General features: G+C 34.0%; 1 long non-coding RNA gene across 2 annotated transcripts; it reads left to right on the forward strand.

Annotated features, from left to right (window-relative positions):
- Positions 1-317: 317 nt before the first annotated feature.
- Positions 318-53,683, forward strand: LOC136041909 (uncharacterized). Of its 2 annotated transcripts, none has more exons than XR_010621126.1 (4): positions 318-428; positions 32,855-32,976; positions 38,907-39,084; positions 52,210-53,683. It is a non-coding gene; the product is annotated as an uncharacterized LOC136041909 (long non-coding RNA). The 2 variants fall into 2 exon arrangements; XR_010621127.1 differs by lacking the exon at positions 52,210-53,683 and adding an exon at positions 50,673-51,082.
- The last annotated feature ends 18,406 nt before the right edge of the window (positions 53,684-72,089 follow it).

Below are 72,089 nucleotides of genomic sequence, written 5' to 3' on the forward strand. Positions count from 1 at the left end.
TTTTTCTTTGTATTCTTATATTCTTTGCGACAAGTGTCAAATAAATATGTAAAATTCTCCACCATAGCTATAAGATTATGGGTCTGCGGATGATTTATTCTCGATATGGTTCAACTTTTAAATATTTCGCCTTGGACTTTCCATGAAACCCATTATGTTCCAAAGGTAAAAGTTGAAAAAAAAATCCAGCACAAAGATTTGACGGGAAAATGATTAATCCTGAGAGGAATTCCTTTGAGGAATAATGGGAATCCCATCCGTGTGAACTAACTATAAGGGTTTTGAAGGATTTGAATATTCAGTCGTAGAAGACAGAGGAAGAAAAGATTTTAAAGCTCAATTTAAAAATGTATCTAAATGTTAGAAAATACTTGTTTTTAAAATTTATTATTTGAAGATAACGAAAGTTTGAAACTTATATAGCCATAGTAAGTGCTTTCTACTTATGCTTATTGAAATTTTTAACAAAATGAAAGTTGCCAAGGTCTAAAACTGCACTTGGGGTAGGCTTGGTAATGCTAGCCTAGACATTCAGATTAAGCATCTGTGTTTCCCTCAGCTCTGCTGAACCTTGGAAATCTCATATATACTAGTCCTAGGCTATCATATAAAGCTGAAATAGCTTTCAAAGCAAGCCTTTTGTCTTTATAATAGGGGAGTCTAGACCTAGCCTATGTCCTCTGGAGTAAAGATGGTACATTTTTCGGTTAACTTGTTAATGAGATATTTAAGAAATAAACATACCTTTAGAGTCAGAATTTCCATTCTTAACTCAAATATTGAATTTGCAAGTAAAGTGATTAGCCTATTTTATTTGGAATGATCAAAGCCTAGGAAAAGATGTCAAGTGATATGTTTACTTTATTCATAGGCCACATCAGTAATATAAACAGTAAAATTCTAGTTAATTGACTTCTTGCTTTCTCAGAAAGGGTTTAGGTTAGGAAAATGAAACTTTCAGGGATGAATCTACAGACTAAAGTATGGCCTGGGAAGGTAGTTTGAAGCAACTAGCCTAACTCCACTCCTTCTCCCTCTAGAGGGCCCTGACCTTTCATGACCTTTAAAAATATGTGTGTTATAAAGGTGAAACCTTGAAAGATATATCTTCTGCTTTATTGAAGTACAACACAATTGTTTTCATCTTCATAACTTTGCTCAATTCCATTTAATAAGGTTTTAAAGATATGCAAATACATCTCCTAAATTAAAAAAAAAATACTGATATGGCTCAAAATTCTACACAAATAACAGAAATTACATTTCAGAACTAAAGGCAGAGAAAAAGCAACTAGTAACTGAAAATTAAGGTAAAATGTTGTTTTGTCAAAATTTTAATAGGCATGACCTCTAATGTAGGCAAATTTCAGGGCCCTCTAGAGGGAGAAGGAGCAGAGGTGGGTACTTTAAAATACCTTCCCAGGACATACTATAGCCTATATACCCATCCCTGAAAGTTTCATTTTCCTAACCTAAACCCCTTCCGAGATAGCAAGAAGTCAATTAGCCTAACTAGAATTTTACCATATAAAAAATTAGAAATTTATAATTACATTCATTTGTGTAAGAAATAAACTTTCCTCCCACCTGCCTAATATTTAAATAGGCTATAGCCTGCCCTAAATTGTTCTTAGGCTCTGTACTGAATTCTCCAGCAGACTTTGATTTTCTTGTGCCAAAACTTTCAGAACTAAAAGTGCTACTTCATGAAAAGGATGTAGATGTTTTCTGTGTTTGTGAGGTGTGTCCTAAGAACTTGTTGACCAAATTAGATGATGCACATATTCAAATCCCTGGATACTTACTCCTGAGCAACCTAGATAGTAACCTGTGTCAAAGAGGAGTGTCTATCTACACTATGCTTGGGATTAAGGTAGATAAAATTGATTTTTCTATTTCTCAACCTATTAATGCTTGGGCAGAACATGTATTAATTAGACTTCTGATTGGATTCAAAACTGTGAATATTGGTGTGCTTTACTGCAGCCCATCAGCTCTAAACCAACTAGTATCTCACCAAGCTGTTTCTAACCTTTTACAGATGTTTTGCAATTTCAATTCATCACTTGTGCTTTATGGTGATTTTAATATGCCAGAAGTTGGTTGTTTTGAAGGTATTGGGTACTCACCCCCCTAATAACCCTTCCTACACAACCACCCAAACCTTTGCTGACAACTTCCTAACTCAGATAATAATGCAGCCCTCTAGATTTGGACATTTGTAACAACCATTGTTACTAGATCTCCTTATTACAAATGATCATGAGAGGATTACTTCCACTTGTTACCTTCCAGCTATTGGTGCAAGTGACCACATATGCATAATTAATGACGTTAATATTAACCATAGTCATGATGGTAAACATAAGAGAACTTTTACCAATTGCACTTTGATCCATGAAGAACTAGCTAACATAAATTGGGATGAGGAATCATCAGATGAGACAGACATTGAATCTAGTTGGAATTGCCTTAAGTCTACTTTGCTAGGTGCATGTAGGAAGCATACAAAGGTTTATTGGTCAGATAAATTAAAGACTCTTCCATACCTTCCCAGGAATATTAAGAAAATTATCAGAAAGAAAAATAGAGCATGGAATAAATATCTAAAATGCAAATGTGTCAACCATCACAGCAAATACACTATGCTCCAAAACAAGCTGAGAAACATGACAAGAAAAGTTATCTCAGACCATGAAGAATCTATCACAAATGACTCAAAGAAAAACCCCCAAAAATTCTGGCATTATGTTACAGCCAACAACCCTTCCTGTCAACACACCAACAGGCTAAAAAAATCAGATGGCTCCAGTACTACCAACCCAAAAGAAATTGCTGATTGCATGAATGCCAGCTTTTACACAAACTTCACCTCTAAGCCACCTGGTATTACACTCCCAACCATGCCTCCTGTAATAATTACTCAAGAAGATGTATTTAAAATACTAAGAAATTTAAACTCCAACAAAGCTGCTGGACCTGATAACCTTCACCCCTGGCTTTTGATAGAATCTAATTCTCACATTTCCCTCCCCCTTGTCAGAATATTCAACATGTCCCTGGCCAAAAAGTCAGTACCAAATGACTGGAGAACAGCAAATATTATACCAATTTTTAAGAAAGGTGACAAGGATAGCCCAGGAAATTATCAACCAGTAAGCCTAACCTCAGCCATTTGCAAGATCATGGAAGGTATGATTAACCATGCTCTAATAAACTATTTAGAAGAAAATACTCTTATTAGCAATAGACAACATGGATTTTGTAGGGGCAGGTCAATTGACAGCAACTTTATTCAGTCATATGGTCATTACCTTAAATTGTATTGTCCAGCAAAATAAGGATTAAATCCTGTAGAATTGCTCGTTAGTGATGATGATGGTTAGACATCACAACGGCATCCCACTCAGTTTGCCATGGCTTTGATGACCATTCTCCATCAACAGCTCTTTTAAAGGCAGCTGTGCTGGGGGTAGTGACTGCTTTTTTGGTGAGAGAATTCTACAAACTCATTATCCTATAAGTGAAGAAGTTATTGCATAGTCTAGTGGCAGCTCTCTTCTGATACAGTTTCCAACTATGCCCCCTAGTTCTAGCAGACTGGTTCTTATGCGTCATGATAATATCACCCCTTTTATGTCTGTAGACAAGAGTGGGGAGTTTCAGCCTCTTCAGACGGGATGAGTAGTTTAAATATTAACATCCCTCAATTGCTTTTGTAGCCCATCTCTGAACTGTTTCTAACTTCTGCTGGTCACCTTTGTTGAGGGGGCTAGCAACACACATGCCAAACTCCAAATTAGGCCTGACCAATGCCTTATATAATTTAGTCATCACCATAGGTGACCTGCTAGTGATTGTTCTTTTTATAATGCCCAGGGTTTGGAGTGCTTCGGCTACGGCTGTCTGTGTGTGTATAGTGAATTTTAATTCAATATCAACTATGACACCCAAGTCTCTCTCCACTTCAGATGACATAATAGTCTGCCTTGATCCATCCATCCCTAACATATGATAAGGGCATTTCTAATTTTTCTTTCCAAAGTGGATTGTTCAACATTTGTTTACATTGAATTCAAGCCTCCACAAAGTTGCCCAATGGGAAAGTGCCCACAGGTCATTCTGCGTAGAGGCTCTCTTATCGGGTGTATAGACAGTTCCAATGAGTTTGGAGTCATCAGCATAAAGACTTATTTTATTTTTGACTGTGGTTGGTTCATCATTAATATAAATGTTGAATAAAGTTGGTCCCAAGATGGTTCCCTGGGGCACTCCACTTAATACTTCCACCTCTTCTGAAAAGAATACCTGTCCATTTTTTCCAAATATTTTCACCCTTTGCTTTCTCCCGGAAAGAAACTGGAACACCCACTCTACGATTTCATTATGTATTCCAATTGCAAATAACTTGCTCCTTAGTCGACAGTGACATACTTTATCAAAGGCTTTTGCAAAATCCAATAGAATTAAGTCGACAGGGATTGCTTGATCTAGATGCTCAGTAACATAATCATATGTATCAATCAAATTAGTTTCAACCAAGCATCCATGTCTAAAGCCATGCTGACTATCATTGAGCAGCTCATTGGTGGCCAGGTGTTCGACAATGTGAGTATTCACGATTCCTTCTAAGATTTTACCAGCTACAGATGTAAGACTAATGGGTCGATAATTGGAAACGTTATTGCGGCTACCTCCTTTGTGTACAGGTGTAATGTTTGCATCTTGCCAGTCTTGAGGAATCTGCTTAGTATCAAGAGACTTCTGAAGCATGTTTGTAAGGGGAAGGGCGATTTCCGCATGAGCTTCATTCAATACTCTTGGGTGAACTTCATCAGGGCCAATTGATTTGTTAGGATTAAGCAGCTTCAGCCGCCTCTCCACATCAGAGGCAACCACAGTTATCTTTTGCATAGGTTCCCCAATAGAATATTCTGGTGCTTCTGGTAAGGGGGCATTGTCAGGAGGCGTGAACACTGACTTAAATTGTCTACTTGATTCAGCTGCTATATTATTTGGGGTACTAACTATATTGCCATTCACAAGTAGTTTTGTAACTGAATGTCTCCCCGGATTCCAAGCCAAAGCATACTTCCAAAATCTCTTAGGATTAGATTTTGAATCCAATGCCAATCCTTCTTCATATTCTGTTGTAAGCTTTCTCGTGAGATACCTAACTTTATTCCGGGTATGTTTAAATTTTTCATAATTTTCATGGGAGGGGCTACTTTTATATTTGCTCCAATACTTCTTCTTTTTCCGTACAGCTTGCTTGACATCACGGGTGATAAATGGTAGGGTTTTGGGTCTTCTTTTCCAGGAAATTACTGTATGTTTTTCTGTTGCTTTAATTAAAACCCTTTTCATTTCAAGCCAAGCCTCCTCCATATTCTTATCATCAATGAATGACCAATCCTGGTTTGCTAACTCATGTCTGACCTGGTTGTAATTTGTGTACATATGCTTAATCCAATTATTCTTCTGTGGGTACAACCTAAGCCTACAAATAATTGCAACATGGTCACTCGCTCCAAATGGTGGTTCCAAGTCAACACTAATGAGCATCTCATGGTCATTGATAAACAAAAGGTCTATTAGGGTTGGGTTCTGCCCACTTCTATACCTGGTCGGAAAATCAATTGCTTGGTATAGAGAATGTTCATGAAGGCAGTCCAAAAGTGGGCAATTTGAGTTTTCAACCCCTTCTGCAACAGCAAACCCCTAAATCCAGTGTAATTCTGGTAAATTAAAATCTCCCACAATAAGAACATTCTTATAACAATGCTTCATAACATTATTAATAGAATAAGCAAATGCTAGAAGGGAACTTGTCTGACAGGGGGAACTGGGACTTCTATAAAAACAGCCTATGACTACAGGGAGACTTCGCTGCAGAACTGTTATCCATATTTGTTCAACCCAAGGTTCGTAATCTGAATTTACTGTTAGAGCCCTTACCTGGAGTGGAGATCTGACGTACACTGCTATCCCTCTACCATTTGGCTTTGACACATTGGTGAGTAGCTCAAATCCAGGCACTTGAATTTGTGTATCAGTAAGAGCAAACACAGTACGCTTAGGTTTCACCTCAGTGAAGGCAAAAACACTTACTTCATGCCTTGTTGACATCACCAACTTGATTTCATTCATCTTTGTGGTAATACAGTCTACATTGCTATATAGTACCATTAGTCCTTCAATAACAGTATTGTTGTTATTAGCTTTGCTTGATCCAGAATCACATGATTTAAAAGCAATGGTATCCAATATGAGTTCATAGTTTCTGGCATCCAATCTAGCACTAACATACGATTCAGTTTCTGAATATTTGGGAGAGCCAACTTCACTAGTACTATCACAAATGGAAACACTACTTATGGGACTATTTACAAGTCTTAAAGGGGTACCAGATATATCTATAATTCCATGACATTCTCCTGCGACGGTGACTGACGCGTCGCAAGAGTCTGGCAGTTTTTTGATGCAATCTTATTTCCTCTGATTACTATGTCCATTTCCCCATTCAATCTTCTCTTATGCAATTCCTCATACAATCTTTGTCTTTTTTCGCAATCATGCTTTGACACATCATTTCTAAATTGAATGGCACCCTTTCTTTCAAAAGATTTCTGAAGGATTAATTTCTTTAGTTTGAAATTTGCCACTGAGAAGATAATCGGGACAGGACGTTGAGTACTGGAACCTGGTGCGGTTGTTACGTTTCCTAGTCTGCGAACATTCAGGACAGTAACATCAGGGACTCCATAATTGCCAGCCAAATAATCACTTAAAAATCGGGCATCATCAATTTGTGGAGGAACTCCAAAGACCACTATATTAAGTTTCCTTTTTTGTCTTTCACGATCCTCGGCAATCATTGCCTTTACGCGGTTTTCAAACTGTTCATCTAAAGTTTTTTTCAATGTAGCTACTTCAGTGGTCACTAAATCTTTTAAGGTGTTATTATCCTTTGCCATTCCTGAGGATTGCTCAAGAGTATGAATCCTATCTTCTATTGCCTTAAACTGAGTGTCAATTTCCGCTTTAATTTCATCTTTAAAGCTAGCAAAAGAGTCCCTAACTGCCTCCTTAATCTTAACATCTAGGGTCTTAACTGCATTCTCAAAACCACTAAGAGAGTTCTTAATAGACGCATCAACAACTCGTGCAATCTCGGAGGCATTAACATTGCTCCCTTGGGTGTTTCCCTTGCACATTGGGCATTTCCATTGACAACCCATGCAACGAGTCATTTTTGTAAGTAAGATGTATTCTGGTTCCGAGAGCTCAAGACATTCGATACATAACCAGCAATTGCAATCATCACAATTCATAGCGCTTGATTCCTTGCTTAAATTAATTGCACAAGACAAACACTTGTCCCGTCCTTTTACTGGGCTGGAACGAATTTCTTGATATGGGTAAACCAGTTGACATTATCTTACTCAACCAAGCCAAAGCCTTCAACAAAGTTGAACACTCATACCTGATGCTGAAGCTTAAAGCTTACCTATTGCATGAAGATGTGATTGATTGGATTGGAGCATTTCTAACTGGAAGATCTCAATGTGTCATGATCTACACTGATAATGTCAATCCAGTTTTCTCCTCTATATCCCTGGTCATAAGTGGCATCCCACAGGGAACCATCCTTGGGCCAACATTGTTCAGCATATATATTAATGACTGTACAACCTATCTATGCAACCTTTTAACATTATATGCTGGCAACTGTAAGCTCATCAGGCCTGCTGAAACTGAAGAAGAAAGAGCCTGCATTCAGCTGGACCTCAACAGGCTATCCTCCTGGTCATCAACTTCGGCCGTACAAATCAATGCAACTAAATGCAAGGTACTGCACTTAGGGCACAACAACCCCCACCATCCCTACCATATAGGGTGTGATTGGTTTGAAGCAGTTTTTGAGGAGAGAGACTTAGGCGTCATTGTGGACAAGGATTTAAAATTCCACAGCCACACTCAGGCTCAGATTTCAAAAGCTATTTGAGCTCTTGGACTCATTAAGTACTCTTTAGTAACCAGAAATTCATGTGTGGTTACAAAACTTTATAAATCCCTTGTCTGTCCCCACCTTGAGTTTGGCTTGACTTTGGCCTTTCCCCAAAATAAAATGGACACAATAGTCCTTGAAAGTGTCCAAAGGAGAGCAACCAAACTGGTTTGGGGCTTAAATAATGCTCCTTACCAGGATTGCCTAAGGTCTCTGAGACTTCCAACCCTCATGTATTGAAGATATAGAGGAGATGTGATCATGGCATGCAAAATTTTCAAATCCAGTCACCTGAACCAGATCTTCACCCCTTCCCTGGCTAACAAATCAAGAGGTCACAGTCTGAAGCTTCACCTGCCTGGATGTTGGAGAAGTGAACAACGTGGCTTCTTTTCCATTTGGGTGGTCCCCCTCTAGAATAGCCTATCTGAGTCTACCATCCAAGCTGAGACTCCCCACTCCTTCAAGGCTGGAGTTAACAGGACTGGGAGAGGGCTGAGTGGAGGCTGGACTGGGAAGCTAAGCCAACATAATTACATCACTCACCACCAGCAAGAACCTATAGGAGGATATACCACCTTATCTTGCTGGCAAATGGTATTTAAGGTATTGTAGCCTAGTGTTACGGGGTGGTTTTGTTAATTAATGAGCTTGTGTTGTGATTTTATTTTAAGGGGGGTTTGCGTCGAGTTGCTTGGGACACTTCCAAGTCTTAATAGCTTAATGTGGATATGGGAGCTAAATTATTAATAAAATAAAAAGGCTTCGTATAGAATCCCCGGTAACCTGGGAGACAGGAACGTCTTAATAGCTTAATGTGGATATGGGAGCTAAATTATTAATAAAATAAAAAGGCTTCGTATAGAATCCCCGGTAACCTGGGAGACAGGAACATCTCAGTGTAGTTTGAGGTCTCCTAAAACAAATATAGATTCCCTTGGGACCGTACCTGAAAGCTAGAGGAACTGTACCTGATGCCCTAATACATAGACAAAAGATGATTAAATACAATAAGGTTTATTTACTTACAATATACAACTGTTGACAAAACAGCTTCAATGACTTATTGCATGAAAAGGTGAACATGAGCAAAATTGATCTTGATAATTCGAATCCTTCCTTAAGACTAACTATTCGCCCTTGTGTTGGGCTCATATATCCAACGCGCGCACTTGCCGGACAGGCTTGGTGACCTGCAGAAGTTGACCTCCACTACTATTGGTAATATTTAATCATGTGACTAGTCTCGCACTTAAAAGCTGTTCTTATGGCAAGGATTTCTCTTTTGGTTTTGAGAAAAACCCATAGGTCAGAATAACTGGTTACTTAACTTGTTGAGTAACATTTACTTTATCTAAATGCACGTAATCCAACCGCGTTGGACTATGCAGACTGTTGAAAAACTCAAGGGTCGGAATAACTGGTTACTTGACTTGTTAAGTAACCTTTCACTTATCTAAATGCACGTAGTCTAACTGCGTAGGATTATGCAGACTTGATAAATTTAGCAACTGTTAAATTCTAAATGATTTTATCCAAACCTTTTTCAAATTGAAATTTACTAAAGGGATGTGACTGAGAAATTTAGTCCTGAATTTAAGAGTTCCTAGAAGAGTATGGATGAGAGATTTGGTCCTATATTTGAGGATTCCTAAGGGGATGTGAATGAGGGATTTGGTCCTGAATTTTATAGAGGGGGGGGGGGGTGGTCTATATGTTACATATCCCCTTTCCCATTGTAGATTGATGTCCCCATCAATCAGTCTAATCTCTCTCTTTAAATATTGCATTTTATTCCTTATTGTCTATAAAAATTTTATTATAATTCCATAACCTTGTAAATGATGATTAAAATTTAAGAAATATTTTCCTACACCTTATATATATATATGTCCTGCACCTAGCACTAAAAAAAAATTATTTTTCCACAACACTTGACATTAACTGTTATTACACTCGAATACCTGGTTCCAATTGTTCATTTTTACTTGAAGTTTTAACTGTTATATCTGATTTTTAATTGATCCCAGGTATTTTAACAATAAGAATAAAAATACACGACGTAATATAAGATTTTCACTGGCACTTTTATTTACTTAAATTTATGATTCACTATTTGGCACTTTTTTTAAAGGTTCATCACTTATTAGTTCTGGATATTAGTTTCACACCAATCACAATTTTCGTGTCCTTGCCCTATTTACTGATTGAACAAATATATTGTCATTTTCTAATTTATCACCATTTAGCAAAAGTAAAGATTTTGTTTTTACGCTTTTACAAAATGGGAAGCGCGGGACTCAGAATCACTTATCCCCAGCAGTTTAAGTACAAATGTACGGCCGGTACTACAGTTCTTCTGTCCTGCTCCCGCTCTCTTCTGCATTTAAGCGTTATCTTAATTGTCTTTGGCGTTATCTTAATTTAATTCAATAGACTGGAGTACTATCTAACACCTTACTTGGATCTCCTGTTCTAAAACTTCATTAGGTGTGTGAGGGTTTCCATATTGAATCGGGTTTACTAATGGTGTTTTTGCGTGGGTATGTTGTCGTACCCGCTGGCTGGATGTTTCGTTTTCTCTAGTCTACATCGTATAGTCAGAAATGAGAGATGGGTGATAGTTTTCCGGTTGAATCAGACGTGTCTTGGGCATTCTTCGGTGGTTGATAAATCATGATAGGTGTTTTGTAGTCTTTGACCATGACGTTTGTTGGCCAATGTTAGTAGTATGCCAAATTCTGTAATAAAAATTTCCAAGCAGAATCATGTTGTTAACATATAAAATGGTACTAGTGATACGATAATATAAAGCGTTATTGTAATTTTAAATTGCATAATAATAGTACATAATTGCATAACAGTAATATTATTTTTTTTTTCAAACATTCAAAGTGAAATCGAATGTATGATTTCTTAAAAGAAGTTTTAAATTCTAATAATTCTCAGGTACATTTGAAGTAACGTGAGGTATATTTGGTCATATAGCAACTGCAAATAGTTATATTGGTACTACACTATTACTATATTATTATGATTACATGTAAATATAAGAACACGGCACTAAAGAGGGTTATATATATATGTAAGATTATATAGAGGTCTTAATGTTTTAGATCATATTTTAATCAAAAAAAAATTGAACCTCCATAGCGTGATTAGTCGAAAAGTAATACATTTTGCATCATAGCCTTTCAATTATCACGCCTTGGAACGTTTTTTCCCTTTTCCTGAAATAGATCAGCAAAATTACAAGAGATGACCTCTTAAATCTCTTGTACATAAAAAGATAGAACGAATTTTTTCGTTCTTATTAGAGGTCTATATTTACATAAAGATTTTCTGCCAAGAGTATTTTTGATGTATATGCCAAAAAGTAATACAGTATGTTGTATCATAGCCTTCTAGCTGTTATACACCAACAATATTTCTACAGTAGGGAAAGGATGTTACGTACGGAGAAAGACCTCTTAATTTCCCCGGATTTTTACATCCTCCCTGTTAAAATGGCTTAAATATCATCAGGAGCAGTAGGGTTCAATTGATGCATCTCTTGTGCCTCAATTGCATCAGTATTTATCCTTTTTCTCTTCAGTATTTTCCCATAGTTAATTGTTAGTAGCGCTCTTATTGTTAGTGAAATAAGAAATACCATGAATATTGTGATTATAATATTATACCATGAGTTTGGTGAGAACAAACCGTATTGGCTCTCCACGTATTTCAATCTTTGGTCTTCGTTAGTGAATAAGGGTATTTGCATATCTAACGCTTCCTTTATTTTTGTTAATTGCATTGTACCTTTGATCTTTTCTATTTTTGGCCATATGGATGTTTTAGATTTTTCATCATTTATATTTGGAATCGTGAAGGACAAGTTTATTCCTTGAAAATTTATTATTTTTGGGCTCATGACGTTAGTGCTGGTTGTGATTAGAGGTGTTTGGACGGTTGTTTCTTTAGTTACAAGTCTGCAACCTTGTTTGATTGTAATAGTCCCAACATCCTGTAATAATATTTCGGTTCGATAGCTGGGGTCAATTTTTTCTGTATTATTATAACAGGATAGAGTTCCTACCGTCTTTCTAGGTACTGTAAATAACCATAAGTCGTTCCGTAAATTAATGAAAGTTTCTCTTTTGGTATTTCCTATCAAGGCTTCACAAGAATCAGGAATATTTTGTTGCTGCGATTCCTTTAGGAATAGATCTAGCATGCATGATCCTATCTTTACGTTATATATAGGTAATGTAAGTTGGCAGACCAAATTTTTAAATGACACGCATTCTTTTAATTCTTCGGTATTTGCTAACGCGTATTTTCTTCTATCTTGATCTATTAACATATATTCCGCTTCTGGGATGATGCTCATGAAGGAGTTTGTCTCTTTAATGTTGATGGGAAATGTAGATATTTTGTATAGGTCGTATATGGATTGTTGATTAATCAAAGGAATTGTGACTACAGCAAATAGTTGCTCATTGATCTCGGTAATATGCACCTTTAGTTTGGTATAATATAAGAACAAGTTAGCTACTTCTGGTTCTACTGGTAAGTGGAGACCAAATGTTAAGTGAGTCTTTATTTCGTTTAGAATGTTTTTAAGATCCGAGGGATCCACTTAGTCGTAAGAAAGAGTACCTCCTGTTAACTCAAATAACGCGAACTCAAATTTACTGACATCAGTGGCTAAGTTCAACAAAGACATAATAACAATGTCTAGTGACACCATTGTTAGGCTGGAATCAGAGATTACTCTGTCTACCTCATTTTTTAAATAGTTCATTGTGCTGACTGTTCTTGATATTTTCTTGGATATAGCCTTGATTTTGTCTTTTTGGTAATTGGCTATGCTTGCTTGTATTATTTGGACATGTAGTGTTGTATTCATGGCTGTGTTGAGTCTTTTAACATTATCTCTTAGTATATTTAAATCTTCTTCGGTTGACAAACCGAATAGTCGGGAAGCAAGCTCTCCTACTATTGGGATTAGACTTGTTGATCGTTTATATTTACTTCTTCGGAAAAATACTTCGAATATACGTGTAGTGCTTTGTTTAAGTTTTTGTATTTCTGTATTGAATAGTTCAAATAACGCCTCTAACCTTTGTCTATATAAGATAAGGAATGCCTGATGAGTTGAGATTTTATGAGCATTCTCCATGGTTAATTCCGGGAGGGGTTCTAATTCATCCTTTGCTGGTTCGTCAGCCATGGCCAGTCGCGCGCAAGTTTTTTTACCATCTATTGTCCAACATTCTCTCCAGTGACTTTCATCTTGACATTTTTTGTCTCCATCCATACATCGTGTTCTACCATAGTCTGTCTCAACAAAAGGGATTTGCCACCTAACTTGTATTCTTCCCTTCTTTGTAGAAGTCCATATCCAGCTAGTTGATTGCCATGGTTGCCTTACTGTTATTAAAATTTCATCGTTTTTAATTGGCATTAGTACACCAGGGATAGTACTTGTAGTAATTTCTGATATTGAGGTATCCAACTCTATTGGTTGTGGGTCAGTCGTCGTGGGGTTTGACGAGGGGAATGTTTCTTCCACTTCTGTTATTGGGGTATGTTCAGTTTCGATTGTTGTTGGAGTGAAATCAGTTTCTGCTGTGGTTTCCTCGTTCTGAGTATCGTATTTCCAAAAAGTAGTCGTTTCGCTTTCCTTTTCGGTGCTTTTGGGGATTTCCATTAATCCGTTTGTGCTTTCGTCGGTATAAGACGTAATACGTGGAACATGGGCGGTCGTGTTGATTTTGGTAGCTTCCGTTGTGACGTTTATTATTCTACAGAAATATTGACATTTAAACTTGTATTTTGGATTGCTGGTACCATTAGTGGAATTCAATCCCACTTCAATATTTTCTATACCTCTTATTATCTCTGGTATTTTATTTGTTCGCGTTACGAGGTCAGATACAATGCTTGTTCCTTGGGTTTCAGTTGTAGCGGTTTGCTTTGTGTATTGGGAAATACTGGTTATGTCTCTCGTTTCAACCTTCGTTGGTTTTATTTCAGATAAATCTATTTTTTCTTGTATTGGTCTGTTCTTGGCCCTGTTAATTTGTTTTGGTCCTTTCCATAGTTCTTTGAAGAAATTCCATAATGTGGGCAATTCGTTCAATAACGCATATTGTCCATCGTAAAATTTTCTTTGTCTAAGTTGCGCCTTGATTGGCTCAATTGTATCTTGGGTTTCTTTATCGATATCTGAGTTTTGGTCCTCGTTAATTGACCTTCGTTTTCTTTTTTCAATGGTTTTTCCGAATCCTATAGCTTTATCGATTTCGGCCATTTTCGTATCAAAATCATCTACTATTCTTTTTGTCTTGACCTTGGGAGAGTTAGGGGATGTTTCTTTCTTTTCCTTATGATTGTTTTTGCTTGCTTGTAGTCCCTTGTCTGATTTTAAAAATTGAAAAATTGATTCTTTTAGGTCAAATGTATTTTTCTCCAGTCTTATAACTTGTTGGAATAATGTTTCAAATGGTTTAGGGTCTAGCTTCATAAAAATTTTCCAAGCATTGTTACTAGTTAGAAGTGAATTTTCGTGTTTGAATATTATTCCATGCTTTACGACATCTTGTGTATGGGCACTTATACACATGGTCATCAAAAATGTTAAGATCATCTTTCTTATCTGTAATTAATATTTAATCAATTATTTCTGACAAAGTATGATAGAAGAAAAAATGGATTCCGCGACGCTGAGATTTATTAAGTATTATTGGAGTTTTTTGAAGATAGATTCAAGGGGCTAACACACTATTGTCATTACGATATAGTGTTAAAAAAAATTAATTTAAAAAATATCAATAACTTTAAATTGGGGGATTAAAGTATATTAAAGATTCTTCCAATGAAGACTCGTGTCTGAATAGATTAAAGTGTCATTACGGAAGATCTTTAGCACCGCCCATTTCAGAAAAGGGGTTACTTTAAATAGAGAAAAACAAGGATTTTTTTTTTGAAAATAGGGGGGAACACTCCCTAAAAATCACAGAATCTTAACGAAAATCATATAATCGTATTCGGCGTATCCGAGAACCTAGTAGCTAAAGTCTCATGTATCTTTCTCAAAAATGTTGAATTTTTTGTCAGAAAATTAATAATTGGTGTGTTTTTGGAAGATAAAATAATAATATTCAAGGGTGCAATCATTAGGTATTTAGCAAATTAAAGTACTAGCTTAGTCTCGCTAACAATCTATTAGGGATTTTTTTTTTTAAGTTTTATTTTAGGTCTAGGATGGAGTTAACTCAAGACCTATTAGATGTTCTCTACTCTCATTGGGGGGGATGGATAGACATTGGCAGTATTTATATTAAAGTTATCTTATTTAGTTACAAAAATACCTAGATATAAAAAAATTAATAGCACTTGTATTTTGAGAGGATCGCCGTTAAACTTCTTTATAACTCCAAATAGTTAAAAACTAAAATTGTTTAAAATTTTGCTAAACAAGGAAAAATTTTCTTAAAACACATATCTGATAAATGTATGAAATAGCATGAAACAACTTGTGTGTCTGATACGGCTTGAGGCTTAAATTACTAATTAAGTATATGTAATAGAAGGATAGGCTTATTTTATTGTTAAAGTTTTGATTCATGGCATTAATTGGGTAAGATCTAATTATGGTTGGGTGGTTAATGTAGTTTGGAGCTTTAAAAGTAGGGATAATTATTATATTATAAGATTATAAGGCCTAGTAACTTTATCTTAAAGATATAGACCACAGCTTTCCTGGTAAGTACATTGGGGAGATAATTATAGCTATGCCAGACGGGCACAAATTGGCTGAAGGTGTTATATTGAGGTACAAGGGTTTAATTTCGACTCGTAGCATCGTTTTATGCTTGGACTTCTTTCCGCTGAAAATTAAGTAGCTTAAATGGGAGAAAAGAGAAAAGAAAAACCTTTAACCACTTATTTAAATTCGGTTGAATTTTAGCCTAGTTTGCGTGAAAAAGTCGCGTGTTGTATATATAATCTTATATTGTATCATAATTAAGAATAGATTGTATCACAATCATAGTGTAATACGGCGCACTTTCATACGATTTATTAAATGTTTTTTCTCATCAAGTTATTCTTTGTATAAAATTTTTAGTTTAGTTACGAAATAGATAAGTGTGTTATTTCCAACTTGATTGAATAAGAAAAAAAAATAAGCATTTTCTCATTATGCAGAAATACTCTCTTATCCCAATTATCTTGTCGTTAAAAAAAATAAGCATTTTCTCATTATGCAGAAATACTCTCTTATCCCAATTATCTTGTCGGTTGAAGATGTGCCGTATAATTATGGCTTTTCGAAAAACCTTTAGATTTAATGTATTCTCTACCTCAGGTAGATGTAAGTAGATTATAATTGAGGGTTTTATTACAGCACTTTGCATTTTAATGAGACCTAGTCAAATTAAGAACAATGTATTACTTTGTAAGTAGCAATATTTCAATAGGATGATGCGACTATTTTTGGCCTTTATACTAAATAAATATAGTAGTTAACTTTAGTTAACTACTAAATTAAAAGTTAAAAGTGTTAGTTTCTTTTAAAAAGAAAGTTGTTTTCTTTTATCATTATATAAAAGTCTCGTTTTACAATACATTGTTAAGTTGTTTAGATGGGAAGACTATATTCTGTTATCTAAGCGAGATACATAAGTATACTTTGTGAACAAATGTTTATCAAATATAGTTATTGTGTTTTGATATGTTTTCAAAGCTTGTATTTTCAAAGCTTGACATTTGAAGTATTTTTCAAAGTTCGGACCGTGTCGTGAATCCATGTAGATCGCATAAGGTAAGAGATTGAATTTCGTTAAATGCCCTTGGGACATTTTTTGTTAAAATTATGCGAAGAGAAATTTTTTTTTTTTTTTTTTTTTAGTAGTAGGCTAAAGGTTAGTAGGCTAAGTGTTAAGTTTAGATTCTTCGTGTGTTATATGCTATTACACTTATTTATAATAGTTTGTTAAGTTCACAGGTCCGGCGATTTTGGTAATTTCTAAACATATTTATCTTACTATAAGTATATGGATTAAGTTAGTTATACGAAGGTTATATATATTTTTTTGTAATGTTAGTTTTGGTAAGCGTAATTTATTTTGAAGAATCATTACCTTATTGCCATATATTTCTTGTTTCGTTCTCCTTTCTGTTCCTGAAACGTTTTTACTTCATTTGATTTTATTTTATTTTTTTTACTTTTAGTTGCATTTAGGGGTGTTTTGTTCAAACTCTACTTCTGCTATTATCTCGTAATAGTTTTCTTGGCTTTTGGGTCCGAAAATTGATAGTAATTGTAACCCGTTTACAAGTTCTCTTCCAAATTTCATGTTTTTAAAATTGGAAGTTAAGGAGGGGTGAAGTTTTCGTGCCTCTTTCCTTAGCTTTTTTACTTTTCTTAGGTCAACTAACGTTAAATGTGGCTTCCAGTTTTCTTAATTTACAATTCGTACTCCGCTTTTGGTAATTTCTTTTGAGATTTCTTCTATGATTGGATTTAGGCGCGTTTTAACTACCTCTTCGTTCTCTAATTTCGCATATATAATTTGCTCAAAGAAATCCCCGATGCCTTGAAAATCAAGATAAAGTTTTTCATTTATAAAATTTTGTCTATATTTTTCTATGGTCTTGACAAAAGCACTTTTTACATGTTCAATTTCAGTATTATTTTTCAGATGCAATACTTTTAACGTTAGATGGAAGGAGTTTTGTTTGATTAAGGCTTTTGTTAACTTAGGGTTTGTTTCAATTACGTGTTTTTGCATTAATGAAGCATTCATCCTTATCTGAGGGTTTTTAACTTGGATTGCGAGGAAGTAATTCGGCTGAGATTCCATTACTTCATATCTTTAGACCAGTCCAATTTCTAAAAAAAATTAAATTGGGTTATATTAATAATTATTGGGTGGAGTTAGGCATGTTTTCATGGATAATTTCGTGGGATTAGCTGTTTGTTACTCAGAGGTTTAAAATTTTTGTAAAGTAGACAGTTTTGTTCCATAGTTGATGTCGAAATTATTTTGCACGTTGAAGATTGGTCCGCCTATATATGTTAAAAAATCTTTTGATCTAGGAATAGGAGCTGACCAAAAGGTTAATTCAGATATTTGACCTTTATTTTCTGAATTGTCTTCCGCGAACATAAGATATTTTTGTAAATTTTTAGGTATTTGAAGGCTCCACAGGGTATAATTTATATTTCTTTTCCGCATAAGAAGTCGGACGTGCATTCTGCACTGTTCTTATAAGGTTAAGAGTCCTGACACGTTATGGATTACTTTGAAAATTAATATTTTATGGAAAAATAGGGGGTCCTTACAGTTCATTAATTTTTCAAATACGATTATATCTGTTTGAGGCGCTATTTTTGACGCAAAGTTGTCATCGCATTCGCTACAGGTAAAGATTATTTGTTTCAGTTCATTGTAATCTGGTTCATAAATATGGAATTTTCGGCCGTTTCTTATCAAATTACTAGCTGAATAATGGTTCTTGTAGTCTTTATAAATTTTGTTTAGTATGCTTGGTTTTTCCAACAAGACATTTGTATTTCTTTTTATCAATATTGACAAAAATCTGAGAGGCCATATGATTGTATAGCCTCCGTCATTGTAGATTCTCCAAAAATTTTCGCTTACCAATGTTGCAACTAGATGATATTTTTTGAGGGGGATTCTGTTAAGTAAGATCGTAAAAGTCCGAGACGCAAGTTGCTGTTTATACTGGAAGTTTTCTTTTCTCATCTTGCGTGTAAATGAACTAAATAACAAGATGATCAAAATTCTTGTTATCAACTTATTAGTGATGCTTACAGGAATTTCGAGAAGTAGATAGAGAGTTCGGTATTGTAATTCTCTTGTTGCTTTTTTAACGGCATTTTCGAAATCTTGGTCTAATAATTTGTGTTCAATTTTTGACAAATTTGGCAAACTTTGTGTTTTACATGGAAACCAAGCTGTTCGGTTTTTGAGGTATCTGGGGGAGTTTTTATAGTTCTAGTTTTTAGATCAAAACTGTCCCCATTCCTCAACCTAGTAAGGTTGGGATAACTTAAGGTTCATTTAATGGCATGATATTTCTTTTTCAATTTTTGTTAGTTATAAGCAGGTTAGTAAGTTAATTGGCGGTTACCTTGGTACTGGTTTCTTCTAGAATCGCGTATGACGTGTTTATTAAGGTATTGGTTTCTATTCTCTGCCAACCAAATTTTTCATTTATTTTACACGGTTTTTCCTTGTCTACAAATTAGAAAAGTTACATAAGGGGGGAGGAAAAAATAAGGGTGGTAAAGGGTAAAAAGGGACCGTCTAGTTCATAATTTTCTGTTATTCTTAAAATTGGCCCACTATTGGCCAGTAAATTGCACTGTGACTTTAAAAGGTAGGGGGTTTTAAATGTTAATTGGAAGTCCTTTTCGTTGATTCCAGGGCCGTTTTCCTTGCACATTATGTATTTCTTTAGGAAAGTGGGAATATGGAGGCTTTGCATGGAATAATTAATGTCCGTTTTTCTTAATATTTGCCGTATTTTCTTCCTGCATAGATCTTTTAGACTGAGTTCATCTGAGGTCGTGTGAATTATTTTATAAGTCAATTCCTTACGAAAGCATAGTGGGCTAGCTGTGTCTAGGAATTTCTCATACACAATGATGTCTTTATCTGGCAAAATTTTTGATCCAAAATTTTCATCATTCTTGTAGAATTTTCTCGTTACACTTATTAACTCCATATACTGTTCATCATAAATATAATGGGATGAATTTTTTACAATTATTGGGTCAAAATTAGTACTGTATCTCAAATAGTGCTCATATATTCCCAACAATATATTTTCATCTTCCACAATTTTGTAATTCACATTTAGTAGTAAGTCCAGAAACTTTAAGGGCCATATTATTTTGAAACCTGATTCTTGTTCTATGTGCCAAAAATTTTCGCGTATTAAAGATGCTATTAAAGGATGCGCAACGGGGGGCATCGCTCGGAGTAGGGCTGCGAAAGTGTATGCAGCATTCTTGTGCCTATAATCGTAATCTTTGCTCAATATTTCCAGTGAAAATGATCCGTATAATAGGATGATTATTCCGTGTATTAGGAGATCCTCGTTAAAAATAACGGGAACTTTCAATAATGAATATAAGGTATTATATTCCAAGTTCCTTACTGCATTAGTTATTGCAGATTCGAAGATTATTTCCCGTAGTTCATAGTCTATTACTGAGAGGTTTGGTAAGCTTAGAGTTTTATTTGAAATCCAAAATTCTGGTCTCGCAAACATTAGGTCTTGGTTGGTTTCTAGGGTGTCGGTATTACTTAAGGTTCTTTGTCTCGGCATTTTCCTGGTTAGTATTAGTCACACGTATAAGCAGGCTAATTATCTAATGAGTAATTACCTTTTTCCGCCTTGAGTCCTTTTGGTAATTCGTCTAAAAAAAATTGTAGATTTTGTTTATTGTTTGAATTTTTTTGATTTTAATTTACCTTTATATGCGTCTTTTTTTGCTTCTACCGATTTTTTTCTCTTTAAGAAAATGTTATTTCCCCTTACTGCGTAATTTTGGGACGTTGGATCATACATAAATTTGGCGTAATGTCGGATTTCATCTAAGGGGCGGTGAATTCCTTCGTACTTAATACAATTTTCATTTTCCTCGATCTTATAACAAATTTTCGGTGGTCTACATTTATCAATTAAAAGTAGATCGGTTTGATTCGGACCCTTGCAAAACCAATAGCTTATATTAAATTTTTGTTGTAGTTTTCTTATTAATAGTTGAAGGCTTGTTAAGTTTTTTCCTTTCTTATTTTTATTTGAATATTTTATTTTTACTTCTCCTCTCGCGGGTCGATATTTAGGAGTATTCGCTAATTTTAAGCCAAATCTATATGTATGAGGTTCAAATTTTGTTAAATCGTAATTGAGGTACCATGTTTCAGCATACACCTCTTTACCATTCTCATCTTGAACTAAGATCGCGGCCGCATATATAATGTTTTCCTTAGCATGGATAATTGAAATAAATTCTGTATCTATAATGGCTTTGGACATATTTTGGTTGTAAATGGGATATCAATTAAATTAAAAGGGACTTAGTAATTTGGAGAAATTGGAAATGTTGAATAACGAGTAGAAAAGTACAACGTATAGGGATTTTTATTCGAATTCGTTCAAACAATGTGTGAGTTTTATATATTACGGATTGAATTGGTTGGTCTAACATGAGTTGGAGCAATGAAGAAATAGTAATTGGGAATTCGAACAGATACGGCATACGAACTCGTACGAAGTTCGTAGGCCGAGTCTGCACCAACTACCGACAATTGGCTTACGGTGAATTTGGTTTTGTTAAAATTCAATTTACAGTTTGTTGCAAATTACTTGTATTTGTTCACTTTACTGCTGGCTGTAACAATGAAGAAGTAGCTTTTAAGGAGTCCCCTCAGGTAGTACGCGGCAAAGCAAGTTGAAACACGCCAAGCCCTGCCACTACAACCCGCTAGGGCGCCTCGCTTTCTCTATTCAGGTCTCGTGTGTAGTAGACTTCTTGTAATTTTGAATGTAATTCTATTTTCGAAATCTAAGTCGTCTGTCTATGCGTAAGGTTTAGCAATATTAATAAGCTTTCTAATCAACGTTTTGTTACAGCTGAGTTATACTTGTGGTAAGATAGTTTACCAAAGCTACGGGTTATATTATTAGAGAAATTAAGTTTTTAAGAATCAGGAAGTGCCTCGCCTACTTATCTGGCGAAACGTTTAGTCGACGGGGCAGTTCTAATTTTAATTCTTAGAATAATCCTTAACTTAAAGGAATTATTTTAAAAAATGTTAATGAAGCAGTTGCACTCATGCGGTTAATCTTAGCAAAAATGTGATTTAGAACTCACTTAGAATAATGAGCATTCTTTGAAGATAGGCCGATTTTTCACTTGGAGTCTTTCAGCTTTCCTGAAAGGTACTTTCTTTTAAGGATGTTTTATTACGGGATGGTTTCTTAGCGTAATTAATTGACAATTAGCAAAAAAAAATGACTATATTTATATATATTTGTTGTTTTTTTTTTAAGGACTGGTAGATTTTTCTTTTTCTTTTATTAATAATCTAATTTATCTGGTTTTTTGACAACTCGGCCTGACCTTGTTGTTACCTTCTCTTCAGTAGACTCGGTTTTTTTCTTTGGCTTCGCTAGCGATATCAAGTCAAACTTTTTATATTGTTTTTTAAGAAATTTTTGACCTTTAATTTGTGCCTTTTTAGCCTGGGCAGTTGCACTCTGTGGTCTTGTTCCTTCCACATCTTTGGGCTCATTTGTGCCTGATTCACTCTCAGTATCTGAGGAACTAGTTGTAGATTTAGTATCTGGTTCTCTTGAAGTAGATGTTTGGGATTTAGGTGTAGATCCAGCTCGACCTTCGTAAATTTCTTCACCTCGTGAAGTGGAGGGTTTATTGATTGACTCGTCCTGTTGATCTTTGGACTCGGGAGAATTGAACGATTCTTGGGAGCTTTGGGAGGATTCAAATGTCTTCTTGGGGTGCCTCCACTGCTTGAAAGCCATGTCTTCCGGGGGGTGAGGAAGTGTCTGTATTAAGGTTTCCTTCCAAGATACCCAGTCCTTTGGTTTTGCCTTTGAGACGGTTATATCGTGATATTGTTGTTCATCTGTAGCTGGACAAGTATCAAGTGTACTTTGTCTAGTTTTAATTGGGTAATTAATAAGATCCATGGCCTCCCGCAATGTTTGTCGCTGCGGTTGGTAGACCTTTTCTGACTCTATGTCACCAGGGGTCTGTATAGCCTTATTTAATTCATCTTGTAACGAAAAGGGTCTGTCTATTGGTGTGACAGGGTGTACCAAATCATCGGGGAAACGTTTTGGTGGAAAAGGTGTCGAAATTCGATCCGGGAAAAATTGCGTTTGTGGAGAAATTGTATAGTCCAACTCTTCTGATTCTTCACTGGAAGAGGAATCGCTATTCCTCCGTCTCCGCGTAACGGGGGTACTTTTTGGGGGGGTGACCATATTTGTCATGGTTAGAAATTCATTAAATTTTTCTTCATCACTACTGTTTTCGAAATATCCTTGTTTGAAATTAAAAGGTTTAAGCTCACTTAATCTGGAGCGAGGTGGTTGATTTTCGTCCTCAGATGTATTTGATGTTGAAGGTTGAGGGGTCCATGTTTCTGTGAATTTTGCCCTTTTTATACGACTAACATGGGTTTTATAAATTTTTCCTGTTTTTGGTTTTAATAATTTAAATGTAACATTATTATCATACCTTTTGATTATTCTTAACGGTCCTAGGTAACGGTCCGAAAGTTTCTTGCCGTCCGATTTGTTTTCGTTCTTTAAGTAAACGCAATCTCCTACTTGGAAATCGAGTTTACCCTTGACGTTAGGAATATTTTTTGCTTCTTGCTTTCTTTTTGATTTTTCTATTTCTTGTTTTACAAGTTTATAAGTTTTCCTCATTCTATTGATAAATTCTTGTTTATAATCTTGAGAATCATTATAAAATTGTCGTGACTCTATAATTTCATTATAAGGGATTCGAAAGTCTCGTCCGAATAATATATAAAATGGGTTATCGCGAATGACCTGGGAGTAAGCTGTATTTATTACATTTGTTAAATAAGGTAATGTGTCATGCCAATCCTTACGATTTTCTTTCGTGTAAATACTTAAAATATTAGAAAATAGTTTGTGTCTGTTCTCGATTTTCCCATTGGCCTGTGGATGATAGGGGGTTGATACCAATTTATTTATTTGAAGGAAAGACATTAAATCCTTGGTTACTTTCGATACAAAATTAGGGCCGTTATCGCTTAATACTGTATTAGGGATACCAAAATTAAGGAATATTTTAGCGAGAGCTTTCGACGTTGTATAGGCGCTTTGATTTTTTAATGGTTTAGCAAAAGTGAAACCAGAAAAATGATCAATTACTGACAGTACACAGGTATGTCCTTCATTAGAAGTGGGTAATCCTCCACTTGTACCATATAAATCAAAAGAAACTATGTCAAATGGAAACCGGGCCGTAGGCGTTTTTCCTATCGTTGGATTCGGGTAGACTTGGGGATTTTTTCTTAAATTACAGGTTTCACAATTATTAACATAATTCTTTAACTTTGTTAAGGCTGAAGTAACGAAAAAGTATTGTTTTAATCTATGGAATGTCTTATCTATTCCCAAATGACCACCTACTTCAGAATGAAAAAATTCAAAAGCGGGTTTTTCCAGAATTTGGGGTAAAACTGGTATAACGGAAGTTTGATTTCTTTTATCAGTATCGGTTATTATCCTACATAGTATTTTTTCGTCGAAATCATAATAATAGTTATCAATTTCTTTTTTAAAAGATTTCATTTCATCAGGTAACTCTTTATGATATAAGAAATATTCTATTAGAGCAGCACAAGTATTATCTTTCTTTTGATATATTTTTATAGAATTCAAGGAAAGTGGGCTGTCTTTCTGTTCCTTCTCAACTGAATTATTCTCAGCCGATTTCATTTTTAAACCCTTCTTTCTTGGAACATACTTTGCTTTTATTGTGTTGACTTCTTCGTTTTCATTTTCTACTGGGGTATTATCTGGAAATCTACTTAGATAATCACATGGGGCATTTTGTTTTCCCTTAAGATGTTCAAATTCATAATCTAAGTCTTGGATTTTCAAAATCCATCTCGCGAGTATTCCCGTCGGCTTTTTGAAAGTTTGCAAATATTGCAGGCTTTTGTGGTCCGAACGCAGTTTAAATTTTCTGCCTACCAAATAATGTCTGAACTTGTCCAAATGGTGGATAATCGACAATAATTCAAGCTGTGTAGCAGAATAATTACTTTCTCCAGAAGTCAGGGTGCGAGAAGCGTACGCTATCACTCTTTCTTCCCCATTTATTATTTGGGAGAGGATCGCCCCAATTCCCTTGTTTGAGGCATCCGTTGTAACAACGAATTGTCCTGTTTGGAAGTCAGGTAGCGATAAAATAGGTTCTGAGGTTAAAGCCTTTTTTAAATGATCTAATGCATTCTGAGCTGTATTAGACCACACAATTTTTTGTGGGTTGCCTCTCGTGAGGTCCGTTAAAGGTTTTGCAACTTGTGCGTAATTTCTTATAAATTTTCGGAAATAGCTCATTAATCCTAAGATTCCTCGTAATTGTTTAATTGTTTGGGGGGGCTTTATATTTTTAACGGATTTTAACTGGGGAAATTTGTCCTTGCGTTACAACTACTCCTAAAAATTTTAGTTTTGTTTGAAAAAGATTTACTTTTTCTGGTCTACATTTTAAATTGCCTTCTCTAAATTTCTTAAACACTTTTGCCAAGGTCACTAAATGGTCCTCCGCGTCTTTGTCCATAGCTATGACGTCATCAACAAAATGAATTATGTTATTTAGGCCTCTTAGTAAATGAAGGAGGGGTCTACACAATGCACTCGAACTAGTTTTTAGTCCAAATGGTACTCTTAAGTATTCATAAGAACCACATTCTGAAGTTGAAAAAGCTGTTTTAAAAACATCGCCCTCAGCTATTTTTACTTGATGATACCCTTGTGTCAAATCTAGGGAAGTAAATATTTTGTTTTTATTTGATATTGAATCTAGAATTTCGTCTATTCTAGGTAGGGGAAATTTGTCACTTACTACCTGTTTATTTAAAGCTCTATAATCTACCACTAATCTAAGATCATTATTCTTTTTCGGAACTAAAATAACGGGGGCAGAGTAAGGGCTTATGCTTGGCCTTATGATTTGATTTTTTTCGAGTTCATGTATTTTGTTTATTAGCCATTCCTTATGTTTATAAGGAATTCTGTATGGTTGTTTTGCAACTGGCGGCCCCGTGGTTTGTATTGCGTGTTCATAAAATGGGATAAGTCCTATGTCATCTTCAGATGTCGAAAAGACATCTTTATATTCCCATAATAAGTCGCATAATTTTTGTTTTAATGACACATCGGTTATGTGACTTAGTTCGAATTTCTCAAGGAATTGAGATCGCGTCAGTGGATATTCTCTGTCAACGTAAACATTAATATTATTCACGTAGTTTTTATCCAAATTTTTCCAATTATTAATGTCGGATTCCGATACTACTTGTATCTCTACTAAACATGTACCTTTACTTAGGGTAATTAGGTCGTTTTCGTGGGTATTCGTTACCCAAATGTAACCTTCTTCCTTTTCGTAATTTATAATTTGTTCTTCACACACTAAATATTTCGGGAGATCTTCCCAAGGCGATGCTACCCAAATTTCATTTTTATTATTAACTGGTTCTAACATTTGTGATATTTGGATCCTCTGCATTGATTTAGGGGGAATTTTTGTTTTACGCACTACAAATCCATAATATTTTTCGTTATTTTCTTCTTTTATTGAATCTAGAAGATTCTCCGCTGGTTTTTTTCCTGGAGTTTCTATTTTTTCAAGTTTTTTCCATAAATAACAAATTTCTTGAATTTTTTTGTTTCTATACTCTTTCATGTTACCTATATTTTCCCTTACTTTGTTTGCTTGTATGTTATTTATCATTGATATGGTGTCCGTTGGGTAGATAAACTTTGAATTTGCTACATCTAATAATATTTTATTTGATTTTAAAAAATTTGCGCCTATTATCGCTTCGTCCGGAAAATTCTTACAAACTATAAATCGAGTATAGAAATTTCTGTTATCCTTGCGCAAGGCTAGATACACAGTGCCTTTCACATCTAGGTCGTGTCCGGTCACACTTGACAAATTGGGACAGATATTGCTCATTCGTCGTTTAATATAGTTTGGTAATTTATTAAACACGGATGTATTTATCACATTTACGGTTGCTCCTGAATCTATAAGGGCTGAGAAATAAATATTCCCTGCGTTGAAATTTTCAAATACTGGTAACATCTTATTATTATTTGCACTTAAAAATGGTATTATTACTGGGGGGGACCTATAAATTATCTTGCCACCAAATTTTGGTCCTACGAATTTTGGGGGCTTATATCGTTTCCCTGGGATTCCCAGATGTTAGATGTAGAATTTTCATTTGTTCTGTTTTGGGTTCCTTGGTTATTACTTGAGATGGAGCTATTATATGGCTGCCGTCGGCTGATGTAATTTTCTCTTGTATTTCTGTTCCAACTATTACTGGGTTGATTTGTTCTTCCACGATACCCTCCTTGATATTGATATGTATTGCGTTGGAAATTTCGACTTTGGGTGGGATAATTACCTCCTGTTACAAAGGTGTTTCCTCGATCACCTCTTGGGGCGTACCCACTATAGTTTGTCCCCCTGGACAAACGGTTACCCGTTCCCCTAATGTTTGGTCGATTATTATTGTTTGCAAAACAATTTCTTGCGATATGTCCTAATCGGTTACATATGTAGCACCTTAATGGTTCATTGTTAGTTTGTGCCCTTAATTGATTATTGGGGGCAAAACGTACTTGTCTTGGTGGTGTGGTGGTTCGAATTTGATTTCAAACAGGTTTGGGCGATGATTCTCGGGAGAAAAATCGCGGAGAGGAATCCCTTGATCTTACAGGGGCTTTGCTTTCTACAGCATTTATTGACATTTTTTGATGCTGCAGGACAATCGAATCAATTTCTACGGCTCTTTCTATTTCCTGAACTGCTAGTTCTAGGTTATCAATATTTTTAGCTATCAAAAGGCGGTATAACTTTGGGTTTAGTCCCTGTTTAAATGCATTTAGTATGATTTTTTCATATAATTCCCCTTCTCCTGGACCGTATCGCGCTTCTGTTGCGATTCTAACCTTATGCAAGTACTCACGAACGTTTTGGGTTTGTTCGAAAGTAACTAGGCCATGTTTTAGTTTATTCAATGAACTTGTGTCAATGAATCTTTTCTGGAAGGCCTGTTGCAATAATTCTATTGAGTTAATTGTTGAGGTTGCTTCTGTACCTATTGAGTTTTCGATTTGTTTTAGGAATGTTAGCGCCTGTCCTTTCAATCTTAAAAGTAACATTTTTTTAATACTTTTAGGTCAATTTTTGTCATTTCCACAAATTGTCCTAAATGGATGTTGAATTGATCAACGTCCGTATCTCCTTCATATTCTGGTAATGATTTTGCAATTTCTACCGAAGTTGCAATAATTTGTTGCGCTTTTAATATTTCATCTTGTTCTTGTTCCATATTTATTGTATTTTTTTTTTAAATATGCGGTTTAAAATAATCTCAAAATTTTTTTTTAATTTTATTACTGTTTTATTTTAGTTTCTTAAAGATTTTGATATTTTTGAATGGGGTATACCTATATATAAGAAAAAATGCAAAAATAGAAATAAAATCGCACTGCACCTAAAAATTCAAAAAGCTAGGTAAAATTGCACTGCACTCAAAAATTAAAAAAATAAAATGTAAGTGATCATACTTGTCTATGTTAGTGGGCATTAATTGCGTAGGTATATTCAGTTCCTTTTTCTGCTTTCTTTACCCGACCGCGCCATATGTTACGGGGTGGTTTTGTTAATTAATGAGCTTGTGTTGTGATTTTATCTTAAGGGGGGTTTGCGTCGAGTTGCTTGGGACACTTTCAAGTCTTAATAGCTTAATGTGGATATGGGAGCTAAATTATTAATAAAATAAAAAGGCTTCGTATAGAATCCCCGGTAACCTGGGAGACAGGAACGTCTTAATAGCTTAATGTGGATATGGGAGCTAAATTATTAATAAAATAAAAAGGCTTCGTATAGAATCCCCGGTAACCTGGGAGACAGGAACATCTCAGTGTAGTTTGAGGTCTCCTGAAACAAATATAGATTCCCTTGGGACCGTACCTGAAAGCTAGAGGAACTGTACCTGATGCCCTAATACATAGACAAAAGATGATTAAATAAGGTTTATTTACAATAAGGTTTATTTACTTACAATATACAACTATTGACAAAACAGCTTCAATGACTTATTGCATGAAAAGGTGAACATGAGCAAAATTGATCTTGATAATTCGAATCCTTCCTTAAGACTAACTATTCGCCCTTGTGTTGGGCTCATATATCCAACGCGCGCACTTGCCGGACAGGCTTGGTGACCTGCAGAAGTTGACCTCCACTACTATTGGTAATATTTAATCATGTGACTAGTCTCGCACTTAAAAGCTGTTCTTATGGCAAGGATTTCTCTTTTGGTTTTGAGAAAAACCCATAGGTCAGAATAACTGGTTACTTAACTTGTTGAGTAACATTTACTTTATCTAAATGCACGTAATCCAACCGCGTTGGACTATGCAGACTGTTGAAAAACTCAAGGGTCGGAATAACTGGTTACTTGACTTGTTAAGTAACCTTTAACTTATCTAAATGCACGTAGTCTAACTGCGTAGGATCATGCAGACTTGATAAATTTAGCAACTGTTAAATTCTAAATGATTTTATCCAAACCTTTTTCAAATTGAAATTTACTAAAGGGGTGTGACTGAGAAATTTAGTCCTGAATTTAAGAGTTCCTAGAAGAGTATGGATGAGAGATTTGGTCCTATATTTGAGGATTCCTAAGGGGATGTGAATGAGGGATTTGGTCCTGAATTTTATAGAGGGGGGGGGGCTGGTCTATATGTTACACTAGGCTATATATTTGCATGTTAGGGGGGTAGGGATAAGGCTCATTTTTAATGCAAATGAGAAATTTTACCCTTAAGATCCTTAGGTTTTTCCAGATATTTGTTCTTCTGATTTCTAAATCTTAGAAATTTGCCAGTGTATGTATAGAGAAGGAAACATGTTTAGAAAATAGTTTCTAAAACATGTTTAGACACATTTTGCCTTCAGCCCTGTGGTAAAATTCTGGCAGTTCATATAACTGATTTACCAATAAAGTGGTAAGCTTTATTCCTTCTACTGCTTTTATTTTATTATTAAAGTATATAATAATTGCTTCTACTGCAAATTCAAATTTAAGCACTTTTTGAGCTGTTAAAAATGATAAATTTTCAATTAAAGGATGAGTTATTGCTTGTTTTCCTCAAAATGGCTACATTTTTTCAGTGCTAAAATTATTTATAATAAGGTCAGGTTAGTCAGTTGTATGAACTGTCATAGATTTACCAGCCCTGCTATACTTTACCCCCCTAATGTGCAAATACCTTCATTTAAGCAGAAGATCTATTTTGCAAGGTTTCACTTTTATTAAGACAAAGATTTTGAAATGTCAGTACCCTCAAGAGGGAGAAGAAGTAGAGGTATGTTCCCTTAAATTTTTTTTCCATGATGTATTTAATCTGTAGATCCATCCCTGAAAGTTTCATTTTCCTAACCTAAAGACTCCCCAATATGACAAAATGTAGCTTGTCTAGAATTTTACCCTGACAGAAAAAAAGCTGAACATATCACTCGATGTTTTTTTTCCTCTTTCCAAATATAATAATTACTTCACTTGGGAGTTCAATTTTAAGCCCATTACAAACCCACAAGGATGATATATTTTTCTCTCATTTTTGGCTAGCATATATAAAACAGTAAGAAAACAAACATTCTTACTTCACTATATGCAGAATAATTAAAGTTAGCACATTTCAACTACAGATCCACTATACACCCCCCCTCATGTGTAAATATATAGTCCATACAAAATAGCCTATATATTTCCCATGTGTTTTTTGGCTCTCAGTCTTGTCACAGTTCATTCAATTTATGGATAAGCTGGTATAAAAAGAGTGATGCTAACATGGGAGGCCAGCCATCCTGTGCTTTTTCATACCCATCCTGGATTTCTCCAGGTACCCATTTAGAAGTTGGGTCAACTCTGGTTAAGCTTACAGAGTCATTCCACTGACCCCCATTCCAAACCAAATAACCAGCACCACCAGGACTTGAACCTCTGTCCCCATGTACAAAGGATTTCACATCTAATGCACCAACTAAATTTTACTTTGGAAGTTTCAGAATAGATTTAAAGGAAACAGATGAAACCCAAGAAAAGTGTTTTGAGCCTCATTTCTTTGATAAATCTTGGGTCAGAGTCTTTCAAAGATTCTGTAAAAATGTTTGATGAATTGGAAAGAAAATTCTCTGTTGGCCTAAAATTCATCCTAAATTATTGGGATCATGGTAATATTTTCAACATCAATTTTTTTCATGCTCAAAATGTTCTTAAAAGCCTCAAGAACAAAGTCTCTTTTAACTGACTATTTTGCAGTAGCAATTACTTACAAGTTAAAAATTTATATTGGAATGGGTTAACCACTGGGTGGTCAATAGGGTTTACATTAATACTTTGTAAAATTTTTGGGAAAAAATATCTTCCATTCTGACCTAGATTTTGTTTGGTCTGCTTTGGTGGCCAATAAGAGGGGATCAGGAAACCTTAAGGTCTATAAAATCATTTAAATAGGTTTGGTGAAAGTGTCCAAATATGTGAGATATCAAAGGATGTTACCTAAATATGATAAGACATAGAAGTATTTAACATGAATGGCTGGATAATTTTAATATATATCACTTATTTTTATGGTATTTACCATGTTGTTGTATATTTAAATTGTAAAAAGTTTATAATTACACTCCATGAGCTACTGCCCCTAATATTGGTGCACTCACTTTTCTTAGTTTTAGATCCCTAATTTGTTGTCAGTTGCATTATTATTTGAGAGGCTTCTTCGTCAAGCTACGAGTGATTTCTATAGTGCTATATTCATTCTCCCCCCTCCCACTACCACCACCATATTTTATTGGAACAATATCTAGTGCTCAAAATATATAGCCTGCACCTGATCACATGGGATATAGATGGAGATTGTTTTCAACAATATTTGAGCCTTAAATAAACTGCCCTAGGTTCATGATCATGACCATCTCCCCCCAACCTTACACCTCAGTTTTTGTTCAAAATTTTGGCATGGATGCATTTAGAGAGTTAAACATGGTGTAAATGGGTAGTTGGTACCAATTCACTAAATATTGTATTTTTTTTTTATTGGGGGGCATAGAGTTGGGTGGGTTGTTAAAACAAAAAAAGTGTATCTGTAGATCGTAATTTTTTTTGGGCAGAACCCTCACAAAAATGCTACTTGGCTGCATACATGCTTGTAGAGATTTTCACTTAATTTTTGTTTTTTTTTGTTTTTTTTTACAACTTTGAGAAAATAGAAATCTAAGCTAAAACTAAACAAATAAAATGTGAAATTGACCTGTTGATTTTAAAAGCTGATGGTAATAGAAAAAAAGGTAAAAATGACTAAACAAATTCTCAATTGGTGTTTTTTTTTGCAAGATCATCAATGGCAGCAATGGATAAAATAAGCTGATTCATAATTGTTGAATTATTATTCATTAAGATATTCATATTGGGTCATCTGATTAATGAATAGTTTTCACTTGTATCTGACCAATAAAAAGACCTTATGTGAATTTTAGTGATCCATATTATAGCTTTAATTCATAAGGAACAGTGGGGGATAATATTTGATCTACGAGATAAATTTTTATGCATCATAATTACCTTAATTCACACTTCCAAGCAAATTAGTTGCAAGAACTGTGATGCTCCATAGTTGATGATGGTGATAGATCCAGTTGCTGTGTTAAGATCAAGCAACAAAACATTGGGACTAGAGAGTGCTGGAGAGATGCAATTTAAGCCCAGTTGGTAACTGCGATCACATGGTAGGTGAGGTTCAAGAACCATTCTCCAGCAATTTAGAGTTGGCACCACTGTACAACAGCAAATAATGTAAATGGTCCTGGCTAGTCTCATAAAATATACTGGGAGGGGGGTCCATACTTATCTTGGAGCAATTCCATATAATATTTATTGTGGTAACATGTATTATTACAACTGTAATTAAGTAGAACTTTGTTTGTTCTAGTTTAAATAATGGAGCAATCTGGGGAGTTAGAAGTTTCAAGTGAAACTACACAAAATGCAAACATTGGCTCAGTGTGCATAGTTGGAATTGAAGCTAATACAATTCCAAGGACTTTACTAGAAGTAAGTAATTTTTTTTTGTCACAGTTTTTTTTTGTTTTTAATTTATGTTTACCCAGGGGGAGGGAGTCACAATTGGTACTGAATTGTAGTTGGAGATTTTTGAAAAAAAAATTTGCCATTTAACTTTTTATGGTTAGAAGTAAATGTTTTTTTTGGGGGGGGGGGGGGATAAACGAGCTCCATTTCTGATTGATTAAGCACAAATCATGTGTTGACTTGTGGTTAGTGATATATACTAGCTGTTGGGGTGGCGCTGTTGGAGTCGTTACGCGCCATTGTACTTGTGTCCCTGTGTCCCACCTGTGAATATAGAAAGATATATATATATATATATATATATATATATATATATATATATATATATATATATATATATATATATATATATATATATATGTTTTTAACTACATAAAACTTGCGAACATACAACATTCTTCATTGTCCCATTGTCTTTGCATATAAATAGATTGTCAGTTTTACCGACTCTTGAACGTGCAACATAAAATTGTCCATGGGAAAAACAATCCGTATTCAGATCTATACCTGATTATTCCCCTTGAGCTGTGTTGATGGTGATTGCTAATCGAACATTCCCTGTCTCCCCGTCGTCATTTATATATCCACCTGTGCCCCCGGCATCCCCCTTGTAGTTGTGTCCTGGTCGTCATTTATAATCCCAGTATCCCGGTCGTCATTTGTGTCCCAGTGTCCCAGTCTGTAATTTCTCTTTGAGTGTCCCGGTTGTCATTTATATTCCCTGTGTCCCGGTGTCCCGGTCGTTATTTGTGTCCCAGTGTCCCAGTCTGTAATTTCTCTTTGAGTGTCCCGGTCGTCACTTATATTCCCTGTGTCCCAGTTTTTAGTTTTCTTTTTCTCCTTTATTTTTCAGTTTTTTCCTTTGTTTAGTTTTTTTTTCGTTTTCAGTTTTTAGTTTTTTAAGTTTTTTTTTATTAGTTTTTAGTTTTTTTTTCTTTTTAGTCGTTTTTGTAGTTTTTACCTTTTTTAAGTTTTTTTTCTTTTTTAGTTTTTTACCTTTTTTTTATTTTTTTAGTATTTTCTTTTTAGTTTTTTTTGTAGTTTTTACCTTTTTTAGTTTTACATATATATATATATATATATATATATATATATATATATATATATATATATATATATATATATATATATATATATATATACATATATATATATATATATATATATATATATATATATATATATATATATATATATATATCTATTTATATAAAAATATGTTGTCTGTGTGTGTGTCGAGTGACGTCATGTTTGTGTGTCGACTGACGTCATGTTATCGACTGACGAAATTACAGACCGGGACATTGGGACACAAATGACGACCGGGACACCGGCACATAGGGAATATAAATGACGACCGGGACACAAGGAATGTTCGATTAGCAATCACCATCAACAAAGCACCGGGACACAAATGACGACCGGGACACAGGGAGTATAAATGACGACCAGGACATAAGCAAAAAAAACTAAAAAAAAGGTAAAAACTACAAAAAAATAAAAAGAAAAAAAAAACAAAAACTAATAAAAAAACTGAAAAAGCTAAAAAAAACTAAAAAATAAAAAAAGGGAAAAAAATGAAAAAGAAAAAAAAAATTAAAAATAAAGGAGAAAAACAAAACTAAAAAAAATTAAAAGAAAAAAAAACTAAAAAGAAAAAAAAAAACTAAAAAACAGTAAAAACCAAAAAAAACTAAATAGAAAAAAAGGGGAAAAATACAAAAATTTATTTCATCATATACCATTTCAAAAACGAATGTATATACAGACCGGGACACCGGGATACAAATGACGACCGGGACACAGGGAATATAAATGATGACCGGGACACAGGGACACAACTACAACGGAGACGCCGGGGGGCACAGGGGGATATATAAATGACGACGGGGATACAGGGAATGTTCGATTAGCAATCACCATCAACAAATCTCAAGGGCAATCATTAGAATCTGAGGATTTGACTCGGGATGGTAAGAGGAAAAGGTAATATTCCTCCTTTCTAGTCTCTCCTTCAATTTTATCCAGTTTTATAGGTAATAATTGTTTTATCAATAATGTTAAACGTTGTATTGTAACAAATAATAGCTTGTTGTAAAACAGTATCACAATTAGTATAGGCTAAACGGTATTATCATAAACTGTATAATAAATTAGATTGAAAAATGATTCGATAATAAACTTTTTGTTCAAAAAACAAAAGCTCTTTACTTTTTTTTGCACTTAATCCAGATATGCTTGTAACATGTCCTTAAGATATTCTTTTCTGCACCGTTACCAAGAAGTTTTTTTTGCTACCCAGTAACGCATGCTAAGATTGAGCTGTTTTTTAGTTTTTCCCCCAATCAGTTGCGCCCCATTATAATACACACAATGCTATATGTATTAGACTAATATCAAAAGGAAATATAATGAAGCTCATAAAGCCGTAAATGGCAAATGGCTTTGTGGAAGCCATAAAGCCATACAAGACACAAAAAATGTCTTGAGATACGAGCACTGCAGCTGAGGTGACAGCTAGTGAAGGGGAAAGTAGGATAGTCCATATCTATAAAGAAATTAATGGGGATTTCAGGACTACGATCAAGGGTAAATATAGACAACTATTTATTAAAAAAGAAGACATTGACAATTCATAATACAGATATTTTATTATAAATTAACTCTTTAAAGATTAACAAATTTGTTTCATTTGAAGTCGAGCTATGTTTATAATTTGTCTTATCTATTCGTAAATACAGTATTATCTGTCAATTTACCTCTAAAAAAATGTCCTTCCCACTGCTCTAGATCTCTCTGAAACTTTCTCAATAGGGGGTGGACAATCAAACCCATAAATTCTGCAAATATAATTCAAGTTTTTTGAGAAACTGTGAGTATTTCATTTAGTCATAACATTGTTTTTTGTTGTTGTTGTTTTTTTCTTTTTATTGTAAAAACAATTTTGATTTCAGAGGCTGCTCTAGTTTTTAGCTATTTGTGTAGAAGAAAATAAGAGATATCGTGCATCTGGGAAAATTTGAAATTTGTAAGTATCTTGAAAACCAAATAAAAGAAAGCGAAAAGAGAGCTAACCGGTAGATGGAATTTCCATAGTTTAAAAGGTGGACTAAATAATAAAAAAAATCTTATTTACTGTATTAGCATGATTTTTATAGTAATTGTGAATTCAATAACGCACATAAGGGTAAACCGGTTCAATACGAAAAATTCATACTTTTCTATTTTCTCCATCATTATCTATATGTCATATAATTTCCCCCTTTTTTTAAGTACCCGTCCCTCATGCAATAGATTTATGTGTACATGCTAGAGTAAGTTGATAATTATTGTCAAGGCCGTATCCATGGGGAAACTGATTAGAAAGACAAACTTAGATCATATTCCCCACCAATTCTCAATGTGATCAATACTTGCTGTGGGGAGTCTTCCTGACCGCAGCCTAATATTCTTTCCTAATTGATTCACATGCTTAATAGCCACTATTCATCATGTTCATCATTTATGCTTACCCTGGAAAATCTTCCCAGCTGCTTATTTTCTCCCAATTCTCTCCCCAGGCTCAATAACCACTATTCATTATATTTCACGACCCCAATGATGTTGTCTCTTAAATTATTTTATGTTTTGAACTCACGCATCAAATACAACACATTTTTATTTACATACCCACACATTCGAGGCGAATACCGACCCTATCGGGGTTGTCAATTTGGGAGGGGGGTCAGATTGGAGCAGTCTTTTTTAGCCCTCTATGCCTTCCTTCTAGGTTTTGAAATGTTTTTTTTTTATCTTCATTAAACAAAACTGAAAAAATCCCTCCGCCCTTTATTTTAGTGATTTGGTGCCCCAGGACCCTGACTACTTTAGTATTATCAATATACTTTCTTCTTTCACCAAGTGGCACACAATCAACCCTGAAAGTAACAAGGAGTGTGAGGATGAAATCTGATTAATTGAATTAGTTAAGTGGAATTTTACACAGCTTTAAATTTCAAAAATCAAAAATTTGATTTGTAATAAAAAGATGTTCATATGCAGTTTAAGGTAGTTGTGGGCAAGACGGTATTCAGGGGTTGGGGGTTTGTTTCACCCTACCCCGAAATATCTGTCCCCTAAAAACTTGAATAATTTTGAAATAACCGAAGAAGAATCGAAGAAAATCATGGGTGTTAGATGTGAGTAGACCTAAGAGGGTTCCAGGGGGCGAACAATGTTTTATATTTAGGTCTTAGATGTTTTAATTCAATCACCAACCTTGAAGCATCACTTTTTTCAATGAACCTTGTAAGTAATGGGTTCTCCCCTAATCTCTCTGACCTGACAATAAATGTGAACATTCTTTTTTGACCAGTCAAAATATTTTCAATTTGTTTTTAAACGCTAGAAATTTTCACATCCCAACTTTTACCCTCATTCCCGGCCACAACTCTATGAACAACATCTAATTCTTTCAGGAACTCTAATTGGGTGGGGGGTCACCCTCGTCTCTTACGTTTTAAAAAGTAGCTTTTTTGGTATTTTCATTGAACAAAAAAACACAATACCTACCCCGCCTAGATTTTGAAAAATACCTGGTTTCTACCTTAATTAAAGGAATGACGTATGGGCGGATGGTTGATAGACTTACCTATCAACAAGTGAATGAGATAATGTTTTATACTATCCTAAAAAGGGCTTATGCCATATTTGCCTCTATCACAATCCCTGAGTGGCCGAATTCAAACTTTGGGGTTGAAAGACAAAGAAAAAGGACGAATTCATAAAAAAAAAGTTAAAAAAGAATGATGCACTTAAAAATAGAAGAATGTAAGAGTAAGAATGGAAAATCTAACTGGCAAAATGAATTAATCATTTCTTAACTATTATTTAAAACTGTAATTTTATCAATTCCTTGAAAAAAATATAAATATTTTTAGCACATTAAAAAGCACATTAAATCAATTCATAGCACATTAAAAGATAAATTATATACATAATATAATACTCAAACAAAATACATATACAGAAAAGGTAAAACGGATATTAGTAACTTAGAGAGGAAAGAAAACAAGCTAACATAAACAGTACAAGTAATAGAACAAGTAATAGAAAGGAAGGAGTTAAGTTTTTCCGTGATTCTGCTCATCTGCTCAAAATTCTGCTCATCTCGGGCGCTGAGCGCCCAAGATGAGCAGAATCTGGGTGGGAAGTTTCTTTTTTTTTTTCTGCGACGATTTATCATTATATTTTATTGAAAAACGAAGGCACGACATACCTCTCCTCCACTTGAACATTTCTAACCTAATTTTTTTAGAAAAAAAGAGTAAGGTATAGAACTTTACCTTCTTTGAGTGAACAGAATCCACGGGAAATTGTCATTATTATTGTACAATTATGTGAGTTTGTTTTGTGTTATTATGTTTGTTTTTGCTTTGCAGTCGTTGTGTTTTTTTTTCATTTTTATTGTTATGTACCATGTATTTTTGTGTGTGGTATTATCATATGCTATTATTTTGTGTATTTTTTTTTTTACCATGGCCCGAAATGGTTTTTGTTACAATAAATATCTATCTATTTATATTTTTGTTTAATTCTTCAATTTTCATAATTACTATTATTTATGTCTTTATTTATTTTATATTATTGTTCATTATTATTATTTATTTTGTTCATTATTTATTTGCTTAGGATATAGTAGCATAATACATGAGAGAAAAACAAACGTAAAATAAGTTTTGCGGCTGTTTTTTTTTTGATTTGATTTTTGATAATTGTTGTTGTTTTTTGCCGGCAGGAGGGGAAGGGTATTCTACCTGTATTGATTAATAGACCACATTATATTGTATTGGTATTTGATAGTATGTGTTTTGTAAACCAAACTGTTAAGAAGTAACGATAACCCTATTATTTAGGTTTGCCTCACGAACGTCTGATGCTGTTAGTCGAACTTTGAAGGGAACACCAACCATGTTGAAACGAACAGTATCATCGATCCTTCGACCGATGCACTCCACTGCGAGTTTGGGCAGCTCCTCGGTATTCAGCGACTCGTCAATGTCGCTTAGTGTTTCAGAAACGAGTAACTTAACAGTAAGTTAGTTTAATCAGCTCTTACAAGTAAGCAAAAAACATTCATGGCTTACAAAACAAATAAAAATGGCTTTTTTTTGTTCCTAAAAGAGTTCCTAAAAGAATATATTCTTTATATATTCTCTAATATATTCTTGCAGAATCCAAATAGAGAATTGACTCGGCACCCTCTCATATATACGCTCGTAAGAGCAGTTTCTTCGCTTGATATGGAACTACAAAAACATATATTTTAGTTGTTACTTTTTTTCAAGAAACAAAATTCAAATTACCTTCCGAAAATTTTTTCCTTTTTAGGATTTTAGATTTTGTGGCACATGGCACATGTCCCGGAAACCAGAGAGATTTTTTAAATTTGATTCTACTTGTTCTTTTGTTAACTAACAGTTATAAATATCATAGTCTGGTTATGCAGTTCTACCCATTTAAACATGGTTTTGATATTCGTGAATCGTCAAAATATAAATTTTTGGGTATGGATTCTCAACTTCTTTTAAGACATTCACTGAAGGAATGTCAAATTTCTTCAAGGTATGATCTCCATCTCCGTGAAAATACGAAATGTTCGATATGTTAAATTAGAATTTCAAAAAGTCTGGATTTTTTTTAATGAGTACGTGAACGTCACGTAGTCAGGATGAAATAGTACAAAAATTATACCAGATGACTGTCATATAAGCCAGGTTTCATCAGGAATCAGAATTCCTGAGAAAAAAAAACGAGAAAATATTTAATAATAATAAATTGAAAATGTATTTGTAACGAAACGGAATCCACGAAAGTGAATCGACTTGGCATATGACGGTGGTCTTATCTACTCAAGTGTCCAACACGTTGTCAGGTTTGCAAACAACCATTACAAAACAATTGAACAAACAGTTTACAAATCAATTTTTTCCTTCGTGTCATTACTTCTTTCTAGTTAAAATACCACATGTATTGTAAAATCAACTTGTGAACAGAACGTATAAATAAAAAAAAAGGAAGGAAACTGAATTTCTTTAATTTATTATTCCTAATAACAGAGACGTACAAGGGGAAGTGGGAGTTCCACCCCATCTCGAATTCCTGAATTCGTCCTCTTTGCCCTCCCCCCAAAAAATTTCTTTCATACGTATCTGCCCTGGAACAACAAACAAGTATTTCAAAACGGCTTGCTTTATATATATATATATATATATATATATATATATATATATATATATATATATATATATATATATATATATATATATGTATATATACCTTCTTAAATATTCCCATAGTTTTTTTCCCGAAAGAGAAAGAGAAAAAAGTTAAAATATAAAAAAAATATTTTTGAAGTAAAAGGGGAGGGACAGCTTACTTATTAAATGCAATAATAAGCATACGCTTAAAATTTTGAATTTGAACGCACATAGCGCCTAATCAAAAGAATATTTGGTTAAAAAGTAGCAAAATAAATAAAAAGATGAAAAGATATTATCAGTCAGAGACGTGCCACGAAACTGTTTGTGTCCTGGCGTTCGGATATTATTCAAGCAAATTTTCATGCCTCCGTATATTTGACAAGAGGCTGCTAAAATATATTTCTGACCTAATTCAATAAGTTGTTTTTACCGGCTGCTATAATCTAAAGATATTATGTGATATTTTCGTAAAACTTAAATTCGGTTTTGTAGAATATTTTTTGAAATTTTACGGAAATCGAAGGACAAATTCTTTAAAATATTTTCTGTATGAGAAAAATCTCTGGTAGGTATCACATATTGTATTATTTAGTATTAACACTGGTCTTTATTATTACACATAACGACCGAAATGATATCAGGATTTTTCAAGCTAGAGCTTCTAAAGTATTTTCGGTCCTAGTCATATTATTTCTCCCCTACCTCTTACAAAGAAATTATTTTCTACGCATCGAGACTCAACCATTAAAACTACCCCAAATAAGAGTTGGGTTGCTGCAAGACTAAATTCCCTTAAATTTTCAAACTACTCATTTTGATGTACTCCTTGAATAGAAAGTAGACAAGATTTAGGAAAAGGAAGGGTTTAACTTGATCCCCTTTCCCATCGTCCTTTTGGGTACTAAACAATTACTGCCAACTCGCTGCAACAGTTTCTGAGGGTACCATAGCCGTGCGGACTTCATCGCAGTCTGTTTAAAGCTGCAGTTTTTAATCACTCCAGTTAAGTTCTAATTTCCGTTGTTCCAATTTCCCTAAGTCCTTTGTTATGACCTCTTTCTAGTCCATTAAAAGACGACCTGCCTTTGGTTTGGCCCTATTAGGGGGCCTGAAAAAAAAAAATTTGACAATCTGTCATCCTTCATCTTGGCTGTAATAGTTAGAAGTGCGACATATTCCATTTTTGTAACTTTTCAAGAGAGCCAAAAAACGGAAAAAAGTTCCGTGTTTGAAAAAAGGAAACATATTCTAAACCAGCTTTTTCTGCTCTTTTCAGTGGTATAAATTAAATTCAAGTATTTTGAATATTCCGATAAATTAAAGTTAACTATTTATTTTATGGTTTATGTATCATTTTTAATTAGAAAAAAAGAGACAAATTCCTGGTCCCCATGTTATAGCCTCATAAGGTTATCCTCTTCTGTCATTCTGAATTGCAACAAAACCTGATAAAAAGAGATTTACGCCAGTTAGCCTATGTCTCTTTTTCTCTTCGTAACGGTACTTGATAGGAGAACTCTGACTTTACCAGTCAATTTCTCGTGCTGAGTTTACCCATGACACATACATAACTCATTTTCGACCAAAATATTTTTTTTCGTACATTTAATTGTCACAGCCGATCTGTAACTTTTATTGCTTAATAGCCCTAGAAGGATGACTGAACCTCATTTTTCGCATATTTAATTTAATTAGCTTAAATCGTTAGATAGGGAAGAAGAGAGTGATGTAGCTACGTCAAGGGGATTGATGTTTATTTTCTCAGAATATTTTTGACAAATTCTTTTAATTTATTTTTTTTCAATTTTAGCCATTATTCAGCAATGCGTTAATAGCCCTAAAAAGATGGATCGAATCTCATTTTTCGCATAGCTTATTTTTCTTTATGTACGCATAGTCAAACGAGTACATCAAATTATCCCTTGAAAATTCCTCTGGAAAACACCTACCATATCTATCTCTGCCTTTTGAAGTGCCCATATTGCAGAGCCAAATTTGAAAATAATATAAACGTGGCTTCCAATATTCTAATCTTAGTTTGAAGGCTTATTCTCCCATTGAAGTAGGTACTTTTTAACAACTTTAAGTAATAATCTGTAGGGCCGACGCAAATTGCAGCTAGCCTGAATGATATAATGAAAGAAATTTAAGATAGTTTGAGGCCATAAATCTCGGAAGACAGACATCCAATACAATCTTTGTTCATTCTTTATACGCCTTGAAACTTCGTTCTTGTAAACATCTCTTCCCCCTAATACTTGTCTAGTGGGCTCACTGATAAGCTTTGGAATATTTGCGCTTGAATACCCACTTTTGAGGTAATGGATCCCCTCTACCCCACCAATGACTGTTGCAATCTAAAGGCTGGACCCGTGCGCGTGTATGTTCCTAAACTATCAATATAAAACAAATATACTAATTGTTTCGGCCAAAGTTTTACTATCCAGTTTGAGTTCTATCTTTGTCCTTTCTTTTCAACTTTGACAGTCCCTTCTTATAAAAATTTCCCCCTCAATGGCTCCTCCTCTCTTGAAAATCTTCCCCTTCCAATTCTTGCTTAAAGAGTTCATGGTTAAAATTTCAATCGAAAAAGAAATTTATTGTAGACTATGGAAGAAGAGTTGATGTTCAGCCAGATTCTTTTTTCAATTTTTTTTTCAACAGTCAATTATTATAGCTATTTTTAATCTTGTTACTTTAATTTCTGTTATTGAGCCGGATTCTAGAGTGATTTATGTAATTCTTAATTCAGTGACTTATCCACCGTCCCCATGTGTTCTTGCTTACAAATCCAGGTGTGAGAGCTATTACTCTTGTCTGAATTTTAACCATTCAGAGTAAGTGCAGGATTTAAAGATACTTTATAAGCGCTCTATACTCTGACTGGTTAAAACCAAGTTAAGAATTTTATCTTTTGGACACTGTTGTCAAGTTTTGCCCGAGCTACAATAAAATATGCGTTCCGAAATTTCAGATAATATTTTTCTGTATTTACAAATTCTAATTGAACTAAAATATTTGCCCTTTTTTACTTAATATGAGGGTATAGGGGGTTGAGTTCGCAGCTGTCAGTCTTTCTAGGATGAAGGGTATACCAAATAATTAATTATAATTAATTTTCACAAATGACTCGTGTGGATAAAAAAAAAAAATTACCCGTGACTACTGAACAATATTCATTAGCATGTGCATTATTAGAATAATTGGACTGTTTCAAGCATAATTGGTATGATTGACCAATCAGATTGGAGGTTGAATGCAAATTGCTTTGAAATTAAAAGAGATTAAAGGATTAAACAATAATTATCTATCAGCTTAATAAATTCAGAAGAATATATAAAAATATAAGAAACAAATAAGTAACAAATAAGTAAACAATATAAGAAACAAATATATATAAGAAACAAACTATGGTTGAGATAGGCTTTTCAAACCAAAGTATTTCCAATTCAATTACCCACTTCTCTTCTACAGGTACGACCCAGTGGTGTCGATTCGCTCAAGAGAGTGAATGGGACAAAATGTACTTTTGAATGTCCATGGGGATAAATTTATTGTTCTTATCATTTTTTTTCAATGACTATAGCAAAAACAGGTATTTTCTTAAAGTTAGGGGGGTACATGCACCCACACTATCAATTAATACAACTGATGTAACGTCAAAATTAAAAAATAAGCTGTTCATAAATTTGGCTTTGTATTAATAAGTTTAACTACTTTGCTTTGGGCATTAATTATTTTATATGATCATTTAGCTTTAACGAGGATGAACAATAGCTTCCCGGAAAGGTTTCTTTTAAAAGGACCGTGAATAAGTTCTTTTTTTTTACAAAAATAAATGCAAGGATCCACTGCCCTTGCTTGTGGACTATTTCTAACACTTTTGAAACTTTTGACCTAACTACTTTAGACGTTTTTCCAAGTTCTACTAACGTCAAGCTTTATGGACATTTTCAAAATCAATGAAAATAATAAGTTGTTTTATAGTCAACATAATGCTAAAATGGAGATGCGTCGCCATTTTAGATTCCATGCCTGGATTGCTAATGACATCTATTTAGAACTTGTTCAAGATCCTTTTATTTTTATAGAACTGTTATATTCAGATAAATGAAAGTTTCGTGAATCGGAAAAAGTGTTAAATAATATAAAATAAAAATATTTAAAAAAATCTGGAAAGTAATCGCTCAACCTAATGATATACTTTGTTGATTAATTAAATCACCATCTTTACTGTGATTTGGATTCCTAAAATTCGAGTAGCTGGATAAATATTTTTAAATTAAATATAAACCATCTGTTTAGCCATTTATTTAAATATTACTTAATTTTGTATTATTTATTTGTCTTGTTTGTTCTTTATCTGTCTTGCTTGTTTGATTTACTCTGTTTTATTTAAGTTACTATTTGTTTATTTACTTTTGAAAACTAATGTTTTAGATATTGCTGCTATAATTCTAATCAAAGTTTTTTTTTTTGTGCAAAAACATTAACTTTTAGTCACACTTGCTCAGTTTGGGTACTGCCTCTGTTTGATCGTTTTCGCATGACGAAATTTATAGTCGCCTGTCACAGCTTTACGACTCGGATTGTAATTAAACACTTGTGTGAACGGCACATTAGGGAGTTTTTAGTCTTTTCTGGATTGCATTCTGATTGCAACTTGGCATTACAGTTCTTATTGCATTTTCTGATTTAGATTAAATATTGTAATTAGTTTCATATTTTTTACTATTTATCAAACTAGTCGTTCCTCACATTTGAAATTCTGCGTAAAGAAAATGGTATCTTTTGGGCATTTTTGATTTATGTTTATATGGTTAATTCTTACGTTGGTTGCAGTAATTCAAGGTGTGCCATGCTACATCATATTAATTTACACGAAAACAAAAAGATTACTTTGGGTTTTTTAGACTGATTTCGCCTGACCTCTCAATTTTAACGTTTGGAGAACAACGCTTCTGAAGTACTAATAACTTTTGGGAAAAAAGTGCCCCCTATTTTTTGGGGGGAGGGAGGGGTCTCAAATCCTAGAATTAGTTTGTCAAGTGCTGTTTGTTTATGAGAGGAAGAGGAGTGGAGGGAATCAACGAACAGCTGCTTTTCTTTAATGTAAAAAAAGTTGACAACCCATTGTTTCCCTCGGACCAACCCGTTGTTCTTAAGCATGGAAGATATGGCAAAATCGCCATTTCCCTTAAACAGCTCCATTTTCTTGCCATTTGAATGAATAGAAAAAAGAGGATATAAAAAATTTCGTTATCACCTGGCTTTTCACAGCCTCACAGCCTTTTCCAAAGCCTAACAAATTCGAAGAAATACATTTGTACGCTACTATTTTCCCTATCGGTTTTATTTTTTTTTTTTTTTTTTTTTATTTTTTTTTTTTTTTTTTTTAGCTGTACCATGTACATGTATATTTTGTGGATTCAGCAAAAAGACAGGAAAATTTCTCTACAAACATTGCATCCTTTCTAAATTTCAAATAGTTTGCATCAAAGCTACCCTCTGATTAGTGAACCTGAAAATTAAGCTTGAAAGTTGAATATAGCCAAACTCAGCAAAATCACGAAAAAGGTACACGATTGCATCCAATCCCAATGAAAACAAGAAAAAAAAAATGCTTTTAGACTTTTATTTCTCCAGGACCCTTCATATTAATCTCAGGAAATAATGCTATAAAATCCAAAATATAACTATACTTATAAACATTCTTTATTCATACACATTCTCCAAAACATACAATATAAAAATAAAAATGTTAAGTCACTAAAATTACTACTTTAACCAAAGCACTTGTTCGATTGCTGCACTTAGAAAGCTAAATTACGAGGACGAGTAACTTCTACCACGGAACTTTTAGGAAAGCAACAGCTCTGTGGTCGAAATCCATCTATATTTAAAGTCAAAAATTTGAAGTTTCTCGGCGCTGGTAAATTAACTTGCAATTTCAAATAAAATATAACTTAACTTTAATCTTCACTTATAATCCTCGATTAATTTGCATAAAACTATAATTTGCATACGAAATTAGCTTTGTGCAATTTCTCCTAACGTATTCTGATTATCTTTTCGTACTCAAACATCGGAAAAATCATTCTTGCAACCTATAAGAAAGGGAGCCGCTAAAAAACTTCATCTTAGGTAATTATTGTTAAAACTTGCATTGGTAATAAAATAAAAATTTGTAAATGATATTCTGAGCTATTCTGAATTTGAATCCTGATGACAAATATTGAGAACAATTTCTGATATGTAATATCCGAAACTGGTAATAATAAATGTGGTATATTCTAAAAATAAAACGAAAAAAAAGTCATTAAAATGCTGATCCAAAACACCTAAGAAATTAGAAAAATCGCACAAAGATTTCCAGAAAAATCTGGAAAGTAATCGCTCAACCTAATGATATACTTTGTTGATTAATTAAATCACCATCTTTACTGTGATTTGGATTCCTAAAATTCGAGTAGCTGGATAAATATTTTTAAAATAAATATAAACCATCTGTTTAGCCATTTATTTAAATATTACTTAATTTTGTATTATTTATTTGTCTTGTTTGTTCTTTATCTGTCTTGCTTGTTTGATTTACTCTGTTTTATTTGAGTTACTATTTGTTTATTTACTTTTGAGAACTAATGTTTTAGATATTGCTGCTATAATTCTAATCAAAGTTTTTTTTTTTTTGTGCAAAAACATTAACTTTTAGTCACACTTGCTCAGTTTGGGTACTGCCTCTGTTTGATCGTTTTCGCATGACGAAATTTATAGTCGCCTGTCACAGCTTTACGACTCGGATTGTAATTAAACACTTGTGTGAACGGCACATTAGGGAGTTTTTAGTCTTTTCTGGATTGCATTCTGATTGCAACTTGGCATTACAGTTCTTATTGCATTTTCTGATTTAGATTAAATATTGTAATTAGTTTCATATTTTTTACTATTTATCAAACTAGTCGCTCCTCACATTTGAAATTCTGCGTAAAGAGAATGGTATCTTTTGGGCATTTTTGATTTATGTTTATATGGTTAATTCTTATGTTGGTTGCAGTAATTCAAGGTGTGCCATGCTACATCATATTAATTTACACGAAAACAAAAAGATTACTTTGGGTTTTTTAGACTGATTTCGCCTGACCTCTCAATTTTAACGTTTGGAGAACAACGCTTCTGAAGTACTAATAACTTTTGGGAAAAAAGTGCCCCCTATTTTTTGGGGGGAGGGAGGGGTCTCAAATCCTAGAATTAGTTTGTCAAGTGCTGTTTGTTTATGAGAGGAAGAGGAGTGGAGGGAATCAACGAACAGCTGCTTTTCTTTAATGTAAAAAAAGTTGACAACCCATTGTTTCCCTCGGACCAACCCGTTGTTCTTAAGCATGGAAGATATGGCAAAATCGCCATTTCCCTTAAACAGCTCCATTTTCTTGCCATTTGAATGAATAGAAAAAAGAGGATATAAAAAATTTCGTTATCACCTGGCCCGTATCCAAGGGGAATATGGAGGGTTATCCAGTTTGAACACTCCCACCCCCGGAGATTTCTGTCTGACTCTTACAAACGTAACAAAAATACATGTTTGCATATTTTTGCACATATAAGCCTTAATAATTGCTAGTCTTTGTTTCGACCTCCTCCCCCCTGCGTATCAATCTTGTTTGTATCCTCTTCTGAAGCAATTGCTATAATCTGATATATAGAAAACTAATGTTGTACGGATTTGTGCTCGGTCACTCTGACTTTAATTCGCGTTTGTTTGATTTTTTCACTACATTTTAGTTTGTTTTCAATATTATTTTATATTTTTTTTTGCATGTACTCGTAATTGAAGTATTTGTGAAATAAATACCGACTATATCTTCCTGAATTTTGCAAATAAATCGACTAAAAAAGAGCCATGTCTCCCTCCTCTTTTCAGCTAATAGTGATTGTACAGCGTACATCCTTTCAAAGTTCTAGAGTCTTCGAAACAGATTTTGGTTAATATTCGTTGTCAATGAAATAGATGGAGCTTAATGTTGCAAATATTTAAAATACGGGATTACGCGAAAAGTTAGTACCGGAAAATTGTATTATTTTGAATTCGACAGAAACGTAGTGGAAAAACTTGGAATAAAATGAAAGTGACCCAGAAAGTTCGTTTCTGCATAAGTCAGAATTTTGATCTTACAGCGTTTGCTCAAGAGGGGGGCAAAGATAAGAGTATTACTGGACTAAAATTAAAACTTTTAAGCAAGAGTGTATCCAGGATTTTCGTTCGGTCTTGGGGTACAAAAAACTTAAAAACATATTTAAAATATTATTTGCAATTGTGACGTTTTTACGAGGTGGACATTTTTTTTTTATAAAAATGTCCGATAACTCCCTGGACACGGCCTTACTTTTAAGTTTCCCGGAAATTAAATAAGGTACACGAAATTGGTCAAGCCAATCGATGCATTTTAGTAAGCTGAAGAATATATGCTATAAATCACGGTTTGTGTACAGATGTCTAGTACTCCCTTTAGATTTATCACAGTTGTAATGTGGAATTTCTTCTTTTTTATCTTCTATTCCCTCAGTCACGATCGAAACCTATTAATTCAGAACATGTGGTAACACATTAAGAATATACTTTTTTTATATTTTTAATTTGTGTTTATAAGATTTATTTCTAAGTGTTGACTTCCTTCTATTTATCTCATTCAAAATAATAATTAATTAATAGTAATATCAGATCAGTTATAGGCTAGGACCCCATTTGTCAATTTGTTCTGAATCAAAATACAGCACACTATATTATACGCTACTAATAGCATACCCATCGCACATTGCCGCCATCTCAAAAGAAATAAATTCAAGAGCCCCCCCCCCCCCCTCTTAGCGAATAATTCCTTTTGTGGAAAATTCTCCCCTGTGGAAGTTTCCTCCCGCATATTAATTAGGATCGTATTTTAAAACTTACAAGTACATGAAAAATTCCCGCCTGGAAAATTGTTCCCCAGAAAAGTTCCCACTTAGAAAATCCCTTTTCCCCACTGAACTTACTAATTACGTGAATTGTTGTTTAATTTTGGGTTTTCAAAAAACTGGGTTGCCAAATACCCAGTTAAGTGCCAATGAATTGTTTACCAACTCATTGATAATTTTTAGTAACTTTTACCAACCGAAAGCAAATTTAGTAAATTGTGGCGGAATTGTGGCAAAGATCATTATAAAATTAGTATAAAAAAAAACGCTCAATCGTAAAAACCACCGAATGATTAAAATTCTGCAATCGAGTTAATTGATCGTCTCTCGTATTTTGGAGAGGTGGTCAGAATAAATGGCTCATTGAGGTAAAAATATTTTAAATAATTTGGGTATTGAGAGGCGTTTAAAATGACAAAAAAAAAGAAAAGAAAAAATGGGAAAACAGAATAAGTAGATCTATGAAGTATGAATGTACTTTAGGGGGGTTTTGACCGGGACCAATATAAGGGGAGCTGCAGACCCCCCCCAAAAAGAAAATTAAGGGGAGTATACCCATTAGCACGGACAATTTAAGTGGTAATAGCATTTTGAGAAGAGCTTAACAATGGCGTAAAGTATTTTCTAGGGAACGGAGTACAATCATATAGGGAACAGAGGGTGGTCCGGGAAAAAAACTGCTGAAAATTTCGAACGCATGTGGAGACCCAGAATATGTTTTTGGCTTTGGTCAGTGTGAAACTTATAGGCGTAAGTTGCTTGGGCGGAACAGTAGCATGCGTAAGTCCTTGGTCCAGAAAGAACTCTCACCCCCCCCCTGCTCTTTTAAACGAAGCCGAAAACTATCCCCGATCAGTTCGACACTCGTATCTTAAGTCTCTAAACTAAGAAGACCCCAATGCAGAAGTTCCTTTATATTTCACTAACGAAAACCGGAGAAAATTAAATTAAAGAAAATTGTGACAAAGATTCGTAGCAACTTGCAGGCAAGGATGCACCCAGGATTTTGTTGCTCTAGGGGGAGGGGTACAAAGAAAACTTTAAAAAACACCAAAAGTTTGTTTTTATCCATTTTTGTTAAGTTTCACGAGTCGGAAAGATTTGTTGTTGTTTTTTGGATGGAGGGGGGAGGGCAAACTCTGACCAACCACCCTAAGTATGCCCACTGGAATGCGTCGCACCAATTTTAAACTAGTTCATTCTTTCGTTTCTGGATAATTTTTCTAATTTCTTAGGTGTTTTGGATCAGCATTTTACTGACTTTTTTTTCGTTTTATTTTTAGAATATACCACATTTATTATTACCAGTTTCGGATTTTACATATCAGAAATTGCTCTCAATATTTGTCATCAGGATTCAAATTCAGAATAGCTCAGAATAGCATTTACAAATTTTTATTTTATTACCAATGCAAGTTTTAACAATAATTAACCTAAGATGAAGTTTTTTAGCGGCTCCCTTTCTTATAGGTTGCAAGAATGATTTTTCCGATGTTCGAGTACGAAAAGATAATCAGAATACGTTAGGAGAAATTGCACAAAGCTAATTTCGTATGCAAATTATAGTTTTATGCAAATTAATCGAGGATTATAAGTGAAGATTAAAGTTAAGTTATATTTTATTTGAAATTGCAAGGTAATTTACCAGCGCCGAGAAACTTCAAATTTTTGACTTTAAATATAGATGGATTTCGACCACAGAGCTGTTGCTTTCCTAAAAGTTCCGTGGTAGAAGTTACTCGTCCTCGTAATTTAGCTTTCAAAGTGCAGCAATCGAACAAGTGCTTTGGTTAAAGAAGTAATTTTAGTGACTTAACATTTTTATTTTTATATTGTATGTTTTGGAGAATGTGTATGAATAAAGGATGTTTATAAGTATAGTTATATTTTGGATTTTATAGCATTATTTCCTGAGATTAATATGAAGGGTCCTGGAGAAATAAAAGTCTAAAAGTATTTTTTTTCTTGTTTTCATTGGGATTGGATGCAATCGTGTACCTTTTTCGTGATTTTGCTGAGTTTGGCTATATTCAACTTTCAAGCTTAATTTTCAGGTTCACTAATCAGAGGGTAGCTTTGATGCAAACTATTTGAAATTTAGAAAGGATGCAATGTTTGTAGAGAAATTTTCAAATTTTCCTGTCTTTTTGCTGAATCCACAAAATATACATGTACATGGTACAGCTAAAAAAAAAAAAAAAAAAAAAAAAAAAAAAAAAAAAAAAAAAAAAAAAAAAAAAAAAAAAAAAAAAAATTAAACCGATAGGGAAAATAGTAGCGTACAAATGTATTTCTTCGAATTTGTTAGGCTTCATAACGTATAACGTCTGTGATTTTGCTGCGTTGGGCTTTGTTCAGCTTCCAAGCGTAGTTTTCGGACTAATAAGTGGGAGCTAAGATTTATGGCAAACCATTTCGAAATGAGAAAAGATGGAAAGTTTTAAAATGAATTTTCCTCTCTTTCTGTTGAACTTGACAGAAGATATAAGGACGTAATGCTACTAGAAATTTATTAGGGACAAAATTTGTGTGGATATATGCTTTTTAAACGAGGCTCTTGGTTTGAGCTTGGACTTATATCGAATGTGGATCATCTTGGTCTCAAGTTTGATGTGAAATTAAACAGCCCAGATTATATAGAAAGGTGCAAGTGGAAAAAAAAGGATTAACTTTAGTTTGTATCAGTCAACGTGTGGCAAAATTTTGGGCAAAATAAGAGTCCTCTTCCAGCTTATTATATAAACATGCACAAACAAAAAAAAAAACACAAAGCTAAAAGAAGATAAATTCATTTGGGCGCTCATTCAGAGCTCACTCGAACAGAAATCTAAAGTTCTTCTTCCATTTTTAAGAGTGAGAAGTGATTCGAGGGACAAGCTCCGCCCCCTAGCCCATTAATTCCCCAAATATATCGGATCAAAATTTGAGTTAAGAAGTTTGATCAGCATAGTTGAAAGGCACAATGACTACTTATTTTATGTATTTACCTCTTGCTTGTCTATTTAAGGTCCCAATTGCGATTCAATCTTCATGTGCCGAAACTTGCTTAGTCCGCAGCTGTACCTAATGCAGTTGTTAGGTAAGGTAAAAGGAAAAGAGGATGGAGTTTTTGCAATTATGGGAACTATGCCAAGTGGAGGTCTAAGATGTGATCTAAGATTGGCGCAGTCTTCAATCTCTTTGTAAAACAAAAATAGAAGACAAAGCATCCACGGATGAGCTGAAAATGAAGGAATCATGTCAAAAGTAGTTAAACGCAGTGCCACGATCCCTTAGGAATAGTGGTAGAATCATTATTCGAAGGTTTTGGGTCTAAAACTGATTAATTGGAAAAGGAGCATGATGAATCACGTCTTGATTCACTTCTGAAAAGAAGACATTATTTTGTGATATCTCAGAAGTGTTTGGAGAGATCTTCGCCAGTTGAAGGGTAACAAGGCTACCTTGATTGTGTTGGTGGTAATTAAATATGTATTGATGGTGTTACCATCCCCTACTAGTTTCGTTCTGTATTCGTTACAAACATCCTGGAGAAATGAAAAATACAAATGAGTATGGAGGCTACAGGTCAAGTAAGTTGAGCAAGGTATTGAAAAGATTGGTCATTGATGAAAATATACCGAAATGTGTTATAGATTTTGGGCAGTTTTGGTTCCAAAACTATTTAAACTGTGCTTTCGCCATAGACTTCTAGAGCGCATTCTTGCCAAGGCTGATTCCCTTGGGCTGTCAGTAGATACATTTAGTGTTGAAGTTTCCGCTGTGTTTGATTCGCTAATCCAGTCTGCCGTCTTCTGACCATTGTTCAAAGTTTTATGCACCAATAAACACATTTTGGAATCATAATACTCTTATTATCCCTCAAAAGGCTCCATGGCTAGGGATACAAGGCGGATGAAAAAAAATAAAATAAAATATGCCGATGTGAACCCCATATAGTAGCTTCGTAATCGTATTAGTGTCCTAACAGCTATATAAGATTGAAACTTGTTATTGAAAGGCTTAGTGAGATTGTCAAAGTACAAAGAGAATAACTACAAGGTTCTGTCCTAACACATTAATCTCGCAAAATTTCTGGTGGACTCAACTGTGACATTTGTAATTTGAGTCTAATATGCCATGCTTGTGATTTACTTATGTCGAGTTTCTCTTTAAGTACATTGTAGGATGTTTAGATAAGCTTGTCACTAATCTTAGTGAATATTCTAATATTTACGCTTGCTAATATTTTAATCTTAGTTTGCAGATCTATTCTTCCAAACTTTTTAGGAGTGAAAATACACCTTGTAACTTGGCTATTCTACTTATAACACATTCACCACATTTGTCATCTTTACTAGTAGTATATCAAGTTAAGTGCTATCCGCTTGATCGATTTTCTCGTTACGAAAATAAAACCTTAAATTTTAATTTTCATAAGATTAATTTCTAATTTTCATAGGATAGTTGAGTTTTTTTGTTGTATCGAGGTAATTATTCTATAGAATTTATGATTTTAGTTTAATCTGGTTCTCTTATTGGTTTATCCTTCAGTCATAGCTAATATCCACAAATTATAAAATTTAATATTCATAGAAGTATATCCATCTTGAGACTAATTGTTATTTTCGTAACATTGTCATCCCTTAAGGATATAAAATTAAAAACAAGTTTTTGGAACTGCAAGCAAGGAGCGACATTAAAACTTAAAACGAACAGTAATTATTCCGTATAGGAAAGAGGTTGTCCCTTCCTCAACGCCTCGCTCTTTGCGCTAAAGTTTGACTCTTTCTCACAAATTCAATTTTTAAAACAATAAAAAACATAGCGTAAACAGTGAGGCGTTGAGAGGGGACAACCCCTTTCATATATGAAATAATTACTGTTCGTTTTAAGTTTTAATGTTGCTCCTTACTTGCAGTTAGTTGTTTTTTTTCTTATTTGATTTCTGAACATTTTTGCATTAATGCATGTTTTGATTCTGGCTCACTGCACATGAATAATTAAAACAAAATTTGCATATTATTTTTTTTTGCTAAATGGCTTTCTACGTAACGAACTTCTATATTTGTGCATTTTTATTACGTACATGAGGGGTTTTGCCCCCTCGTCAATTCCTCGCTCTTTACAGTAAAGCTTGAATTTTCTCCCAAATCCTTAAGAAAGACCCCTGAATCACAAAGGCTGTAGAATAAATAGTTGAAATTAATAAAAATGCTTTAGCGTAAAGAGCAAGGTATTGTGGAGGAGACGAATCCCCTTATATACGAATATTTTATGTTCGTTTTAAGCCTTAATGCTGCTCATTACTTCCAGTTAAAAAGAAAAGCATTTATTTTTTCATTGTTTTCTTTTTAATAATACTAGAAAATCCTGCGCCCCCTTCATGGAAATTCTCTTCTCACATGACGGATTTCTCCATGGAAAGATCCTCCCACATAACCCTCGACCCACCCCAACCCCAACGTGAAAAAGTCCCCCTGAAAACGTCTGCGCACTTCATAATAACCATTATTGTATGTAAACAAAGGTCAAAGTTTGTAACTTACAGCCCCTCCCTCCGGGACTGTGGGGGATTATGTCGTCCCCAGAGAAATAGTTATTAAGTTTTCGACTACGCTGAACAGAATGGCTATCTCAAAATTTTGTTCCAGTGACTTTGGGAAAAAATGAGCGTGAGAGGGGGCCAAGGTGCCTTCTGATTTTTGGTCACTTAAAGAGGACACTAGAACTTTTATCATTTCCATTAGAATGAGCCCTCTCGCGACATTCTTGGACCACTGGGTCAATACGATCACCCCTAATGAAAAAAAAAACAAACAAATAAACACGTATCGGTGATCTGTCTTCTGGCAAAAAATACAAAATTTCACATTTTTGTAGTTAGGAGCTTGAAACTTCTGCAGTACGGTTATTTGATATGCTGAATCTGATGGTGTGATTTTTCTTAAGATTCTACGACTTTTAGTGGGTGTTTTCCACTATTTTCTAAAATAAGGCAAATTTTCTCAGGCTCATAACTTTTGTTAAGTAAGACTAAACTTGATGATACTTATATATTTAAAATCAACATTAAAAGTTGATTCTTTTAATGTAACGATTGGTAACAAAATGCCGTTTTTTAGAGTTTTGGTTACTATGAGCCGGGTCGCTTCTTACCACAAACTGTTAGATAATCTGACTCTACTGACATAACAAAAACCGTTTGTCAAGCCATTCTCATAGGGAAGACCAATAGGGCGATGTGGATCAGGAGAGTCAAAGTGTTATTATTCGTACGTTGCCTTTCTGATTCACCATTTAAGAAAAAACTTGAGAAAAGGTATTGCCAATTATCTAGATATATGAAAATGTTAGATACGACCTTTAAGGGTGACAGCTACGCAGACCTAGTTAAATATTTATAGAGTCAAGTAACTGCAGCATCAAGCTGCCTCAGACCAATACAGCTACGCATGCTCTGCCTCCATCCCAAGCTATTCCAAGCCTCCCTCTTTCCACCATCATAAGAAGTTCCCGTTTCTCTTAAATCTTCCCTTGTGACATCCTCCCACCCACCCCCGCTTTTCGTTTGACCCTACATGGCTGGCCGACAAGGACATAATTAATACGTGTATTAGAAATCTGTTACTAAGTCATTCTACTTGGACTATATATCAAACGAATTGAAAATTACTAAACGGCTTTTTTCTACGAAGTACACTCGATATTAACAAACATTTAATCTTTTAGTTTGAAGGGGAGGGGCTCTGCACAGGCCTATTCAAAGATATATAGGTGTATATAGATTAATAATAAACAAATTTAAATATTCTAAATTTAGCCTTGCAGATACACATAAAAAAGTGAGCTTATGCAAGAAAATTTCAATATATTTCCATCAGAGAAAAGAAAACAGTCCATAGGGCACAACAAAGTAAATTTAAACATCTGAAAATAATGTGACTATTACTACCAATTTATTGCTAATTATAATTAAATAAAAAGTAACTGAGTCTTCAAGTTGAGATTCACAGGTCTTGTTCAGCAATACTTTGCTGTAGATACTCCTGATACAACATTTTCTGAAAAAAAGAAGAAAATTTAAAGATATTCTGGGAAGATGGGAAATTTAATACATAGGAAGGGAAACCAATTTTTCTACAATTCGAAAAAAAACGTTTTCTGAAAAAAAGAATAAAATTTTAAAGATATTTAGCGAAGATTAAAAATTTAATATATAAAAAGTAGAAATTGATTTTTAATAGATTTTTGGGAAGTTGAAAATTTCAAAATAGGAAAAAGAAACGATATTTTCTCAAAATAGCAAATTTTTGGGAAGTAAGAAGTTTAAGAAATAGGAAACAGGAACAAAGCACTACGAAAATAGAAAATTTTCGGGAAGTAGGAAATTTAAGAAATATAGACAACGCTTTCTGGAAATAGGAAATTTTGGGCAAATAGAAGATTTATGAATTTTTTTTTAAAGAAAATTTTAGGGAATAGAAAATCTGAAAGAAGAAATACCTATTATGAAAACTAAGATAAGAACTAAATTAATTAGAACATATACTGATCGAAGAATTTACCATTAAAACAAATAGAAATTACTGCAAACAAATTGTTACTGCTACATCCTATCCAGGTCCCCAAAGAAATAACAACTTTGAACTGAATAAATAGGGACAATAACTAAAGGAAGACGCCAAAATGGATGTTTCCTACAATATTTTGATAATTCTGAAAGCTGAAATTCCTTAAATTACGCATTGCTGCTTTGGATGATTTAATAAAATAATGTCATAAAGTTTTAATTTTTTTTTGAGTTGGATTCTTTCTTTAAAGTTAGTTTTTATTCTGGAGGACGGCAACTTGTGAGTTGAAAATGGCAAAAGCTTTTCCGTAATCTTATATATACTTCCACCGACCATGAAATAACTCCTTCTTGTTACAGGTATGTAAAAAACGAAGCAAGTTCGCATCTGGTGCAAGCACCTCAACTCTTCCGTTACCGGCGAGAACACCATCCAGAGTTGGAACACCCTCAAAAACACCCAATAAATTGTATAAACACGCAGAGCTAATATCGTTGCAGCATATCAAGAGAATAGTGGACATAAACGAAACCGAAGGTTGGAAACTGATTTTCTTATATAAATTCTTTTTTAGTTTGTTTGGCCAAATTAATGACCCCACGAACTATATCAGTGATAGTTTATATAAACACCTGTCGTAAAAACTTAAAAATTATTTGTATTTTCCCCTGATTTTGACCTCATATTTGCCTTAGAGAAGCCAAAAATGGAATTGGTTTGACATGAATCTGAAAACCTATATCAGAAGTCAGGCATATACCCACGAATTTTTCCTTTTTGGAGGTAGGGTAAATTATTTTAAAAAAATGTTATTTGGTAAATTGAATAAGAAGTAACCATAAATTTGGGATGGGGGGAGTAGGGCCCCTCTATGCACGTCCTTGTTAGTGTGTACTTGTTAATGACTACTGCCTACTAATATTATTGCTTCGAATCTTTTGGTTTTCTTATGCATAGTTTTTTTTAGTTTGTATAGCAAAATTATTCAGAATCGGTTGGGTGGTCCTGCTACAACTTGTTTAGCTTGGATAAGAGATCCGGATAAACGACAAATACCAAACACCGAGACTTACTTTCCCGAAAATCTTAGACAAGCCATTTAACTTTTTCCTTTTTTAGTTTGAATGAAAAATACATCATCCGAAAGTGTATTTCGGTTTTTCGATTAAATGGAGCACAATTAAAAATCAGCACGAAAGAAATACCATTTGATCAATTTGGTAGCTTTGAGAGTTCCCTATGGTGCTACCCGGTTTGGTTGAAAACCTTGCTGACGCAGGCTATGTAAGATTTCATTGTCTTTTCCATCAAATTTCATAGCCAAATCACAGATTTTCAATAGCTACCGATGGTGACTATTCCTCTGAGAGAATTCATTAAGGACCCTGTGTCTTTGAGGTGATAAGCTGAGGCTTGCACAATTATTTTGAGGTATTACATCCTCTTAACATAGCTTTTGGCTTGTGGCTCAGTTGATATCTCCAACGAAATTTATTGCACGTCAAACTTATCGTTGCCATAATACCAACAGTGAAACAGAGGAAGTAATTCAGATAGTCATGTGTTTAAATATATATTGTATTAGTCACCAACATGAAAATGGTAAATTCCTCTACAAAACTGCCATGTTGATCACCCTCGTTATCTTTGCCTCCAAATTTGTCTCCATGCAACTTAATTACTAAGGACAGTAAAAGTAAATTATGTTTTTTTTTTTAATTTGGTTAAGTCAAAACTTACTTAACCATATTCCATCAACCATATAAAAATAAAATATGTTTTTTAAGTTGGTTAAGTGCAAACGTGCATAACCATATACCATAAACCATATAAAAATAAAATATGTTTTTTTTTAAGTTGGTTAAGCGGAAACTTACATAACCATATACCATAAACCGTATAAAAATAAAATATGTTTTTTTAAGTTGGTTAAGTGGAAACATACATAACCATATACGTATTTAAAAATTGGGAAAACCTGGAAACTTAATTTTTAATGCAAAAGATGTTCGAAGCAGTTTTAACACTTAGTAGGTGCCAAGTTTAAAAATACAGAACGTCTGTGAAATACCAGCAGAAAATAAGCAAAAATATATATTTTCATTTGGCTTTTGACATATTCCTACTGGCCTATATTTGTCAATAGAAAACATTGCAGCACCTTAATAATTGTTGTAGGCACAAATGGGTGGTACAATCGTTCGGTTCACTTTTCGTGTAAGCGAGGTAAGTTTCCGCTTGCTTCTTTTCATGATTCAGTGTAGCAACAAGGAGAAACTTTACAAAAGACCCCTATTTTCTGGGTATTTTGAAATATGACTGGAAAACCCTCACTTGGGGGGACATAAATACGGGTGGAGGAAGAGGTGGCCCCTCTAATGTGCACTTGGTGGGGTTCATCGGCATTTGGACACGTCTCGCCAGTCACAATGAGCTCCCCCAGCAATGGGCAAGTTATTGGTGATACAAGATGCCATAAGGGCGCAGAATCCGTAGGAGATATAGTTTGTCCCTGCTAGGGACAAAGAGGAGTGGCTTACCGCTGTTTTGACGTCAACCAAGAAACCCCTTTTTTACTTTTATAGATTATGAGCAAACAAATGAATGTGAGAATCAGTTCGGGAAACTGGCGATGGCCATGCGTTTAGATCTAACGTGTCAATGGCAGCCGACAATTTGCGCAAATTGCAACTGCAAATGAAAATTTTCCATCACAAACACAGTCACTTCTGCTGTCGGCGACTTCGATAGTGACCACTCGCTTGTTATTACTTCATTTAAACTACGTCTAAAAGCGGCCGCGAAACTCTCCAAAAAGCCCCCCAGATTCACAGTAGACATCTTAAAAGACCAAACTATCTGACAAAAAAACAGCGTTACTCTTTCCGAAAGAATTTCTGAACTCCTCTAGACATCCGCGCTAAATATCAAAGGATGACATCGATAATCTTGTGAAGAGTAGCTCGCAGGTTATATGAGATGTTGTCCAGTCGAACATGGGAGTCCGAGAGGTGGACCAAAAACATTGGATCATGGATGAGATAATCTCATTATGCGAAGAAAAATTCATCCACACTAACAAACTAAATAGAGAATGTCCGGATATGTACAAACGATTAAAACGTGTGGTAGAGAAAGCCACTCGTCATGCTCACTGCTCCTATATAAGAAAATAATGTGAGCAATCCGAAATAGCATTCAAAAAATTAACTTTCACTTCATGCATAGGCAAGTGGAGGAGCTAAGCTGCATCGACCAAATAAATGAGATCCTCGTGGATCTTCAGTCGCAGGCCGACAACATCCAGTCAACCACCAGCCGTTGTGGAATGACCATCAATTTTTCAACGACAACAGTCATGCTCTGTTCACGAACGCCAGAACGCCAAGAAAGCTTAAACCTCCAGCTCGGTGGTGACAAAATAGAATGAATTGAAGATTTCACCTACCTTGGTAGCCTTATGACGTCCGATAACAGCCACTCGAAGGATATTAAGAGGCTCCTGGCGCTTGCCAACTCTAGCTTTAAAGCCTTGATGCCGATCTGGAGGAACAAGAATTTGTTGACACTGCTGAAAACAAGACTCCTCAATACAGTGATAATCCCCATTGCCATCTACGCTTGCGAATAATGGACCCTTATAACAGATGACCAACGTCACCTATCCGCATTCGATACAAAGTCACTTCGCCGTATGCCGGGCATTACGTATCTGGACAGGATTAGGCTGTTTGAAAGCCTCAAGATCAAACACGCCTTACTTGACAAAACAAAACTGCAACAACTTAGCTGGCGTGGCCGCATCTTGGTTGTTTTAGCAAAAGACAGACACTGTCATTTATTAGCATTAAACCGGGTAAAACAAAAACAACCTTGGTTTAACAGTTAAGATTTTGTGTGAATATAGCCCTAATATCATATATATATATATATATATATATATATATATATATATATATATATATATATATATATATATATATATATATATATATATATATATATATATATATATATATATTATTGAAAAAAAAAATTCTAAGATATGCATTAACATTTTTGAAATTTAAGTACTTCAATATTCTACACTTCAAAATATTATTACTTAATCGAATCACCTACAGAAATATATTTTTAAATGGACCAATTAGTCTATCCTATTTTCCTGTATTTATCCCTTTAATTGACTATTGAAATACCAATAGCGTACTTTTTTTTTCTGATTCCAAATATATCACTTTCTTACTTTATTTTTACATAGTGCTACTGGCTCATATTTGTTCATTAGCAAACAATGGTAACACCCTGTTGATTGTTGTAGGTACGATTGGGCGGTACAATCCTTTGGTTCGGCTTTTTGTGTTCTTTTCACGATTCAGTATGGCAACAAGGAGAAGCTTTACAGAGCGAAATAAATATTAATAATTGCAAAACAACCCAAAGAAAAATCGTTGAAAATCCCGGTTTTCAGGCATAAATTGACCTAATATCGGACCAGGAGGCAATAAATATTTTCATTTTGATATACTTGGTACTTTAAAGAAAATATTGACATATTCTTTTTGAAATCCAAAAAAATGACCTCAGTTCACCTAACCATTGACCCTTTAATTGTAAAAAATGCCCCGTTAAAAGCTGTATGACATGTTGACAACTAACGAACGTTTCTTCCACTGTTGCCACCTCCGTTTCTGCCTCTTTTTGGAAAAACGGTGAAATAGACCTAATAGGGAGCCAGGGCTCCATATAAAAAAATTATATTCGTCCTTTCAAGGTTGAAATGGTTGAAGGTTGACCTGAGGGAGTAATGAATTTTAGGCTGCCCATAAAAATGAACATGTACAGGGTTTTAACTCTTCACATTCACCCAGAACTGTGTCCTTGAGTATCTTGTAAATCAAAACCATGTTTTCATCCTTTCAAGTGAAGATCCAAGCTATGCGTTAAACTTAATGACTTAACTAAGTATGGAGTTTGCGGTGCTTTTAATGAAATTATTTGCTATTAAAAGTTAATTCCTGTTGATCAAGGTAGGAGTTGATCTCAAATTTCTAATAAAAAGTTTGCGGTGCTTTTTATGTACCTATTATCACGAAATGTGACATCAAATACAAGAAAATAGAATTGCTAGAATAGAGTTAATTCTACACCCAAATTGTCTAATTCTCCACGAAACTTCGGATAAATATAGAAAAGGGTCTGAGGGGGTGGGTAAAGATAGGAATTAATCACTATTCTCTAATCATGAATTGGTGGCACTTTTAAGGTGCCTTGTAGCACGAAATATGACATAAAATATACGAAAATACAAGTGAGTATAAGAAAGCTCAGGAGTCTAAAATGTCTTTGACTGTGTTTATCAATAGATAATTTGAAGCCAAAGGGCCATAATCTAATCCGGAATCTGAAAATAAAAATAGTGCACAGAACTCAAGTATAAAAGCACTCTTTTTCCTGAACTAAGGCTTTATTTTAGAAATTTTCCTATATGTTTAATTACACAGAGATTTGTAGAATTAAAGATATCTGTAAGTAGCAAATTTATAATCTCTAAAATATTTTTCCTTAAAGATTATAGCTCTGGACATATATTTAGAAAACGGTAAATCATCATCATTAATGTCACCACAAATCGGACAAGTATACGAATTTCCAGGCTCGTCTTTTTTTACTAAGCTTATTGTATCAGATTAACGACGTTTCTTGACTACTAAGGTCCCTGCGTAGGCCCTGAAGTGCATTGCTGAGAGCATAATTCGATCTCTGGGTCCTGTATTACCAAGCTAAGGTCAAACCCACTGCCACTGCAGGACTACTAAACTTATTCTATGGATTGGTTAGCAGTTTGAACGGAATATATTTGCGTCTATGGCGTCAATGATAGTCCTCAGAAGTTTCATTGATTCAAAGGGTCTGCTCTTCAAGACTTACTTTTTTCCAGCAAATTTTTCGTCGTATGAATTGGTAAGCAGTTTGAACGGAACTCTATTCAATTTTGTACTATAAATTTTTAGTAGTCTATGGTGTCAATGACTTCATTTAACCAATATGTATGTGGCTATGGTGCCGCAGAATGTTGTTTACAATTACATTCATTCAAATTATTAGTTTTTCTTTTATTTGCTTTGTGATGTGTTTCTTATCCATACATTTTTTTACTTTTTTGTCTTCCTCTTCTTGGTAATTCAAAGCGAACCAATTATCCACAGTAAAAATAACTGACATGATTGCTATTAATGGTGTGACAGCTGAGCATATATCATCCTCTTTTTGGAAATTCAAACAGAACCGATTACCCATTGTAAAAATGACTGACATGATTGCTATTGAAGACGTTACAGATGGTTTCTGTCATCCTTTTCTTAGAAACTCAAACTGAACCGATTTTCCAATATAAAAAAAAATGTACATGATTACGTTAAACATGATTGCAATTGATGACGAGAAAGATGACGCTTCTGTCATCTTCTTTAAAATTTAAACCGAACCATTGCACCTCACCGATGACGTTTAGTCATCCTCTCCTTGGAAATTCCAACCGAACAGATTACCCATTGCAAAATAATTGACATGATGACATTTGACACGGGGTGCGTTTGTTTACTTGTTCGATTACTAATCTGATTAATCCAAGCGTTTTTTGAGACACATTTGACGTCAGAGATTAGTCGGATTATATCCACAAACGCTCAGGATTACTTGTCCGTGGGCTGGCACTTTATAACCCCCAAATAAAAAGATTATTTGAGGATTGTGACGTCAATGCTATATATTTTTTTAAATGGATAAACATGTGAAATCGTTAAGTCTATAGAAAAGACAAGGAAACTGTAAATAATAGAAATAATCTTAGTTTTTCAGTGACCTGTAAGTAATATTATGCATATTCCTTAGTATCTAAAGGGTTTTTGGTGTTCTAGGCCTGTCTTGCATAGGCTAAGCTTCATAAGGAGTCAGAAGAAAAGTTTTTTTGTTATTAAAAAGGTTGATTCTTAGGGAGGCAGCTATCACATTGGTGAGTTATTCAAATGTTATTATATCAAACAGGCCTAGTTTCTAAACCATCCTATAATTATTAGTTGGAAAAAATTTAGAATGATTAGGCCAATACCTATAGCCTTTTATATAGTCTATATTTGTTGAGATTGCTATTTAAACTGGATTTTTAAGATACAGTAGGGGTAAAATTTTACTTTAGCTACTTTTGGCTATCTTTGAAAGAGGTTAGGCTAGGAAAATGAAACTTTCAGGTATGTGTCTACAGGCTAAAGTATGTCCCAGGAAGGTATTTTGAAGTACCTACTTCTACTTCTTTTCCCTCTAAAGGGTCCTGAAATTTTTGGGTGCCTTATTTTTTGGTTATCAGTTTCTTTTTCTCTGGCCTTAGTTCTTAATTATTCTGGCCTTAGACAACTCCTGTTGATTGAGCAGAACTTTAAGCCATAACACTGTTTTTTTTCTAATTCTAGAAATAATCTTTTATGCCACCTCATTATAGGTTAAATATATGGCTTATTTTATTTATTCTCCATGAATTTTTGTTTTATTTGATTTCATTGATGTCAGTTGCTTTCTGTTAAAAATACATTTATTTTTTTTTACATCAAGCTTCTTCTTTTGTGAAAAAATTTGAACTGTTTTTCTCTTTATATATTGTATAAAATGTAAAGGAATACCTGGCCCTTCATTTCACAGATTCAACTGAAAGTATTTGAGGCATACTAGATCAAAATTCATTTGACACATTTTAATGTTTTTTTTTTTTTTTTTTAGATGACATAGGACACCATTAAAGTTTTGCATTTGCTTTGCTAAAAATTGTCTTAAAAAGTGCCAAGTTTAGAGAGTTATGTTAATATTTTTCTTGCTGATGAGTATAATTTTTTTTTTAAATTCCTTCTGTTTAAAGAATTTTAGAGAGATTCTGAGCCAACCATGGGTATATTGTTGTCACAAATGATTTTTCTCAAATGGGCTTGTGGAAAACAAGTAGAACATATAATTTCTCTTTTTTTATTATTTCAAAACCAGAATATCACAAAACTAAGCATTAATATTGCTGATTGTACCTTAAGTAAATACAATTCCTGATGGAGTTTTGTCGATACCTGTTTAAAAATTTATTTGTCTTAATGAAATACATATTGTTTGTGGGACAGCAATGAGCAACTATGACTTGAGTTATTTTTATTTTTTTTTTTCAATATTTTCTTTTTTCCAAGTAATTTTTGTTCTCTGGTGACATTTGTGTTCCTTCCTAAGTGGCTGGCACTCTAGGTTGAGAATCTTTTATCCAAAGGGCACAGGTTTAATTTCTGGCATTAGCATTTGGTTGGGGACAAAGGTCAGTGATTTAACTCTGTAAGTTCAGCCAGAATTGGCCCAAACTTAACAGGTTACCTAGAGAAATCTGGGGTCAGTAAGCAGGAAGGACATGCAAAAGCATAGGATGACTGGCCCCTAGCTTCCTATTGCACTTCCTGTCTAAAGGATTACCTGGTCCTTTACTAGGCTTCTGACTTAGCCATAGGAGCTTTCTTTTAAACCCATTAAATATAAGTACAAAGGAAGAAATGTCAGTAAGGTGGTCCTTCCTTTTCAATGAATTTTTGATGTACAGACAACAGTATAGGTCATAAGAATTGGCTGGTGAATGTTTTGCAAGGTTTAAAAATTTAGGGCAATTGCTCAGGTTGGCAACTGAGCACAAAAGTAAAATTTTGTGAATTGTTTTTCTTTGTGAATGTTATATTTATGTCATGTCCAGAATTTTAAAGTTAATCTTCATTGTTTTTTTTTAATTTCCATGGCCCTAGGACTTTAGTGTATTAAAACCTACCTATGTCCATCCATTTTCTTTTAAACAGAGAGGAGTTCTATGTTTCCATGCTTCAATAAATTTATATGCAATTTTGAGACCAGGGGTACAAAGTAGGTCAAAACTTGCAAGTGGAACTATGATATGACTAATTAATTTGTAAGAAATGTATATCAATTTAAAGATTAAAAAAATTATGAAGAAAACAAACAAGACAAATAAATAAAAGTATCCCTTTACAACCATTTAATTAAGTGTAACAAATGTAGATTATCCCTAAGATTGAAATGAACAAAGCTTCAATTATGAATCTGTTTTCTTTAAACAGACTGAAGGGACAAACCTCCAAGCTATGACAAATTCAATCTCACTTTTGATCTCTTTCCTTTTCAATAGGAACTTTTTTTGGATTTTTTTTTCAACCAAGAAAAAACAATAGGGACATGATCAGGTATAAGTGACCTTCCACTCAAGCCTACATACCCAGGGTAAAATTGTGCAGCTATACTAATAATTGGTAAATTTTTTGTTGTTCATATGTTTGATTTACAAATAAAGTGAACATACTCCTTGATGCCTTTTATATTTTTTACAAACATAATAAGTGCTTCAAGTACAAGTTTTTGAGCTCTTGAAAATGACCAAAGTATACTCAAATAGTTTTTGGGTATAAGAAAGCTTAAAACATTGGTCTCAAACTTACTGTTTCATTATTAATCCATTTTTTTACATGTAGTATAATCTATGAGCACTGATTTTCCACTATTAAGTTGGATTAATAAATTTTACAATATTATACTGTATTTCTTCTTCTTTGATGCCAAATTTTCCATTAAGGTACGTGTTTTTGGTCATTTTTGACAAAATAATGTATGTTTTTCACTGCCAAAATTTGTTAGGTTAAGTAAGGTCAAAAAGTGCTTAAACTTGAACTAGCAAAATAGGCAATTATTATATTTGTAAAGAACATACAAAAAGGCATCAAGTGGTATATTCACTTTATTTGTAAATCAAAATATGAACAACAAAAAATTCACCTCTAACATGCCTAATTTGCAAACATATAGCCGAAATTATATATTTCCAATGTTTTCTGCCACCTGTTACTTGTTTTTCCAGTTCTTGTTTATCCACAGTTGCCTCAATTAACACGTACAAGGGTTGAGGGATAGATTGGCAGAATCAATAGAAAATATGTAATTTCAGCTATAGATTTCCATGTTATGAGGGTTGGGGCTTAAGTAGAGCAGGGCTGCATGTAGAAAGCTATAATTATTATGTAAATTACAAAGAATCATCTTTTTTTAACAGGTTTTCTTCTATAGGTCTACAGGTCCTTCTCTTGGCTTATACCACATCAAGCATTATATAACCAAATAAGAATAAGTAGCAAAAAGCTATAGGCCTATATACATAAGCACATGTTATTTAACAATGACTTCTCTAGTGCTTAACTATGACCCCTTAGTAATATTAACAAGAAACAAGGGTAAAACTGGTGCAAACAGTATTACTGGCTTTCATATAAAGTGAATATACCACTTGATGCCTTCTTATATGGTCTTTACAAATATAATAATTTCTTCTACTGCAAATTCAGATTTAAGCACTTTTTCACCTCTTGACCTCTTAAAAATGACCTATAAATGGAGTCATTACAAATCTATAATAGTTTAGAAACAAATTTGGGCTATATATTTGCACATCAGGGGGGTGGGGGTAAAGCATAGCGTATATTATATACTTAAACTAACCATTGCTGTTTTTTTTTTTTTTTAATGTGTTTGTGCACATCAAATTTTAATGGAAAGAGAAATCTCCAGTGCAACAGCACACACATAAAAAAATTCAAGCAATGGTTAGTTTACATATTTAATGTATGGTACACTTTACCCCCACCCCCTGATGTGCAAATATATAGCCCAAATTTGTTTCTAAACTATTACAGATTTGTAATGACCCCATATAGGCCTATAGGTCATTTTTAAGAGGTCAAAAAGTGCTTAAATCTGAACTTGCGGTAGAAGCGATTATTATATTTGTAAACAGCATTACAAAAGGCATCAAGTGGTATATTCACTTTATATGAAAGCCAGTAATACTGTTTGTACCAGTTTTACCAAATGGTAAAACTAGTGCAAACATAAATAGGTAACAGAAAAAGTGAAATTTAGTGTAAATGACAATCAGGAACTGGATCAAGGGGGCCAAAAACAGGGCTATATAATTGGAGTTCAAAGAACGGTGATTTTTTAGTGCAAAAAAAAAAACACTTCCCTGGCTAATTTAGGACTTTGAATTATTTAGCCTACCAAAATTTTCCTATCCTATGCAATTGAAATAATTTTACCTTTTCAGAGCATTAAGACAATTTATCACAATAAAAAATATCCAAAGCATCTTGAATGGAATGACTTAAAAAGGCAAATGACAACCACAATTTGAAATCTTACAATTAAACTTCTGGCCACACAAATTGTATTAGGCTACCCAGCTCTGAAATAATTGCTGAAGCTGTATTTGCCTGTAAAATTTGAAACAGGCCCAAAGTCCTAGCCTCTTCCTTGTCAAAACTTCACATAGCATTAAAACAATAATTACACGTGACCAATGTTGTTATTATTTGCAATTAATCTTGCCGTTTTAAGTGACACGTGGCCAGACAAGTATTTGTTGCTATCTTTTAGGGGTTAAACCTCGATTAGTAAAAATCCCATTGGACAAGTAAACAAACGCACCCTGAGTTGTGTTCGAATCGACTCGAAAAAGTCAACTTAAAAGTTGACTTTTTTCTCTGCTGCCGTTTTACTTAGTAAAAAGTTGACCTAGAAAAGGCCTTTTTTCGCGTCAACCAAAGAGACTGTTTGAGCTCAACCACTCGGTGTGGTTGAGCTCAACCGCTGTTTTTGCGTGAAACAGTGACAAACCAGGTTGTCATGAAAAGTGATTTTGCGTGAAACAATTGACTGGTTGAACTCTAATTTAACCAGAACTGTCATTGTTTTTAACCGTAGGGTTCTACCATTCATAATTGTTGGTTGATCTTTTTAGGCGTAGATTTCGAAAAGAAGAATTCGTAGGCTATAAATAAGTCTATATAAAATAAGAATTATAAGCTGACAAATAGAATTCTAGCCACGCAAAAGTAAGGTTTAATTTTGTTTTTTTTTTCGTATTAGGGCTATTTGGATAAATGTTGGGTTATATCCTGCAATTTGATTCACATAGGCCTTAATACAGGAAGTCAAGAGTTTGAATATGCTTTTGAAAACTTATGTAGATACTTGGAAATCTTTGTTTCATCCTTTTGATGCCCTAGACTTGACCTTAGCTTGGTAATTTGGCTTCAGAGATAAAACCTTGATGAAGCAAGACCCTAGTGGTTATAAAGCATTGTTAATCCAATTACTATTCTTACTAGATGCTTCAAGATGTGTTGCATCTTTGTCAGAACTCTTTACATTTCAGCCTTACCCTATAGGGCCATGGATAAATTTTCAGGTCAAACTCTAGTTTGGCTACTGTTTGCTATCTTAGAAATGGGTTAAGTCAGGAAAATAGAACTTCCAGTAATGAACCCAAAGCAAAAAATATGTAAAATTCTAGTTTAGCTAATTTTCATTATCTTGGAAAGGGAATAGGTTACAAAAATGAAACTCAGTAATTAATCCAGGGTCAAAAACACTCTGGGAAGGTACTGCCAGGCTTCTATGTCAACCCTTTTCTGATTTCTAAGTCTTAGATAATTGCTTACTCAAAAGGTCTATACCTATACTGTTGAAATTTTGACAAAACAAGATTTACCTTAATTTTTATTATCAGTTTCTTTTTCTCTGGCTTTAGCTCTTAAAATGCAATTCCTTTTATTTGAGTAGCATTTTAAGCCATATCAATATTTTTTTTTCAAAATTTAGGAAATGTCTTAGCATATCTTTAAAACCTTATAAAGTGGATTGAGGAAAGCTGTGAAACAGTTTCTTTGTACTCCATGTAAGCAGACCTTCCCAGAACATACTTTAGCCTTTAGACCCATCCCTGAAAGTTTTTTTTTTCAATCTCACCCCCTGGTGCTCTTTTACACATTGTATAAATTGTGAAGAAATGCCTGCCCCCTTGCTAAAAGTCTTAGAAGTATCTTATATCAAAATACACCTGATACAGTTTAATTTTTTAGAGATGACACAGAATAGCATTAAAGCTGAGTATTTGCTTTGCAAGAAATGTGTCCCTTCTGTTGTAAAGCATTTTGGATAGACACTAATCTAACCATGGACATATTGCTGTTGCAAATGGTTTTGCTTAAAATGGTTTGGAAAACAAATAGCAAATGTAAATTTGCTTTTTTATCATTATTTAAGACTAGAATATCACAAAGCTATGCAATCACATTGCTTGTTGTATCTTAAGTAAATACAATTCCTGATGGAGTTTTGTTGATACCTGTCTTAAAATTAATTTGTCTAAATAAAATATATTGTTTATGGGACAGTAGAGAAAAGCAACAACCATGAATTGAGTTTTTTTCAATATTTCTTTTTTCAAATAATAGTTCTCTGGTCACATTTGTGTTCCTTGCTAAGTTGTTGGCACTCTGGTTTGGGAATCCTTTGTCCAAGGGGTACAGGTTTAATTCCTGGCATTGCTAGTGTATTGGGTTTTTACCAGCTAAGTATTCACCATGCTAGTTTGCATCTTAAGTAAAGCAATCCTTGCTGGAGCTTTGTTGACACCTGCCTTACAATAACTTGTCTAAGTAAAATACAATGTGTATTGAAGATTAGTGAAAATGGCTGTAAATCCATCTTGTTTTTTTTTCAATATTTTTTTTTTTAATAGTTGTTCTACTCTGGTTGTAATAATGTTCTTGGCTAAGTGGAAAGCACTCTTAGTAAGAAATCCTTTGTCCATGGGGTACAGGTTTGATTCCTAGTATTGCCTGTTTATTTGTTTTAAATGGGGGTCAGTGATGTTAGACAGATCTAAACCAGCTCTAAATAGGCAAATGGAGAAATATGCAAAAGGTAAGCAGGGAGGGTGTACAAAAGAACAAGATTTCTGGCCCCCAGCCCTTAATTGCAATTCTTGGCCAAAGGGTCACAAAGTGGAAATTAGCACTGCCAGTTTAGACCTTGATGTGTCAGTGCTGCCATACTTACTTACTTACATATTGGTGTTGAGTTTGTCCACATTTTATCTTCATTACTATCTAAAATCATTTAGACATTCAGCAAACTGTCTCAAACCACAATTAGTATTGAATAGTTTTTGGGCCTTACTGACTTTCCCTTTATAGCAAAGGTTTATTGTTGTGTATAATGTAGATATTTTAAAGTAATCAATCATTAAGAAGTCCCTTTTAGTTTTATCCAGTTTTTGAGTAATAAACCTTTTTAATTACCTTAAAATATTTACTCAGGTCCTTTACTATTGGCTGCCCTTTATATTACAATAATGATTGAAATATATTGTGGCAACTAAAAATTTGGATAATCCAACCTATTTTACCATCTTAAGGTTGTTTACAAAGGTGTATGAAATATTTAAGTACTGACTTAGCTACAGAAAACCTCTAGATATAATAAAATGTAAGCAAGATGGCTCTTACTTTGACCATATCTATGGAAGCACTAATGAGAGAGTGGGTTATTTGATGCATTTGTAGGATTGAGTGAGATGAGAAATGACGTGTAGGCTTGATGAGAGATGGCTGGTGAATGTGATGAGGGATGAATGTTTTGCAAGATTTTAAAATTTTGGACAATGTCTCATGTTGACAGTAGAGTGCAGAAGTAAAATTTGGTAATTTTTTTCCTTTGTTTCTGTTATGTTAGACAATATTGAATATTCTAAAGTGAAGTTTCTTTTTTGTTTGGAATTGTGATGGCCCTAGGGCTTTAGTGCAATACAAATTACTAATGTTTATTCACTTTCTTTAAACAAACACAAGGTCTATGTCTCCTAGCTTTAACAAAGTCAAATGTAATTTTAAGACCAGGGATTTCAAATTAGGTCAAATGAACTTCTGGTAAAAATGAGCAATTTATGAAACATCTAGATTAAAAAAAAGTCTTTTAGACAACAAAGAAGACAATTGAATAAAGAAAAGTACCTTATATCATAATTATTGTGCACCCTTAAGATAGAAATGAACAAAGCTTCAATTAAGATTCTGTTTTGTTTAAACAGACAGAAGGGACAAACCTCCAAGCTTTGACAAATACAATCTCACTTTGTGGCTCCTATCTTTTCAAAGGGGACTTTCTTTGGATTTTTTCTATCCAACTAAAACTGAAAAGGACAGCATGATATACAAGTGACTTTCCAATTACCCTACATAGCAAGAGAAAATCATTAAGTTAGGCTATGCTTTATCTCAATCCCCCTCCCAATGTGCAGAAATATGGCTCAAATTTCATATTTTCAATGCATTTAACCTCCTGTCACCTGTTTTTCTAGTTATTGTTTGTCACATTTGTTTAATTTACAGCTACATGGGATGAAGTTAGAGAGACAGAT

Source organism: Artemia franciscana, unplaced genomic scaffold (assembly GCF_032884065.1).
Source record: "Artemia franciscana unplaced genomic scaffold, ASM3288406v1 PGA_scaffold_49, whole genome shotgun sequence".
NCBI classification, from domain to species: Eukaryota; Metazoa; Arthropoda; class Branchiopoda; order Anostraca; family Artemiidae; genus Artemia; species Artemia franciscana.